Here is a 72,089-nt window from a genome sequence, read left to right as displayed (position 1 = left end):
GGGTACCTAGAGAGACATAAAGAAATAAAGAAGTCCAGAATGATAAAATAGGGTCACCTTCAAATGAGATGAAGCTGAGGACCTAGAAGTTGTCCTAATATCAGCTTCCCAGGTCCAGGCCCCATGAGAGCCTTCCGGCTTCCACCAGAGAGCCTCAATGAAGACTCTGTACTCCTCACCATAGGGTCGGTCACAAATTGTGCAAAGGAAAGCAGGGAAATTTGCAGACTAGGAGGGAGACAATTTGCCTGCTGGTTTCATGGACTATCCCCTAGATGTGAGCATTGAATAGACTGGAATCTGGCCTATGTATCCAACACGGACAGATAGATTTCTATTAAAGCTATCAAAACACGCATGATGTTTCATCATAATTATTCCTCTGTCTCCACGTGTTTATGTCTCTGTGTCTAAACTGTCTCAGATTTAACACTAAAAGTCTTGCATCCCGAGGAACTCCTCAACCTTCAGAAAACCAGGATGGCTGGCACCCTAATAATGACTTTTCACAAGAGCTTCTTTCATCGTTATTTGCCTAATCCCTAACCTAGACATTTGGTACTTGTTTTCTGAATAAATTTGTATTTAAGGGTGAGAACATTTTGATGCCCTTTTCACTGAGAAAGATTTTAATGCTCTTTGTCTGTGTTACTGAGTGGTTACTTTCTAGCAGCTCTTCCAAAGAGTTTTAACTGCATAGAAGAGATTTCTAATCATGCAAGATAATATTTTAAACATATTCTCCAAAGGCCTCTCCCTTGCCAGGGGTAAATAATTTACTAGAAATCCCCCATGTACCTGACAACAAAATATATACTCATTATTTATAACCAGTTGAATAATAAAAATAAAATAGGCTTAAAGAAACTTTCTAATGAATTACAATAAATAAAAGAGACATCTAGTTCATTTTCTAAGGCCACCTCTATCAAAAATTTTCATTTAAAATTTGCTGCAATGTTTGATAAAATGCTATTTTTAAAAAGATTAAGTTAATGAAAGTATGTTGCCAAATAGGGACTGCAAGATATTGACAAAATCTGGAAATTAAATGGTCTAGTGACTTTATTTCCATATGATCATTATCATAAAGGATATTATTTCAATTAAGAATAAATGCTTTGGGTCTTCAATTAGATAAAGTCTAATTAAGTGGTTAAAATAGTCTATTATTTTGATTGTTGGGACCTGCAAACCCAAAGCATTAATGAGTTTGGTGCTTAGGATTTTGCACCAGTCTAACACTTTGCTTCCCTCTGTTCATGTCTCCTCCAAGGTGGTGCATCCTCACTTCCTTTTGCCCTTCCCAATTCTCCCTCTTGTAAATCAGTTGAATTGAGGTAAATTTTATGTCAGATAAAATTCACATATTTTAAGTGTATAGTCTGAGGAGTTTGGCCAAACATATACAGTCCTGTTACCAACACCATGGTTGCTATCATCTCCCCTTTGCTCGAGGTATCAGTAGGCACCGAACTGCTTTTTGTCACTATAAGTGTTACCTTTCCAAGAATTTTACATCAGTGAAAATCTACAACTGGTATGTATTCTTTTGTGTCTGGCTTCTTTCATCTAGTAAAATGTTTTTGAGTTTCATCCATGATATTTCACGTATCAGCATTTTGGGTTTTTTATTGTTGAATATTGTTTTACTGTTCAAACATACACAATTTGCTTATACATCCTTCAGATGATGGGCATTTGGGTTTTCTCTAGTTCGTAACTTTTATGAATAAGACTTACGTGAACATCTATCTACAAAGTTGTTTTTGTTTTCAGAAAGAGGATGCAATCTGGCAGCAGAAGGAGGTGTTGTAGAAAGAGGAGGAGGAGAGAGAGAGAATCTTAAGCAGGCTTCACACTCAGCATGAGCTCAATGCAGGGCTCAATCTCACAACCCTGAAATCATGACCTGAACCAAAATCACAAGTCAGATGCTTTGCTGACTAACCCACCCAGGTGCTCATGTCTACAAAGTAGTTTTGAGGACATACTTTCTCATTTCTCTTGAGTAATTTCTAGGATGTTACTCCTGGGCCATACGTTAAACTTTATAAGAAATCTCTAAAGTGTTTCCCAATATGACTGTACTTTTTTCCAAAAAGTTTTAACTGCATAGAAGAGATTTCTAATCATGCAAGATAATATTTTAAACATATTCCCCAAATGTACAATTTGCATTCCCAGTAACAACATATGACAGTTTGAGTTGCTTGCTCCATTATCCTTTTTGACACTTGATATTGTCAGTATTCTTTTAATTTTAGCCAATCTAATGCACATGTAGATAGACCTCATTGTGGTTTGAGCGTGCATTTCCTTAATGACAAATGACAATAAATAATTTTCCTGTATTGTTTTGTCATTCGTATGTTTATTTAGTGAAGAGTCTCTTCAAAAATTTTTCTCATTACTTTATCTTTTACTGAATTGAAGAATTTTTCACATAGTCTAAATACAGCTCTTTCTCAAATATGTGTTTATCAAGTATTTTTTCTCTGTAGCTTATCTATTTTTTAACACTGGCTCTTGAAGATAAAAATTTTAATAAAATATTTTTTCCTCTTTAGTTCATGCTTTTGTGTCCTATTTAAGAAGTTTTGTCAGGAAAAAAAAAGAAAAGTTTTGTCGGGATGCCTGAGTGGCTCAGCGGTTGAACATCTGCCTTTGGCTCAGGTCATGATCCCGGGTCCTGGGATCAAGTCCCACATCGGGCTGCCTGAAGGGAGCCTGCTTCTCCCTCTGCCCATGTCTCTGCCTCTGTCTCTCATGAATAAATAAAAATTTTAAAAACCTTTGTCAGAATTCAATTGGCCATGTATGTGTGGCATCTATTTCTGGACTCCCTTTTTAGTTATATTAATGTGGCAAAACTAGCATTTTTGTCCTGAAACCTCTAGCTGTTTTGTTCTCGGTTTCTCATATCAGGAAGATGATTAGCATCCACCTGGGTTTCCCTTCCTTATACCAAAGCTGTGTACCCCTCACAAGGGAATAAGAACACATACAGGGTTCACCTCCTTTGTTTATGGCCACTCAGAGATCACCGTCCTTCATTTTCTGACCTCCAGTTTCTTGAAAACCATGGTTTCCTATGTTGGGTCAAGTTGTTGTTTAAGCTATTTCAGGCACTGGTATGAATCCAGTCTCTGTTACTGCCATCTCAATAATCTACACAACTTATTTTATAGCTAAAAACATGGTCTACAGTGGCAAATTACCTATACATACTTGAAAGGAACGAGTATTCTGGTAATATCAGCTGGAGTCTTTCCTAAATGTGAGAAAGTCAAAATGGTTGACAATATTCAAATCTTCTATATCATTACTTATTTTCTGTTTAATTTTCCAGCCAATTACTTTTTAAAAAGTGTTGAAATTTCCAACTATAATTATTTTTTTGAACTATAACTGACAAATAGCATTTTAGCTTCAGGTATACAAAATAATGATTCAATATTTGTATTATTCTTAAATGTCTTGTTAACATCGTGACCATATATAGCTATACTTTTTTAGTGCTTTTAAAAAAGTAAGTTCCACACCCATCATGAGCCCAATGTGGGCCTCAAACCCACAACCCTGAGATCAAGACCTGAGCTGAGATCAAAACTCAGATGCGTAACCGACTGAGCCACCCAGGCACCCCACAAATTTTTTTTTGTCTCATGATAAGAACTTTCAAGATTTATTCTCTTAGCAATTTTCAAATATGTGATACAGTATTGTTAACTATAATTCAACTATAATTTTGGATTTGTCTGTTCAGTGTTTAGTTTTTTTTTAATAATAAATTTATTTTTTATTGGTGTTCACTTTGCCAACATACAGAATAACACCCAGTGCTCATCCCATCAAGTGCCACCCTCAGTGCCCATCACCCATTGACCCCCACCCCCCGCCCTTCTCCCCTTCCACCACCCCTAGTTCATTTCCCAGAGTTAGGAGTCTTCATGTTCTGTCTCCCTTTATGATATTTCCTAGTTGTATTATTTTTCCTTTCCTCCATTTGGAAGCTCTCTTAAGTGAAAAAAATATTTATGATTGTCATGCCCTCTTAAAGGATTAATCCTTTTAGCATCATAAAATGTCTTTCTGTATTTCTGGTAATTTTTTAAATGTGAAATCGACATTGTCTGATACTAATAAAACCAATCTAGTGTTTTAAATTTATGCTTCATTAGTGTTCCCACTAGTCACTGATGTGATTGAGTTCAAATCTGTTATCTTGCTAAATATTTCCAATTGTCATCTCTCTCAGATTACAGGAGTTTTTTTTCAATGACTCCATTTTTACCTCCATTAATAGCTATATCTCTGTTCTATATTTTACTGTATGCTGTAGGCATACTTACCTTTCAAACAATATTACACCACCTCAGATGCTGTGTAAGAACAACACAATAACCTGCTTCCATTATTCCCCATCATACACTGTGCCAAACTTGCCATATATCTTTACTTCTAAATATGCTTTAAATCCAATTTGCTTTTATAGTCAATTGCCTTTTTGTTGGATTATAAATAGGAATAAATATTTTTAATTTATACACATATTTTCCATTTCCAGGAGTCTTCGGTCCTTCATGTAGATACAAATTTCCATTTGCTAGGACATTTCTTCTATCTGAAGAACTGCCTTTAACAATTTTTATAGTGCATATCTGTTGGCTATAAATTCTCTCTCCTTTTATTTGGAAAATATCTATACTTTGATATTTTGTCTTAATTTTAAAATAATTGTTTTCCTCTGTAACGAAGTCTATGTCGACAGTTTTTGTTCCCATTCAGTTTTTTAGTAATGCTATTACATCATCTTTTCCTTTCATATGTTCAGATGACCAGTCTGCATTCACTCTTATCTTTGTATCTCCATCATGAGCCCTTTTCTCTGTGTTTTAAAGATTTACTCTGTTCTGCTGGTTTCCTGGAAGTGATCTTGATGTAGCTTGCTGCAATGTTCTTTATATTCAAATTTGACTCTGTGAGCTTTTTGGATCTGTGAGGTTTTATTTTTCACATTTGGGAAGATTTTCAACATTTTTTCTCTAAATATTTTCTTCTGATCCCTCTTTCCACTTCTACTTTTGGGAATTCAATTATATTTACATAAACAGTTTTATATTACTCCTGAGGTCACTAACACTTTCTTCATTTTTCCTATTAATTTTTTCTGTTTCATTTTGGATATGTACGTTTCCATATTTTCAAGGTTATGGATCTTCTCTTAATCTGCTGTTAATCTTATCTATATATTTTAAATTATAGATGCTATAATTTTCAACGTGAGACCTTCCACTTGAGTTTTTAAATATATTTTTGTATGCTTTTTCCACCTCATTTTTGGCATGCTCATATTTTTCTCTAACTTCTTGAACATATGGGACATATTTATGATAGCTGTTTTAAAGTCCTTGTCTATTAGTTATACCATCTGTCATGATATCCAATAGGTCAATTATATAATTTTTCTTCTGATTTGAGTCATTTTTCTGCTTTAAATACCTGTTCATTTTTTATTAAATGACAGGCATTATAAATTTTATACTGTTAGTTGTAAAATATAGTTTATGCCTTAAATAGTGTGGGGATTTTTGACATGTAGTTAAATTAGACCGCCTTCTTATACTTAGCATAATCCCTCTGAGATTTTTGTAAGTGTCGTCTGTATCTAACAGGCTTTTTTAGATAACAAATTATCTAAACAAAGTTTTTATTGTGTTTCATTAGTGTGACAACTTCCTCAGAGTAGAATGAAAGGACTGTTTTTACAACAAATACTATATAAAAAATAGTTGAACAGTAAAGGTATAGGAGAATGCTTATTTCTTCAGCAAATTCTAGCAAACAAGTTGTTTTTACTTTAAATAAAATTGGTTACTAGTATGAACACCATATAGTATTCGTATCTGCAAAATATAGTACCAAGAATTTCTTTGTCAAATTCCCATTTAATAAACAGTTTTCACTGCTTTGTCTCATTTGAATTATTGTCCAAGCTTGTGTCAAAGCCATTGCCATTATTCATACATCATGTATTTTTCCCTAACTAAAGACTGATGATCCTTCTATCTTTCTAATGAAGGTCAGTAGTATTGTTACCTTACGTTGTGCTACAATTATTTTTTGTACAGGAAACTGAAAGATGTTAACATTATACTCTTGTAATTATTAAATCACTTCTATATTCATCATGAGATCTATAAATCACTTGGCAAAGAAACAAAATCTATTATCATGAAAGAATTCCTCATTAATCCACATTGCTGTCAAACTTTAAAAGGTTGAAAAGTTGTTTAGTTGATTCTGCACATCTAAATGTATGATATATGTTTAAAGTGTTCCTTTGCTAGTATCACTCAAGATGAAAATCAATGATCCAATCACCCATTTCAAGAAATTATAAATAGTAAATAAAACTTAAAGTGTGCAGAGAAAATTATTAATAAAGAGCATTAATTAATAAAATAAATATGAAATAAAGATCAACAAAAAGTCCTAACATCTTTGCAAATGCCATAAATTGGTAAATCCTTCAATGGCCCATAAAGAAAAGATAACAGAAATAAGAAAGGAGGCATCACTACAAATTCTACTGGCATTTGAAAAGATAAAATATTATAAACAACATTATGTCAATAAATTTAAAATCTCGGATGATATGGATAAATTCCTTGAAAAAAACTTAAGAAAGTCATCCAAGAATAAATTCAAATCTGGATGTCAATATAACTATAAAAGAAATTTAATCTCTATTTAAAAAAAAAAAACACTACCAACAATGAAAACCATAGGCAAGATAGGTTCACTGTTGAAGTCTTCAAAACATTCTAAGAAGAAAGAATATCAGTCTTACACAAACTTTCCAGAGAAGAGAAAAAATATAGAGTACATCACAAATCTTTTTTAAAAAATATTTTTATTTATTTATTTATTTATTTATTTATTTATTTATTTATTTATTTATTTATTTGAGAGAGAGAGAGAGAGAGCACACACATCAGCAGTGGTGAGGCGGGCAGAGGGAGAAAGAGAAGCAGACTTCTCACTGAGTAGGGAACCAGATGCAGGGCTCAATCCCAGGCCCCTGGGACCATGAATTGAGCTGAAGGCAGATGCTTAACTGATTGATCCACAAACCATTTTTATGAAGCCAGGTAAATTGGTCTCAATGCCAGGTGCAGGTGGAAAAAAAAAAAAGAAAGGGAAGTAAAAGAAAAGAGAAAAGAAAGAAGAGAAAGGAAGTGAAGAAGGAAAATTTCTCATGAGTGAATACTGCAATTCCAAACACAATGTTAGCAAATAGGACAAACTACTATGTGTGTGTATGTATGTGTGTGAGAGTGAGAGAGAGAGATCACAAATGGGATTCATTTTGGTTATACATGTTGGCTTAGCATTTGAAAACCATACTAATGGAGGAAAATATAATAATAATAAATTACAGAAAAAGCAGTTGAAATAATTCAACATGCAGTAATGATGATAATCATAGTAATAATAATGAATCTCACCAAACAAGCAATAGAAAATAACTTCCTCAAGGGTATCTCTGAAAGGCACTTGGATGGCTCTGTCAGTTAAGCATTTGCCTTCAGGTCAGGTCATGATCTCGGGGTCCTAGGATCAAGCATCCACATTGGGCTCCCTGCTCAGTGGGAAGCCTGCCTCTCTCTCAGCAGCTCACCCTGCTTGTGCTCTCTCAAATATATACTTTTTTAAAAAAATGTCTTTTTAAAAAAGAGTATCTATGCAAAACTCAGACATAATATATTATCATATTTAATAGTGAAATGAGAAATACTTTATTCCTAAAATCAGGGGAATAAATAAGATATTCACTCTCACCACCTTAACATTGGAGGTCTTAGCCAAAGCAGTAAGGCAGGAGAAAAATCAAAATCATACATATTGAAAAGGAAGGAATAAACTGCCTTTCTTGGAAGATGACATGACCATGTGAGAAGAAATTGCTAAGGAATTTACAAAGTCACAGTTTAATAAGTAAATTTAATGAAGTCTTAATATACGGATATTAAAATATCAAACATCGTCCCATACACTATGACAAAAATGGGAAATAAAACATCAAGACCATTCATAATAGCAATGTAAAACATCAAAACCATAATTAAATTGACAAAAGATTTGTAAGATTACAACACTGAAAACATTGTCAAGACAAATTAGAAAAGACTTAAAATCAGCTGAAAGACTTAAAATCATACTACATGCATGGATTGAGAAATGTACTAATTTTAATTTATCAGTTCTTCCAAAATTGATCTACAGATTCAACAAAATCTGACTTAAAATCTCAAGTTTTTTTGGAGGAAAAATTGACAGGCTTATTATAAAATTTGTAAAACTAGATCAACATCTTTCTGAAGAAAAATTACATTATAATCCTATTCAAAGCAAAACTATATTCAAGAAAGAAAAACCGAGAGAAATCATTGCAGGCAAACATGCACTACAGAAAATAATAAAAAAACAGGTCTCCAGAAAGAGAAAAGTAAGATAATTTTGACCTATATGAAAGAATGAAGAGTTACAGAAAGATAATCATTTGGGTCAACATAGATGTTTTTTCTCATCTTCAAAATGCTTGAAAAGATAATCAACAATTAAAAATGATTACTATACGGTTGCATTCATGACATATAGCATTGATATATATGGTAACAATAACCAAAAAAGATAGGAGAGGAGATGGCGGCATACAGTTGGGAAGTTCTTCCTACGTACATGAAGTAGTACATTATTTGAAGTTAGATGTGATAACAAAGATGCATATTGTAAATTCTAAAGCAACTACTAACAAACAATAAAACCCAGAGGTATATCTCATAACCCAATAGTAAAGAAAACAATTAAATTAAAAAAAACCTGAAATAGTTTTTAAAAAAAGAAGGCAAAGGGTGGGGAAAAAAATCAAATGTAACAAACAGGAAACAACTAGCAAGATGATTTCATCCCATCCCTCTATGTAACCAGATATTGTCCTATATATGTAATTTCCATGTTATCAAAAAGGATGTCTCTCTGACACCTCATATTATAGAAAGGGTGTCTCAGCTCTTAAGATTAGCTACTGGAGTTCTGTAACAGATGTTTGCATCGGGGCCCAATAATAGCCTAGCAATTGTTCACAAAAGTAATACTTTGCTACCACTTCACGTAGATTTTGAACCCAGAATCCCAAAAGACACCACTGGGTGGCAGTGCTTGACTTTACCTGCAAGTGTTAGGGACCATCTTCAAAGTCAGATACATCATTGGGTCAGGAGAAGAGAGGATAAATTACTTGAAGGTAAAAGAGTCACATTTTTTTCCAAATTGAAAGAGAACTGTGAACTCAATAATCAAAGAAACTGAATAAATTCCAAGAAAATAAAAATATAGATGACAGCATCACATTTTAATCAAAATGCTAAAAAAGGTTTTTTTTAAAAGAAAGTCCTCAAACTATCCAGAGATAAAAAGAAATATTGACTACAAAAGGACATAAATAAGAATGACCACATGTCATGTCTGCAAGCTAGTTTTTGTTCTACACTCTGGCCAAATTCATTAATCTAATGTACAGGAATTAGCAGGGTGCCTATGTTGGTATATACATCTAGCCATATCCAAACAGTCTGCAGGGACTGTGTTTATGTCCTAGTGTTCATCCAGCAGACACTATTCTGTGCCATGTATCTCGAGATTCTGCATAAAGTTATTCTTAGAAAATTTACTGATTAGGTAAGTTCCTGTATTTTATCTATTTTTGATTAACCATCTTCAGCTAATCATGTGCATCAGTAGAGTCTTTGGCTTTCTCCCCAGAGAGAAATGATCCTGATACACTACTAAAATGAAATACCTTTCTTTTAATATTCACTAGGCTAAAATTGCCCCTAACATAGTAGTGACAGTATTTGAGAGAGGTCAGACATCCCTGAGGGGAGATGATAAACATATAGAGGAGTCCCATCCAAGCGAAGGCAAATTGTGCCTGTATTTCTTCTCAAGCTGGTATACACAAGTACTAGGCCTTCCGCCTGGATGAACCACAGCTACTCCAGACACTACCTGAGCAAAGGTACCTCTTACACCTTATCAAAAGAAATTCATAATTTGGGCAGGCCAGGTGGCCCAGCAGTTTAGCGCTGCCTTCAGCCCAGGGCATGATCCTGGGGACCCGGAATCGAGTCCCACATCAGGCTCCTTGCATGGAGCCTGCTTCTCCCTCTGCCTGTGTCTCTGCTCCCCCCCTCTCTGTGTCTCTCATGAATAAATAAAATCTTTTTTAAAAGATTCAGAATTCTATATATGCATATGCCTCTGTATAAAGATATATGTGCATTGCACAATTAGAAAAAAATAAGCAATGAAAAAACAAGGAAAACACTTGAATACATACCTCACGAAAGAGAAACACTTCAGACCATTAAAGCACAGAAAGATAACCAAACTCATTAGTATTTAGAGAAATGCATTTAAAACCACAATAAAATACTATGTTACACAAATTTAATTGGCAAAAATGAAGAAGCTTAAACCAAATTACTAGAAAAGATGCAAATCAATGGGAATAGTCATACTCTGCTTTTGAGAATGTAAACTGGTACTGCTATTTTGAAAATAATGCAGCACTAAATTTTCCACGAGTCAGCAATTCTGTGTGTGTGTGTGTGTGTGTGTGTGTGTGTGTGTCTGAGAAAAACTTATATATGTGCACCTGGAGGCCTAGAAAAGCATATTTATAACAGCGTATTTTGTAATAGCAAAATAACACCCAAAAAAAAAAAACCTCCCAAAATCTGGGGAAAAAAACTAAATACTCCAAAACAAGAGAATGGTTAAATAAACTGTGGCATATTCTCATTATAGAATATTTTATACATTGGTGAAACTGAATAAGCTTACATTTCATGCAACATCGATGGTTACTATACATACGATTAAGGGAAAATCATGTCTTGAAAGACTACATAATTCCATATTCTGCCCCTATAACAAGCAAAACTAAACATATTGTTTAGGACTGCTTATACACATCTTTAAAATATTTTTAATTCAAAAAAAGAGAGAGAATTTCACACCCCCAAATCAGAATTTTACTTGTATTTTAAGAGAAACAGAGACTGGATGGGAGAAACATACAGGTAGATAAAACACATTGGTAATATTCAGTTGAAGTGATCATAATAGTGACTTCATGGTGTTCTATTATTAAGAGTTTCAAAAGAGAGAAGATAAAGAAGTTAATTCACTCTTGAAGGGCCTGGGTAACCTCTAATACATGTAAGCCAGATAGAGAGTCCATTTAAGGCCGTTCACACTTTCATAGGCTCTACCCTGCCCCAAAACCCCTGTGCTGCTCAGCAGATGATTGCCCTAGCTCCTAAGGAAAAAGAAAAAGGAATTTTTTTAAATATAACTTCTTAAATGAGATTCATGTTCTCTACACAAACAATTAAAGTGTTACAGTTACCGATCGAAGTCTACAAAGCAAAAATGGAGGCTGGACACAAGTAATGGCCAGGATGGTCTTCTAAGGAGAGGGGTATATATGAGCCCAAGTCCACAGCTGTGAGAGCCTGACGTAATCATAGGGTTGTAAGGTATTTTGATGATTAGACTGTGAAAGGCAGAAGGGACTCTGTGAAATACAAGCCGAAGGCTTCATTAGATTGATCATTTAGCTAATTGATAATGGACTTTGCTTCTTTTCTAATGTATGCACTAGAAATTATGTGTTATTAATTCCCTTCTGAGACCAGCTTTACCTGCATCCCACAAGCCAGGATATGTATGTGTTTTCATTATCTTTCAATGCAAAATACGTTCTAATTTCTATGAGTTTTTAACTCTAAGTTATTTAGAAATACATTTATTACTTTCAAACTGATGGGGATTTTCAAATTATCATGTTGTTATTAACTTTTTGCCCAATTCCAGGACACCTGGGTGGCTCAGCGGTTGAGTGTCTGACTTTGGCTCAGGGCATGATTCTGGAGGCTTGGGATGGAGTCCCTCATTGGCCTCCCTGCATGGAGCCTGCTTCTCCTTCTACCTGTGTCTCTGCCTCTTGCTCTGTCTCTCAGGAATAAATACATTTTTAAAAAAATCCTTAAAAAAAATTCTAGCCCAATTCCATTATAGTCAGAGAATATGCTGTACATGGTTTCCATCATTTTAAATTTGGCAATTGCTTAATGGCTAAGAAGATTTTTTAATGTTCATTGTGTACTGGAATGTGTATTATGACATTATTTGCTACTCAGTTCCATATGTGTAAATTATAAACCACTTTTATTTATTATGTTGCTGAAATCTTGTCTACTTCATAATTTTATGAAGGTAGTGGGTTTTTTTTTCTATCATTTATTGAAAAAGAACAAGTTCAAGTCTTCCACTATAGGTCCTTAATTTTTGAAAATCCCCAAATCTCCCTTATGAGACCAAGTCTTATATATATATATGATTTTTTAATCCAGTCAAAATTAATTTCAAATACAAAGATTGAATCTTACCTCTCAGAAAAAATATGTTGGGGTCCCAAACTCCACTGCCTGAGATTCTGACTTTTTTTTGGAGATAGGGTCTTTATAGAGGCAGTCAAGTTAAAACAAGGTCATTAGGGTGGGTCCTCATCCAATAGGATTGGTGTTCTTATAAAAAGGAGAAAATTTTAAAAAAAATTGAAGAGAGAAACACACAAAAAGGCCATGATGACAGGAGTTGTGCTGCCACAAGCCAGGGAATTCCCAAAGGCTAGGAGAGAGGGCTGGAACACATTCTGGAATGTAAGGCTTTTCTGGAATTAAACTCCTTGAACTTTTCTCTAGCTGTGAGCTAGCCTTCCTGTGCAAGGATATGAAATTGCATGCTAATGAGACTACACACTCATGCTCACAAAAGCTTAAAAGAGGCTTTCAGCTAGAATCACTATGAAGAATATTCAGACAGTGGACAATCAACAAAATGAGCTTTCTGGAGAGCTGCACCTTCTATGGTTTGCTTGCATATCAGTTCTTTTGGTTGAATGCGCTGTGACAGTAAAGAGTTTTCCAAGAGCCCCCCCCCCCCTTAGAACTGGTGGCCAGTATAGTAAATGGTGAAAAAGAATTGGAATCAGATTCACTGTTATAATTTTTTACAATAACTTAAAAAATATTTTAAAAGAATTGAAAGGAAATTAAATCAGAACTATGACAATATAATTTGTCATAGGATCAGCTTTCCATATAGATTTTATAAACCTCAAAGAAGAAATATAATGGACTCCAATGAAATTCACTTTGTCCTCATTTTTGATAGTCATAGAAGTTTTCCTATCCTTTGGGTGCTGAAAGTGAACTGAGGACAAACTGCTCTTTGCACATACTTCTTTCTACATTAAAAAAAAAGTATGGAAAATATGTATGAGTTTATGGACTGCTGAAATTGTCATTGTTAATTGCCTGCTGAAAAAAAAATGTAGGTTTGACATAATGTCTGGTCTCAACTGAACAAGTCAGATATCTCTGTTGCTCTTGGGTCAACTGGCTGGTAAATTCGCACCATACACACAGACGTACACACAAATTTCTATATTTTTAACTTTTTTTCATATATTTTTATTGGAGTTTGATTTGCCAACATATAGTATAACACCCAGTGCTCATCCCATCAAGAGCCCCCTCAGTGCTCGTCACCCAGTCACCCCAACCCCCCGCGCACCTCCCCTTCTACTACTCCTTGTTCGTTTCCCAGAGTTAGGAGTCTCTCTCCTCACTGATATTTCCCACTCATTTTCTCTCCTTTCCCCTTCAATCCCTTTCACTATTTTTTATATTCCCTGACTGAATGAAACCATATAATGTTTGTCTTTCTCCAACTGACTTACTTCACTCAGCATAATACCCCCCCCCAGTTCCATCCACATAAAGCAAATGGTGGGTATTCATTGTTTCTGATGGCTGAGTAATATTCCATTGTCTATAGAGACCACATCTTCCTTTTCCAGTCACCTGTCAATGGGCACTGAGGCTCCTTCCACAGTTTGGCTATTGTGGACTTTGCTGCTATAAACATCGGGGTGCAGGTGTCCTGCCATTTCACTGCATCTGTATCTTTGGGGTAAATCCCCAGCAGTGCAATGTTTACATTTTCCTCTGAAATGTCTGTTCATGTCTTTTGCCCATTTCATGATTGGATTGTTTCTTTGCTGTTGAGTTTAATACGTTCTTTATAGATCTTGGTTGCTAGCCCTTTATCTGATATGTCAGTTGCAAATATCTTCTCCCATTCTGTAGGTTTTCTTTTAGTTTTGTTGACTGTTTCTTTTGCTGTGCAGAAGCTTTTTATCTTAATGAAATCCCAATAATTCATTTTTGCTTTTGTTTCCCTTGCCTTCATAGATGTGTCTTGCAAGAAGTTGCTGGGGCCAAGTTCAAAGAGGCTGTTGCCCAAGTTCTCCTCTAGGATTTTGATGGATTCTTGTCTCACATTTAGATCTTTCATCCATTTTGAGTTTATCTTTGTGTCTGGTGTAAGAGAATGGTCTAGTTCATTCTTCTGCATGTGACTGTCCAATTTTCCCAGCACCATTTATTGAAGAGACTGTCCCTTTTCCAGTGGATAGTCTTTCCTGCTTTGTTGATGATTAGTTGACCATAGAGTTGAGGGCCCCTTTCTGGGTTCTCTATTCTGCTCCACTGATCTATGTGTCTGGTTTTGTGCCAATACCATACTGTCTTGATGGTCACAGGTTTGTAGTACAATTTGAAATCTGGCATTATGATGCCCCCAGCTCTGGTTCTCTTTTTCAACTTTCCCCTGGCTATTTGGGGTCTTTTCTGATTCCACACAAATCTTAAGATGATTTGTTCCAACTCTCTGAAGAAAGTCCATGGTATTTTACTAGGGATTGCATTGAAGGTGTAAGTTGCCCTGGGGAGCACTGACATTTTCACAATATTAATTCTTCCAATCCATGAGCATGGAACCTTTTTCCATCTCATTGTGTCTTCCTCAATTTCTTTCAGAAGTGTTCTGTAGTTTTTAGGGTATAGATCCTTTACCTCTTTGGTTAGGTTTATTCCTAGGTATCTTATGCTTTGGGGGCAATTGTAAATGGGATTGACTCCTTAATTTCTCTTTCTTCAGTCTCATTGTTAGTGTATAGAAATGCCACTGATTTATGGGCATTGATTTTGTATCCTGTCACACTGCCAAATTGCTGTATGAGTTCTAGCAATCTTGGGGTGGAGGCTTTGGGTTTTCTATGTACAGTTTCATGTCATCTGCAAAGAGGGAGAATTCGAACTCGTCTTTGCCATTTTGAATGCCTTTTATTTCTTTTTGTTGTCTGATTGCTGAGGCTAGGACTTCTAGCACTATGTTGAATAGCAGTGGTGAGAGTGGACATCTCGGTCATGTTCCTGATCTTAGGGGAAAGGCTCTCAGTGTTTCCTGATTGAGAATGCTATTTGCTGTGGGCTTTTTGTAGATGGCTTTTAAGATGCTGAGGAATGTTACCTCTATCCCTACACTCTGAAGAGTTTTGATCAGGAATGGATGCTGTATTTTGTCAAATGCTTTCTCTGCATCTCTTGAGAGGATCATATGGTTGTTTTTTCTCTTGTTGATATGATCTATCACTTTGATTGTTTTACGAGTGTTGAACCAGACTTGCATCCTGGGAATAAATCCCACTTGGTCATGGTGAATAATCTTCTTAGTGTACTGTTGGATACTATTGGCTAGTACCTTATTGAGAATGTTTGCATCTGTATTCATCTGGGATATTAGTCTATAATTCTCCTTTTTGGTGGGGTCTTTGTCTGGTTTTGGAATTAAGGTAATTCTGGCCTCATAAAACGAGTTTGGAAGTATTCTGTCCCTTTCTATCTTCCGTAGAACAGCTTTAGTAGAATAGGTATTGTTTCTTTTTTAAACGTTTGATAGAATTCCCCTGGGAAGCCATCTGGCCCTGGACTTTTGTGTCTTGGGTGGTTTTGATGGCTGCTTCAATTTCTTCCCTGGTTATTGGCTTGCTCAGGTTTTCTATTTCTTCCTTTTCCAGTTTTGGTAGTTGTGATTTTCTAGAAAGGCGTCCATTTCTTCTAGGTTGCCTAATCTATTGGCATATAGCTGCCATGATATGTTTTAAATCATTTGTGTTTCTTTGGTATTGGTTGTAATCTCTCCTCTTTCATTTGTGATTTTAATTTGAATCTTTTCTCTTTTGTTTTTAATAAGGCTGGCTAATGGTTTATCTATCTTATTAATTCTTTCAAAGAACCAACTCCTGGTTGATCTGTTCTACAGTTCTTCGGGTCTCTATTTCATTGAATTCTGAATCTTTAGTAACTCTCTTCTTCTGCTTGATACAGGTTTTTGTTGTTCTTTCTCCAGTTCCTTTAGGTGCAATGTTAGCTTGTGTATTTGAGCTTTTTCCAATTTTTTGAGGGATGTTTGTATTGCAATGTATTTCCCTCTTAGGACTGCTTTTTCTGTATCCCAAAGTCTTTGAACAGTTGTATCTTCATTTTCATTAGTTTCCATGAATGTTTTTAATTCTTCTCTAATTTCCTGGTTGATCCTCTCATCTTTTAGCAGGATGCTCTTTAACCTCCATGTGTTTGGGTTTCTTCCAAATTTCTTCTTGTGACTGAGTTCAAGTTTCAAAGCATTATGGTCTGAAATTATGCAGAGGACAATACCAATCTTTTGGTATCAGTTGAGACCTGATTTGTGACCCAGTATGTGGTCTATTCTGGAGAAAGTTCCATATGCACTTGAGAAGAATGTGTATTCAGTTGTGTTTGGATGTAAAGTTCTGTAAGTATCTGTGAAATCCATCTGGTCCAGTGTATCATTTAAAGCTCTTGTTTCTTTGGAGATGTTGTGCTTAGAATATCTGTCATTTGCAGAAAGTGCCATGTTGAAGTCTTCCAGTATAAGTGTATTATTATTTAAGTATGTCTTAACTTTGGTTATTAAGTGATTGATATACTTGGCAGCTCCCACATTAGTGGCATAAATATTCATGATTGTTACTTCTTGTTGGATAGACCCTTTAAGTATGATATAGTGTCCCTTTTCATCTCTTACTACAGTCTTTGGGGTAAACTTTAATTTATCTGATATGAGGATTGCTACTCTTGCCTTCTTTTGAGGACCATCTGAATGATAAATAGTTCTCCAACCTTTCATTTTCAGGCTGTAGGTGTCCTTAGGTCTAAAATGAGTCTCTTATAGACAGCAAATTGATGGGTCTTGCTTTTTGGGGGATCATTAAGCCCATTTACATTCGGAGTTACTATTGAAAGATATGAATTTAGTGTCATTGTAACATCTATTCAGTCCCTATTTTAGTGGATTATTTCTTGGGGCATCCTCCTTCTATTACAGGGTCCTCCTTAATATTTCTTGCAGAGCTGGTTCGGTGGTCACATGTTATTTCAGTTTCTGCCTATCTTGGAAGCTATTCTATCCTTCTATTCTGAATGAGAGCCTTGCTAGATAAAGTATTCTTGGCTGCAGGTTCTTCTCAATTAGGACCCTGAATATATCCTGCCAGCCCTTTCTGGCCTGCCAGGTCTCTGTGGAGAGGTCTGTTGTTAATCTAATCATTCTCCCCATAAAGGTTAGGGATCTCTTGTCTCTTGCTGCTTTAAGGATTTTCTCTTTATCTTTGGAACTTGCAAGTTTCACTATTAAATGTCAAGCTGTTGAATGGTTTTTATTGATTTTGAGGGGGGGGGGGACCTCTCTATCTCCTGGATCTGAATGCCTGTTTCCCTCCCCAAATTAGGGAAGTTCTCAGCAATGATTTGTTCAAATATGCTTTCTGGCCCTCTGGCCCTCTTGGTGCCTTCTGGAACTCCAATTATACACAGATTGTTCCCCTGAGGCTGTCATTTGTTTCTCTTAACCTTTCCTCACGGTCTTTTGTTTTTCTCTTTTTTCCTCAGCTTCCTCCCTTGCCATCAACTTGTCTTCTATGTCACTCACTCTTTCTTCTACCTCATTAACCCTTGTCGTTAGGATCTCCAGTTTGGATTGCATTTCATTTAACTGATATTTAATTTTGGCCTGATTAGATCTAAATTCTGCAATCATGAAGTCTCTTGACTCCTTTATGCTTTTTTTCCTAAAGCCACCAGTAGCTTTATAATTGTGCTTCTGAATTGGCTTTCTGACATCGAATTGTAATCCAAATTCTTTAACTCTGTGGCACAGAGTACTGTTTCTGATTCTTTCTTTTGTGGTGAGTTCTTCTTTCTAGTCATTTTTCTCAGTGCAGAGTGGCTGTATGAACAGGCTATATCAGGAATATCAACCATGACCTAGGTAAATTTCACCCTACATGATTCTGCTGAGGTCAGAAACCAGAAATTGAAAACAAAGATCAGAATGCAATAAACCAAAAGGACAACTAAAATGAAAAACAAATTTTAAAACAAAGTAGTAAAAAATAAAAAGCCAGGAATCCTAAAGAAGAGAGGGGAAAAAAAAGGAAAAAAAAGAAGAAAAAAATTGGGGGTACTGGGAGATGGTGGTGGTGACGAAGTTGTAGTGGAGGGAGAATGTAGTCTACCTGAGGGGTCCTAAAGGGTTATCCTCTAGTTTCTGAGTATATTAAGTTCTGTATGTTAAAAGATGCTCAGTCCCAAATTTATATAAACCAGAAATACTTGTAGAAGGCCCCAGCATTGACCACCAAAACATAAATGAGATAAATGAGGGGGGCAGAATGGGAATGGGGAATCTCACAGAATGAACCAGCATGGTATACTACTTGGTTCTGGGTGCATGCTGGTCATGTTTTACCTTCTGCCATTGTGGAACAAAATGAGGCAGAGAAAACAAAACACACACACACACACACACACACAACATATCTTGTATATCTCCCAAAATTGAGTATGTTGAAGGGAATCTAGAAGTGGAAAATAAATCTACGACCTGTAATTGTAGAAATAGGAAAGTCAAAAAGGGAGCATCTTAAAAATGAAGAGATGGTAAAATATTGTAGTTAAGGTGGGAAAAGAGAAAAAAATGGAAATTTGCAGTCTGATATCAAAATGAGTTGTACGGAAAAAGGAAGAGAAAAAAAAAACGAGGGGTACCCTCTGGTTCCATATACTGTAAATTCCTCGACTTCCCCTGGAGCTTTCCAGTGCTGCTCAGTCCAGAACTTGCTCTTCCCCCGTCCTTCCAGCTGGTCTTCTGGGGGAGGGGTTGCTGGGCTCTCCCTGGGGTGCCCCTCCTCTCCTAGTGACCCTGGGGGACTGGAGGCCCCACTGCCCCTCCTGGGATCCTGCCCAAGTTCCCTGATGAGCACCTTTCCCTCTGGGAAGAATCCGGGGCGGGTTTTTTAAAGTTCCTGTTTCTCCAGAGCTGGGCTCTCCTGTCGGGGGCTCCTCATGCCCCCCCCCACCACTGGATTATTTTTATTTTTTCCCCCTTCCTGCCTTGTCAGAAGTGAAAACTCTTCTCCCTGTAGGGTTCCAGCTGTTCTCTCTTTAAATCTCAGGTTGAATTCATAGGTTTTCAGGAAGGTTTGAAAGTCATCCAGGTAAGTTGGTGGGGCCAGGTGACTTGGGGACCCTACTTCTCCGCCCTCTTCTCCAACACCTATTTTTAACTTAACCTGATTCAATTGGTTATATTTCATATCCAAGATTCATACTACTGTACTACAGATTGTTTTCACAGCAATAAATCTTTAGTTTTAATTTATGGTTTCACTCAACAAATGGCTTGTAGAAGTGATTTCTTATTTTGGTATTTTGAAATGACATATTTGACAGTTTAAAAAAAAACGTTCACTCTATACTGAGCTGGGCTACACTGTTGAGTACATATTTAGATTAGAATGAATTATAGTGTTGATCTGTTGCCTTTTTAAAAAGTAACATTTGACAGAAAATGTGAAAAAAAATGGTCTTCCAAAAGATATCTAAATTCTAGTTCCTATAAATGTTACTTTACATGGGGAAAAAGACAGGTATTTGCAAATGTAATTAAATAAGGATCTTGAGATGGGGATGTTACGTTGGATTACTTTGGTGGACCCTAAATGCAAACACATGTATCTTTCTAAAAGGGAGGCAGAGGAGGCCATGTAAAGATGGAGCAGAGAAAGATTTGAAGATGCTAACTTTCAAGATAAAATAATCTGGCTACACCAAGGAATACTGGCAGATGAAAGAGGCAAACAGCCTCATCTACAGTCTCCAGAGGGAGTGTAGCTCTTGGTGGCAGCTTGATTTTGTGACACCCCCCCGCCCCCCCCACCCTTAAGACACTTAAGAGAAAATACTTCTGTTGTGTTAAGCCATTAGATTTGTAGTAATATGTTTCAACACAGAAAAGTAATCAAATTACTTCCCCCCCGCCCCCCCCACCCTTAAGACACTTAAGAGAAAATACTTCTGTTGTGTTAAGCCATTAGATTTGTAGTAATATGTTACAACACAGAAAAGTAATCAAATTACACCCCCCCCGCCCCCCCCACCCTTAAGACACTTAAGAGAAAATACTTCTGTTGTGTTAAGCCATTAGATTTGTAGTAATATGTTACAACACAGAAAAGTAATCAAATTACTTCATACTTTGTTTTTTTTAAATTTTTCCTCTTCCCACTCACTATTGCATTTTCTGCATCTGCCTGGAAACAATCTTATCTAACTTGCCAGTAACCATTCTTATTTCTCAACTTTAATAGGTGCGGTCCCTACTGGGATCAACATAATCATAATCAATAATAAATGAAGGGATTAAATGCATTTTACACGTGCAGATTCTGTGAATCAGAAAAATCAAACAGTTCAAGGACATACAGTAACTGTTATAACTAACTTAAATCTAGATTCAGATAACACAAATGACATTCTTCTTGACACAACTACAAAAAAATCACAGATTACAATCTGTTACCTGATGGCCAAGTATATAAATATTTATAAATATGTATATGTCATGCATATTTATAAATTCTTATCTAGCCAACTAATATACATATCTCTTATCCTGAGACCTACATGTAAATACAGTGGTGGTGTCATAAATGATAAAGCTGCATGGATTCCATTCTCAATATGGTCATGAGTAACTTGAACTCCAACATTTTGAAGTCTTGAAACATACATAAGTCCATCATCCCTCACAATATCATATTGACAGGTAAGAATATAGGTTGGTGGCAAATTCTGTAACAGGGAATCATTGGCTAGCAAGGGTGATATTCTAATATCCATAAGTCCTGGAAATGAAAAATTATGTTTTCCAAGAATTGGTTCAGTATAAACATAACCCTTCCTATACTTCTCGGGTAAAAGAGTGCTCCAATTAACAAACTGAAACAGATGTCTTGATTCCTGAGGCATATGTTCATTTCTTCTCATCGCCTCGACAAATGTTTCATCCTTGGTGAGATATAAACTCGCAAGTTTTATGGCCAAGTCCCTTGATAGAATTATACCATGCTCATTTTCTTGGTGAGATGGTAGATAAGAATCAATTATCTGTAAGGCCGGGTAAAGTAAAGCTTGTATCTTGATTTTATGTTTAAATCCAGTGTCAGTCTGGACCTGAAAAAACATAATGATGTCCTATAAGCAAAGACCTCTGAAACACCACGAGGAAGGAATTTAATAATTTAAGCAATCTCGTGATAAATCTATACAAATTGATGTGCTATTATAGCTATTTTCACAATATTTATAATGTCTTTCAGTGGCATGAAAAAATGTCAAACTCATTTCAACAGTAAAGTCTTAAAAATGTTGGTTACGTGTGCGAGAAAGGGAGAAGATACAAACTCTCAGTTACAAAATGAGTAAGTCCTGGGGATGTAATGTATAACATGGTGACTAGAGTCAATTATCCAAAGTTTGTATATTTGAATGCTGTGAAGATAGTAAACCTTAAAAGTTCTTATCACAAGAAATACAATTTGTAGTCATACATGATAGTAGATGTTAACTAGATTTACTGTGCTGCCAGTTTGCAATATGTACAAATATCTAGTTATCGTGCTGTACATCTGAAACTAATATGTTATATATAAATTATATATCTACAAATTAAAAAAAATAGACATATGGGCTGTACCCAAGAGCAATTTGAGAGACTGGGAACAATGGACACAGTGAGCTCCTCAATCTGAGGTAGTGGCAGAGGTAGTAGTTGTGACAGTAGTGGCTTCATAACCACTAACAGCATAAACCCTCCTAGATTTGCTTTAGCAAATTGATGGTTTATTGTCAATTGGGTTGGTACATAAAAGGAGTTCAGTACAGTGGGCAAAGGAGAAAAAAATAGAGGGATGGGGGAGAGGGAGATATATACATATAATGATGTTTTTGTCAAAAATCACCAATACAAATAACCCAAGTAGTGTCTTCCTGGGGAAATTGACAGTATATATAAGTTTGTAAAAATTCCTGACTCAAAAAAACCACAGTGAATAGAAGAAATAGATGTAGTTACTAAATAATATTTTATCTTTATCTTAAAGTTTAAAAATTAATATTAAAATGAAAATATTTTAAAACTTTTTAAAGTTTAAAATAATATTATTTGGCTATTAACTATGTTCCCAACTGTACATTTTAAGAAATATATTTAAGTGCAAAAGTACACAGACAAAAAGAAAAAGAAAAAAGAAGCCAGTTAATAGGTAACTTACCTTCTGAAAAAATGGTAATACTTAGAAAACAAAGGGATAAAATTGATTTTTTTAAAAAAAACTTGTTGATATTTACAGTTTGACATGCAAGGAGAAAATGTGTAATATTTGACAAGGAGCCCTTTTTTTCTTTTGCTTTCTTCCTAAGATTTTATTTACTCATGAGAAACACACAGAAAGAGGCAGAGACATAGGCAGAGGGAGAGGCAGGCTCCCTGTGTGGAGCCTGATGCAGGACTTCACATTCTGGGACCCTGGGATCACAACCTAAGCTGAAGGTAGATTCTCAATCACTGAGCCACCCAGGTGTCCCAGGAGCCTTTTCGAGAGGTGAAGGGTCTCCTGAGGTTCACCTATGACCCTGTGGACCATAGGAAAAACTTTGAAATAACCTCCAGGGAGCAAGTGTCTCAGCTAGAGCATGGCATCTGAGACAATGGCATCTGGACAAATGAAAAAACCTGCTGCTGCCCTAAGTGCAACACACTTCAGGATCCAGTCCTATGTACCTACAAGTCAATCTTCCACCACAGCAGCCAGCTAAACCCAAAAGAGTGAAAAAACTGAACTCCGAGAGGTACCTCAGAAAGGGATATTGTATCCTATCGCCTCCAGGATGCTTTCCCAAAGTGCTAGAGGCTTCACAAGTTTAGAATGAAAATGAGCCAAAACAGTGTTTTCTGAATGAAACTTCTAAGTCTCTCCCAAGTGCCCTCAGGTCGATGATTTACTGAGCAAAAGTCCACCATTAACATCCCACTGCCAAAATCCCAAACCTAGACAAAGAAACAAACAGCACCACATACACAGGGAGAGGGCAAAAAGGAACCTACCAACACCCTTATCTGGCTCTCACTGCCGTCTCTGGAATGTGAGATGAAATAAGTTTTCCCACAAAAGTGACACCACTTACCACCTCTATGTCCCCATTACATCATTTGTTGCTTGGGCCATTCACTGCCACTTCCCATCTCTCTGTCATCCTTTGAAGCTCATTTCAAAGTTAACCCCCTTCATTATATTGAAAGAGCACCTGCTGGTCAGATTCTCCAACTTTGGCAATTTTTCCCTGTTATCAGTCTGGTATGAATCTTCTCAGATGTTTTCTACACATTTTATGTACATTTATAGTCACATATGTATGATTATGCCTGTGAGTACCTGACCAAAGTTCACTTCTCTTTCTCCAATCTCCTCTCAACTTCCGAAAAGCTCTCTACCTCTTTCAGGTCAATGATCATTTTCCCCTTATATTACAAAAATATACATAATGGATCTTTCTGCTGGATTTTGAGTTCCACAAGCGCTGATAATATCTAACTTATCATTGTATCTCTTACTGAGTCTAAAATACTGAAATGTTCAATATAGTATAGAAAAGGCAGAGAAATGAATAAATCAATATCACTGCTCAGTTTATAATGCTCTGAAGAGGACACTATCCTTAGAATCAGAAATCAGAGGCTGTAAGAAGCAGTAAGAGACATATAACAAATCGGTCCCAACAATAACACTGAATTATTGAGTTATCTATGGTTCTGTTCTTTCCTTCTTAGACCCATATGGACTCAAAGACAACTAGCTAATCAGAGTGCAAAAGTGCAAACGAGCATTGATACTGATCCATGAACATTACCACCAAAAGCCCTGAGTGGACCGTCCTTTAACAGAAAAGTGGTTCTTACATGAATGGATATGAATTTCTCATTTCATATGGACCTAACTGCAACTCATATGTACCTGACTGCAGAAAATGTATAAGACATTTATCTCAGGACACTATTATTACTTTGAAAAGAACAAGAATGAAAATACAAAGTCAAAAAAAAATTGAGAGAACATGTCTTGCTTGTTGAGGTTTAAACACTGGTAATGTTTCTTGAATTGTCTGTTTAAATTTTTATTTTTCAGTATAAGAAAGACCTTTGGTAACTCAGTAAAAGGCTATGGAATGTGCTCAACAAAGCCCATCCTTATTCTTAATCCTTTTCAATAATTAACAGTATTTCAAGGAGAACACAATGGATAGGATGCATTTGAACTTCCCTTTTATACCATTAATCCTAAATTCATGAAAACTAAAATAGAATTCTCCCACATATAAACTATTCCCTCTGCCCTTCTTTTACTAAACCATGTAATTTGAATCTCTAACTGGTTTTTCAAGTTACAGTTCATGCCACTGATAGGACTATCATGAGAGTAGTTTATTACCACCATGGTAAAGACTGATCTCCTAAGTCTGCATATTTGGGAACAAAATTTGGAACCAGTTCATAAAAGACTTCTCATCATGCTAAAAAGCTTGGAGTGACATGTGGGTCAGAGCTATTTTCACTCCTACATGAAACCTACTTGTTTTATGTCTCTTACTGCTTCTTACATCCTGTGATTTCTGGTTCTAAGGATAGTGTCCTCTTAAGAGCATTATTGATTTATTCATTTCTCTGCTTTTTTAATACTACACGTTGAACATTTCACTACAACCAACCCCTATGAGTTGGGAGTGGTGGCTGAGTGGTAGCTGATAGCAAAGTCAGAGAAAAGATGCTTCATGACTTTGTGCCCTGTGCACAGAGGCCAGTATCAGTCTACGGACTCAATGGCTTTGAAGCCCATTCAGAGCAGTTGTCCGTCAGATACTTATATCTGACAAAAGGCCTGCTCCAGATAGGGTGAAGCATTACTGAATTCTCTCCCTTTCCCCAGACACCCAAAGACCATCTATTAAGGCATGGTGCTTTCCTAGAAAAATAGTAGGTTCTTCCTGCCAAGGGCACATACAAGAGTTCCTGACTGAGTCCCTCATTATCCACTGCCCTTTTCAAACCAGTCACTGGTTTTGCAAGGGTCCTTACTATCTCCTCCCTGGTCTGGATGTGTGTTATTCAAAGTCCTGCATGTCCACAGCAACCTATCCATTGCCTGTCATCCACAGAAGGAGAGATGTGTGCAAAATATTAACTTATATGTAGAATTCCTACATCACTAGTACTAAGTCTTATTCACCAAACTTAGCAGATCTACTATTTTCAACCAGGTAAACCCAGTTCCACAGCAACTGTGATTGTTCCTCCCACTAATTTTCCTTTTTCTTGACCACCCCCCACCCTACCTCACACCCAATTTCACCAATACACAGACAGCCAGTGAGTATTTGTGGGAACAATGAACCATTATGAAGGAATTCTGATATGAGAGGCCTTTTGGTCTCATTCTAGGGCGCATGTTCCAACAACACTGGGAGCTGGAGAACTCCCACGTGGAGCCTGCTATAGTCCGAATGTTTATGTTCCTCCAAGTTCATATTTTGAAAAATCTAATGACCAAGGCGATGGTATTAGTCAGTGGGGTGTCTGGAAGGTATTTAGGTCACTGGAGTGTAACCTTCCTGAATGGGATGAACATACTTATAAAAGAAGGCTCAGAGAGTTAGCTTGCCCTTTCCACCACATGAGGATATAATGAGAAGCTTGCAACCTGGAAGAGGGCCCTCATCAGACCATCCTGGTGCCCTGATGTCAGACTTCCAGCCTCCAGAACTGTGAGAGATAAATTTCTATGGTTTATAAGTAACACAGTATCTGCTATTATTTTTGAGCAGCCCAAATGGATTAATACAGAATCCTTCAAAAAGCCCAAAAGAATCAACTTGCTTTCCTCCTTAAGGATTCATCCATATTATTTTCTCAAATTAAGAAGATGTTTATGACTCGAATAAATAAAAATAAGGCATAAGTTACTTTAAAATTAAGTTGGATGAGATGGTGATGAAATTGCATTTAAATGCTATGATTAAATTTTTAATATTTGCTCCTTTAAATTAAAAATCACGGGACTATGTCCAGAAAAGTTTCCTTGATTGTAGTGATTATTCAGATCCTTGTGACTGGCCACCAACTTTAGTGATTTTAGGACACATTATGTGATATTGCCAGAAAGTCTTCAGGAGAAATGTCTTCATTTCCTTTTCAATAATTAAAACATAATTGAAAAATAGACAAAGTCCACAAAACAAAATTATAGAAGAATCTATTTGACTTCTTAATCCATGAGACCAGCTTTTTATATTGTGAATTCTGTATGTTTTTTTTTTCTTTTTTGGTATACTGGAAAAACAAGTTGAATATATCCTCTTGAAGTTTTCTCAGAGTACAGAACAATATTGATCTCTCAGTGATAGATTCTTATTGAAACTGAGTTTTTCAGGCCATAAATCTTTAACATATTATTAAGCACAAGGTCATGAGACTTTGGGGGGAAAAAGGTTTATAATATTTACAAAGTAAAAGTTGATTTTGATGACCCAGATAAAGAACCAACCTAGTATGGGGAATAAAACTTTTGGATTAAAATATAACTCACAGAGGAAGTTTAGCAGACTGTGAATAAGTAGCTTAAAGTATGATCATAAAAATAAACAAGAAAGCGTAAAGGAAGTCACCTTTTTTATGTCATTTAATTATTGAGTTCTGACACAGCATTTTCAGTTGTAATAATCTCTTTGATCAGATATATCAGCAAGTTAAACAGATACTATATTCTTGTATAATTATCTAATTCAAAGAAAGGAATAATGTCAAATTTTAATTCACTGTAAGACAACTTGTCCTGCCCACAAATTTTACTGAGAATTGCATCTGGTTTTGGTGGCTATGTTAATATTTAGGATCGCCCTGCTGGAAAGCAATGAGAGGTCTTCACATCTTGAATCTCTAGGACTATACCTGTCTTCATTTCAAAAGCTTTCCTCATTTACTAAGCCTGGGAAATATTACAATATGTAAACAGAAATTAGAGGTGTAGCAAGGTGCTTCTTGATTTGGTAATTACTGGATAGCTTTCAGAATTTCTAAATCCATAAAACCAGTTTTAGGTGAAATTCAAGATTAGATTGCTAGGAGCACCTGGGGAGCTCAGCTGGTTAAGCGCCTACCTTCAGCTCAGGCCTTGATCCCGGAGTCCTGGGATTGAGCCCTGCGTCAGGCTCCCTGTTCAGCAAGAAACCTGCTTCTCCCTCTGCCTGATGCTCCCCTGCTTGTGCTCTCTCTCTCTCTCTCTCTCTCTCTCTCTCTCTCTCTGTCAAATAAATAAATAAAATCTTAAAAAAAGATTACATTTCTATATGATGTGGCATAGCAATTAATAATGTAAAAAAGGGGATAGTCTGCAATTTTCATTCCCCACCACACTTCCCACCCTATCCCAGCAAGATCTTTCAAATAAGTGATATATTATTTAAAATACACAGAAAATTAGTTCAGGTCAAAAGAGGCCTCAGGAATCAACAAGTCTAATGGTCTGCAACTTTTCTTTTTGGTAATGAAATTCTATTTTTTTCCCCTAAGAAAATGTATATAGAACTCTAAACATGAAGGGGATTAAAGTGAAACATCTTGGGCTGAAGGGAAGCCCAGAGTGCAGATTAAAGGTGAAGCCTTGCTAACAATTGCTATTCTGGCTCTACAGTAGGGCTTTGTAAATGTATGTGGTAATACAGAGAAGTATATATGCATAGGTATATGTACATGCTCATATGTATGTACATAAATATTTGTATATGTGTATATATAAAATATTAATATGTGTGTGAATATAATTTTCCTGTAAGTAGTCTAACTTGAGTATTTTATTTTTATTCTTAAAAGGAAATAATTTTTTTAAAAAAGAGGGATATTGCAGGTTTCATGGAAATTTGGGAAGATAATCTATTCCCTGCTTGTGTTAAATCTAACTTTTATCAACCTACCCAGAGTAACTAAAGTGCTCACAGGAGATCAGTCACCAGATAGTGAGTATCCAATCAGAGAAATAATTAAGCAGTTCATCATTCAGGAGAGCTGACTTTGGCTGTTGCCCTAGCCAATATTAACCTTACAAACTCAAATCACTGAAGCTAGCTAAAGATGTTGATCCTCAAGGTCTGAGAACCCCTGGAATCATCACCAAACTAGACCTTACAGATGAAGAAAGAGATGCCAGGGGTGTCCTAGAAAATAAGATACTGCCTCTTCACAGGGGTTACGTGAGAGGGTAAACAGAAGCTAAAAGAACATCATATGGTTTCACTCATACGGGGAATATAAGAAATAGTGAGAGGCAAAGGAGGGGAACTGAAGGGGAAAAATTAGAGAAGGTGACAAATCATGAGAGACTCCTAACTCTGGGAAACAAAGGGTTGCGGAGGGGAATGTGAGTGGGGGAGATGCGGTGACTGGGTGACGGGCACTGAGGGGGGCACCTGATGGGATGAGCACTGGGTGTTATACTACTGTATGCTGGCAAATCAAATTTCAATTAAAAAAAAGAACACAGGTAGAAAGAAGGACATAAAGGCTGCCATATTGACAGACAAGAATTTGCTTCTCTCGCACCCATCTCACAAACATATTGCTGATCAGATGGAGACCCCATACCTGCAGAAGCCCCTTAATCAGCAAAATACCAACCACTTTTGAGATACTTTGCCAAACTTCAGAAAGAAATGATAAGGGCAGTTGATTTCCACACAACACAAAGTAGAAACCTAAAAAATACCTTTGAGCCAGAAAACTATCAGGAAGACCAAAGCATTGCTACGGGTAGATCAACAATTTGCTGCAGACTCTGAGAAGAGAATCAAAGGGTTAGGGGATCAAGTAGATACTCTGGAACTCTCAAGAAGTGCTAAAATCAATTGTATTTTTATGAAGGCTTTTCTTCGAAGATTGTAAAGATGGAGTTCAATGAGAAAGAATTGTGAAGAGGAATATCCTATGCAACCAAAAACATACACTGTATCAGGACAGGGTTGTTTTCTACAGACATGGCAGTCCAAGAAATAGTCAAAAGATGAATTGCAAAGCTGAGAGGGCCTTCCTTGAAAAGTGTAGATCTGGTAACACAAAAATTAATCAACACTGTCAAGAATACCCCTCAAAATGGCAAACTTTCCCAGACCCTGAGAGGAAATGGAAAGGCTTGTTGCTAACCACATTTGACAGCAAGAAGTCAAGACAAAGCATCAGGTACTGCTATTGATTGACACCCAAGTCTCCTACATCAACGCCAAACAGGAAGATTTTATTAACTTTGCAAATGCTCAGCTCAGCAGAGGAGCAGTCAAGTTAGCAAGAAAAATACAAATGGAAATTAGGGTAATTTGCAGGGAGTAGCTAGCCACCAGCATCACTGGCATCATGAAGGGAGGCTCTAAAGGATATTGGTTTGTCCTTATCACTGAGTTTGTCCTCATACAAAGATGACAAGGAAAAAGAAAATAAGTATACACTTCTCCTGGGAAACCTGGAAGTTTGGGGTGTGGACTTTTTGTCTAGCAAATACATGTTTCAATTCTTTAATAAAGAACAAAAGAATGTATACAAAGATTGTTGCTCTCTTGAGCTGGCCTGTGATTCACTGGAGGATGTAGGCAGCTGGAAGACCTCCCTACTAAGAACTGAAGTTTGTGCTTATGAATCTTCAACTGCAAATAATGAGGCTAGCCAAGCAGAAATCCTTTCCATGGATGCACAAGTGGAGAGACAAGTGAGGACCTTTCATAACCTAGTAGACTTCTACATATCTGCCATCCCAACGTGTGACGACATCAAATTCCAAAAGTGAAAATATACCTTATAGTCAATAGTGTTAAAGCATTTATAACTTCAGAGCTCTTAGCGCAGTTATATTCTTCAGAGGACCAAAATACTCTGATGGAGGAACCTGCTGAGCAGGCTCAGCACTGAGATGAGATGTTTCAAATGCACCAAACCCTTAAAGAAGCCTTTGTGAGCATTGATGACATCAACATAGCACTCCCTGCCCCCCACCTCTGCTTCCTGTGGATGACTTCTGGAAACAGCAGTCCTGCAGTTCACCACCTCCAAGCCTCACAGCCCAAAGGAGGCAGACATCAAGTGCTCCCCTCACGTGGCCTACATGGCCCAATCCAACGAAAGGTCTGCTCCTGTCATTCTGTTCCTAGACCCTGGCCCCACTGGGGAGCTCTTCCAGTTCCATTCCAGTGGGCCCCTCACCTCTTTTTCCCAATAGCAGCAACTCATTGGAACATCTCTGCAAATTCCCTCTCAGCTCACAGGGGCCCCTCCCAGTGTCCTGAATTAGTCCCCCAAATTTTGAGTGAGGACAAACGCACACACAATTCTTATGAGTGTCTCTGTGTACCTAACATCAAGCTTTGGTGTCATGAATGAAGAAGCTGCCAATCCTTGGAGACTTGGGCTCAAGAAACATAGATGACTAATTGACTTGTATAACTAACCTGTGTCTGAATTCTCTACGATCACATCCTGGAAATGACCTGACTTATTCCCTTCTTCAAAGCCCTCTAAAAGTTTGACTTTAAGCAACTGTCATTTGAACAAATGATGAATTTATGTTGTGATTTCTGATTTCAGCTGTGAGCTTTCTGCTTTCCTCACCATTCTTCTCCTCTAAAGAATAAATTTATGATTAGGTATTCTGAAAAAAAACAAAACAAAACAGAGAAGTTGGAATGCTTCCCAAATGATTGAATGAGGCTGTGACAAAGAACTTTAAAAAAAAATAGATATCAATCCCTCAAATCTTTAATTTTAGCAAATGGAAACCAGTAATATACAAAAATTTGTCATCATGACCAAGTGAGGCTCATGTCTGGAATGTAAGCATAATTTTACATCTGAAAGTCAATTCACATAACTTACCATGTTAAAAGAATAAAGGAAAGAAATCACACAGTCATGTGTGTTTCACAGTCATGCATCAATAGATGCATTAAAAACATTAAGCAAATTGGGAGTACCTGGGTGGCTTAGTCAGTTAAGCATCCAACTCCTGGTTTCAGCTCAGGTCCTGGACTCAGGGTGCTTAATGCTCAGCATGGAGTCTGCTTGTCCTGTCTCTTTCCCTCCCATTCTGCTCCTCCCCAGCCTGTTTACTCCCTGGAGATATCTCTCTCTCTCTCTCTCTCTCTCAAATAAATAAATAAATAAATAAATAAATAAACAATAAATAAATAATAAATAAATAAAATCTTTAAAAAATTAGCAAATTTAATACCTATTTGTGCAAACACCATCTGCAAACTAGGAATAGAAAGGACTTCTTCAATCAACAAAAGCCAACTATGAAAAGCCTTCAGTTAACATCATATTTATTAGTGAAATACTGAGTGATTTCCTCCTCAGATTTCCTCCTAAGCTGTCAGAGCAAGACAACTGTATTCAATATCATCCTGAAAGCCCTAGCCAGGAAAGAAGGAATTAAAACTATCTCTAGTAGTGGAAGATAAGATTATGTAGAAAATTCTGGAAAATGTTTTAAAAAATACTGTAATTTATAAGTGGAACTTATAAAGATATGATTGTAAAAGGCCAATGTAAAAATCAAATGTATTTCTATATACTGTCAAAGAAATGTTTGAAAAATACTATTTTACGTGAAAATTTTCCAAAATAACTCAGGAATAAATTGAAAAAAGATTTCTAAGATATCTACACTGAAAAAGTGAAATAGTATTGAGGAAATTGAAGAGGACCTAAATAAAATATGAGCTATACCATGTGCTTTAATTGGAAGTATTAATATTATATTATTATATCAGTATCAATATTATCCTCAAATCTATAGATTCAACGCAATACCAATCAAAATACAATTAGCCTTTCTATTTTAGAAATTGGCAAGATATCCCAACATTTTGGTGGAAAAGATATAGAGTAGTCAAAATAATTTTGAAGACAGAAAAAAGCTGAAGTCAAAGTAGTACCAATGGAACAGAAGAGAGGGTTCGGAAATAGTCATATTATGGCCAATTGATTTTAAACTCAAGCATCACTGTAATCCAATGAGAAAGGATGGTCTTTTCAACAAATGTTGCTGGAAGAACTGGTTATCTGTATAAGAAAAAAAAATGAGTTTTAAACTCAACCTCTCAGAATAAAGATAAATAAAACATACCTGTTGAGTCACTCCTGTTGCCAAACCGGCCCCAGAACTGTCTCCTGAAATACAGATTCGTGTAGGATCTACTCCGTATTTTGCAAGAATTTCATCTTGGAGAAAAAACTTGACTGCAGTGAGGCAATCTTCAAACTGAACTGGAAAGTGGTGTTGAGGAGCTAATCTATAACTTTAAAAAAATTCATTTTAAAAGTACCATTTATGGTTAGATCTTTCCAAGTAGCTTTTAAATACCAAATAAATGCAATTTAACACCAGTCTCTGTTGTTTAATCTTCCAAATATTAAACCTGAATTTTTCCACTGGCTCCTTATTCTTTGGAAAAAATGAGAATTGGTATAAAGCTTTTCAACTTTGTGTCTAAGGTCCCTGGATAGCATTGTATGTGAGGAGTAGGGGATATTATGAACTCTCTAAACTGTAAGCATAATTTTTAGTCCGAGCACATTTTGGATTGGAGATACTCTACAACTTATATCATCTTCTCAATGTAACTGATGATCCAAACATTAAAAAAGCACCACGGAGTTTTGAAGGCAGCAGATCTAAGAGAATATTCTAGGCAAAATGTTATATTTTTTCAAGGTCACTTAGGTAAAAATTCTACATGCTTACAATGTACACACCTCACTATGGATAATGCCCAGGGTTGATTTTAGATGAAAATTTTGAAGTATAAATAATATTTTAAATATGCCAGGGAGGTTGCTTGTTTCTGATAAATACATTCACAAAGCACACTACCACACCATTCTTTTGATGGATATAAGTGGCTTTTTCCCCCTCTATATGTGGAGCAGTAAAAATAGAATAATTCTATTAGCTATTATCTATCAGGACTTTTTTTGCTCTTCAGAATAAAAAAATTTGTATTTAATATTAAATGTTGATGAGATAATACTTAAAATTTTATCATAAATATATTTAGAAAGTCCTAAACAAAGTATAGGTTAAACACATCCCAAAGATGTTGGTATCTATTACTTTCAATGCAGTAGATTTAGACTTTTTTAGGGCAAAGAACAACACAAATTATAAGGATTTAATAGGATATATATGCCAGACACAAACATATTACTATATTAAAATAGATTTAAAGTGAGAAGATTTAGATTACTTCAAAAGCTATGAAGGTAAGGGGTGTCTGGGTGGCTCAGTTGGTTAAGAGTCTGGCCTTGGATCAGGTCATGATCTCAGGGTTCCAGAATCAAGCCCCATATTAGGCTCCCTGTTCAGTGCAGAGTCTGTCTCTGCCTCCCCCACCCAGCTCATGCTCCCTCTCTAATAAATAAAATCTTAAAAAAAAAAAAGAGCTATAGAGGTAAAAAAAAGAAAAAAAATGTAATGTCCTTGTATTATAAATTAGAAGTACCCTTGAAAATAGGAAGTGTTGGAATGCCTGGGTGGCTCAGCAGTTGAGTGTTTGCCTTTGGCCAAGGGCCTGATCCTAGAGACCCAGGAACGAGTCCTACATCAGGCTCCCTGCATGGAGGGAGCCTGCTTCTCCCTCTGCCTGTGCCTCTGCCTCTCTCTCAGGAATAAATAAATTAAATCTTAAAAAAAAAAAAAAAAAAAAGAAAATAGGAACTGTAGGTACTGAAAGTGGCCAAAATGACAACATTGATGATCACTCCTTTGGTGATCAAATTGTCACTTTAGTTGTCTCTCTGAACATTCATAGCTTCCTAGCTACAAAAACAAAACAAAGCAAAAAACCTATGTCACTATAGCCTCTAAGAACTATTAGATTGGAATTCTCTAAGTATGTTTTTGTTACTAGGAACTAGGGGAGAGGGGTAAGAAAAAAATTACTCTTGGGGATGTCAGCTTCAGAAATTTATACTGTACCATTCTAAGAAAGTAATGAACGTCCTGAGACATTCTGATATTTTCTAGCAAAATCCAGAACGTAAGATCATTTTTCCTGAGAGTGGCTCAAGATTCTTAGCTGATCCCAATCTTTATCCCCCACATTACTCCAAATAAGAATTATAAAAAAAATTTTTTTTTTGCCAACCCAAACACAAGCTACCATCCCAAATGTGTAAAAATTCATTTATTTCTATCTAACTGTTACCTGAGATACAAATTGGGACCTGAATTCTACACATCTAAAGCAACAGTGTTTCCAAAAATGCTCACTCAAGAATGTCACTCAGAGATTCACATAATCCAAGAAGAATATGAGATACTGGATTCTTTTGGGGGAATGGTCTATGTTGCAATGGTGATAAATAAAATAGATTAATTTTTTAAAAATTATATCTGAGTATAGTTGACTTGATTTGGAAATCAAAACTCTACTTGATAAAGGCAAAAAATCATAGTAACCAAAGAAAATCAGTCTCTTACTCCACTCCTACAACAACAGAATCGAGTTTGTTTGCAGTCCATCTGTTCAGGGAGTCAAAACCCGCATTTTCTGAAATGAAAAAATAAATGTCAAAGTACTCTCTGTAATTAAACAGCAACAGAAATGCTTATAGCTGTGAACTTGGGAAGAAATGCGATTTGGGTGTGTTATATAGGAACTTATATTTCCCACCCCATTTCTATGCAGAGGGACCAGAATCAGCATGAAACACTCTGCAGGAGTTTCTTCTCAGGCACTGTCTCCAGAGATGGAAGGATGTCTAGGCAGAGTGGTGGTTTTGAGGAAGAGAAACTAGGCTAAGCCCATTCTAATTTTTCTCTTTTCATCTGGTACCTATACATAAGGAGCCTGACCCCTGAGAACCTTCTGTGGCTTGTTGCATTTTATTCTGCTTGTTCCTTCAGGCAGCAAGTTTCATAAGGAGGAGGTGCGTGATTGATCAACAGGGCCAGCCACTACAGATGAGTTAATCTAACTCAAGAGTGTCATAATACCTAAATACACATTCTCCAAAACCTTCTTTGGAAATAATGGTTATGCTTTGACTGTCACTCACTCGAATCTTGTGTATGATCTTCAAGTGGCTCAGAATTCAGGGGAGAAATAATAGATGTACTGATTCTCTAAAACCACAGCACTCAGTAATATGGTTCTTTGAATCTCCAAATTCTTTTAGTATGCCACATTATAAAATGTTGCAATAACCTTAGTAGCTGAGACAGAGTCTTAAGGAAAAACAACTAAATTTTGGGAGAGCCTCTGGCAAGTCAGTATGTGGACTTAAATGTACATATCCATTTTGGCACACATGGCACACAAACCATCATTCATCTCCCCAGTACACACGCATATCTCATCCCAGGTACTTCCAAATCCAATTTCCCAATGCCCTGGCCACAAAACATTGTCAACTCTATGACATCTGCTACATCTGCTATTACTTTAGTTGCTACAAGACCCTAGAAGTTCAGAAAACTCTAGAGCTGTGATCAAATTCCAGACTTTTCCAAGATGCTTCCTGCACATTAACAAAACTTCAAATTAAAAACTAATTAAATACTGGGAGTGAATGCCATGAAAACAGAAAAGTAAGTCAGCGAGTCTTGTAGGTAGAAAAATAATGTTTTCATTAAAGATTTAGTTGATGATTTGCAAGATGAAGCCATGGGTAGATGAACACCAAAATGTACAAGAACCCTCTGAAAGCCCCTCAATGATTTATTTCAAACCTGTCTTTATTTTTTATTTCCCAATACTTTTCACTTATCTTGCAACAAAGTCAGTTTAAGTGTTTTGTTTCCCATTCTTTATCTCCAGCTGTCTTAACTCACTATATTTCCTGATAAAATTTGTTGGTTCATGTTTTTCTTTCTTCTATGTCCAACTATTGAATTTATATCACTTGAAGAACCCAGGTAGAAACAAAAAGATATTAGGATAGATGTCAAAAACAACAACCACAGTTCTATGTAAAAAAAAAAAAAAAAAAAAGAAATATCTTCTTATGCTTCTTAGTTTTCAGCAAGTCTAATGGAGGAAAAAAAAATAGGAAGCCTGGGAAACAAAGAAAGGAAATTGAAATTTATAAATACCAGACAATATTAAAATGTCTAGTCCTGACCTGTCACAAAATAGAAAGTTTCTCAATCTACAAACAAATAATGTGCAAATATAAAGCCAAGACCAGAAAAAATACACAACTGAAATTCAGCTGAGCAAGAAATTGGAATGTGTGTCCTGAATAATAATTCACATATTTTTAGGAATTATGTATCACAATCATTGCATTTGTCAATGAAGGGGTAATCAATCTGATATTCAGAAGCACTACTAAGTATGTTTCCAACAAAGTATTTTTCCCATCTGTGAGCATTTCTCTTGTGCTCATTGAAGTTCCAGGTAAAATATATATATATGGATACATGGATATTTCATAGACTTTATAAAAGCTCTAATGGCACTAATACATCTCTTTAGAGAAAAATGAGGTCAAATTGATATTTAATTTATCTTCTTATCTATCTTATAATATCTTATAATGTATTTTATAAAGGAAGCAAAGTATTCCAACCACCCTAATGTCTGATATAAATTAAATTACAAGTGAAATCTAATTTGTTGAAAAGATTAAGGAGGTGAAAAAGATATAAAAGTATTGGGAAAACATTTTGATTAATAATCCCTCTAGAGAACAACCACAGAATTTCCTTTTAGTCATTTAGTATATTTTTTCTCAAGACATTTATTTTTTGAACATTCATTGTATGGAAAATGCTTTGGTAGATGCAAAGAGGTGATTCTACTTCCTGGAGAGATGCTAACCGAGCATGCAACACAATTATATATAAAAAAAAAAAAAGAAAGAAGAAGATTGTTGCCATCAGGTAAACACAGGCTGCAATGGGCCCCATAGCAACATTACTAAAACCTTTTAAAGCCAGGGAAGACTAGGGGCACCTGGATGACTCAGTCAGTTTAGCATCTGCCTTGGGCTCGGGTCATGATCTCAGGGTCCATGATCAAGGCCCTGTCAGGCTCCATGCTCAGAGGGAAGTCTGCTGCTTCTCCTGCTCCTTCGCCTACTCGTGCTCTCTCTCTCTCAAGTAAATAGATAAAATCTTTAAGGAAAAAAAAAAAAAGCCAGAGAGACTACATACACACATACACGCACCCTTACCTACCAAATGATACTTTATCTGAACATAAAAGGGTAAGCAGAAGTTTTCTTAAAATAAGATAGGAAGGACATTCTAGAAAAAGCATACCAGAGATCAAAATAAGAATTCACAGAGAGTTTGGGAACTAAATATAGCTTAGTATGGTTGAAACAAAATTATGAAGGGTAGCGTTAGTAAGAAAAGTTAAAAATGTAAGAACCTGGAAACCTGAACAATATGCTAATGGTCTAGATATATGATGAAAGTCACTGAAGAGTTTAGTAAAATAACTCATATAACCATATTTGCACGTTAGAAAGATCCAGCACACTAAGTGTAGAAAATGAACTAAGATTGAGCAGGAAAGAGAGACATCAAAAGGAATATATGTAAAAGATCATGAGGTACTAAGTCGTGTTAAGGAAGTCAAAATGGAAGTTCAGAAGTGGAATAAATAGGATATGGTAATTTGATGTGAGTATCAAAGAACTGTAAATAATTAACCGTAACTGCTATTTACTGAGAGCTTTCAGGTATTGGTTTAGATGGTGTTTTTTTTTTTTTCTGAAGCCATTTGGACATAAGACAATAAATTGTGTATGGTCCTATTGAACTGAAATGTCTGTGATTTGTCCAGTATGTAAATGTCTAAGTGATATTTGTATATATGGGTCCAGGACTCAGGAATACTATCAGACAAGCAGATTCAGGACTGGATATCAGCAGAGGAAGAGAAGGGATTAGAAAAGAGTGTGTAGAATCGAAACCCAAAGGTAGGGAGACAATTCTGGGAGATAAGAATATTTATGAAGAGTAAATATGGAAAATCTCTTATTTTCTTTGGTTTGTTTTTAAAGATTGTATGTATGTATGTATGTATGTATGTATGTATGTATTTGTGAGAGAGAGAAAAAAAGCATAAGCAGAGGGAGGAAGAGGGACAAGCACACTCCAAGATGAGCACAGAGCCCAATGTGGGTCTTGATCTCATGACTCTGAGATCAGGACCTGAGCTGAAACCAAGAGTTGGAAGCCTAACCAACTGAGCCACCTGGGCACCCCTGCCTTGTTTTGAGATGAGAGACGAGAGAGAAAGATGAGAAAACAAGGTATGGCAGAGGAAATCTAGGAGATACTTTGTCAGAGAAAAAGGGAGGACCACTGCATGTCAAAGGTAAAAGACAAGAATTCAGCAAATGTAGTGGATTGTAGAGATCAAAGAATTAATTAAAGGTGGGAAAATAAGAGGATAGGGAAGGACTAGAGCCTATAGGGCATAGAAATGGGAAGCGAAAATGAAAGAGACTGATAAATTACACTGAAGAGCATGTTCTGGGACATCTGGGTTGTTAAGCGTCTGCCTTTGGCTCAGGTCATGATCCTGGGGTCCTGGGATCAAACCCCTTGTCGGGCTCCCTGCTCAGCGGAGAGTCTGCTTCTCCCTCTCTCTCTGCCTCTGCTCATGTGCCCGCTCTCTCTGACTCAAGTGAATAAATAAAATCTTTAAAAAAAAAAAAAGAGAGAACCAAATGAGGCTTAGAGAAAGGCAAAAGATTAAAACAATTATTTATTACCTGTTTATCTTTTCCTCAATTCTATTCAGTTTTTAATTAAATAGAATAGTGACTCCTTATGTATGAGCACCATTGTATCACAGAGTTTTCCAAAGTTCCGTAAAAGAAAATACATTTCTGTTTTCTGTTTTGGACCTGCTATATATGCCTCTTAGAATGATCACCAAAGGTAAATAGGGAAACTAGACTTCACCAGGAGAATTTATTATACCATAGGTCTATTTTGTGTTTTCCTTTAAGAATCAAGACTAGCTACCATTCTAAGCTTCATCACTGTTGGCATTACTGTTATCAGCAACTGCAAATTCAACCTTGTAGCAACCAACAATGTATGACTCCGATTTATCATTTAAAACATCTGCATTCTTTCAATGTTTCTGCTCCCAAATATATTCTTATCCCAAAGAAAACCAGTTGAATTAATTGACTCATTCATATCCTACTTTCATCTGATATGAGCTATGCAATATAAAAGCTGATAAGAAAATGCTTAGCAAAACCAAACCAAAGCAAAACTGAAATAACCATCTCCATGTCTTTTTTTTTTTTTTTTTTGCCAAACATATGTCTGTGTCTATCTCTCTACGGGATATCTGATACTTACAGCTACACTTATAACTATTGTACATATAAGTATTCATATATGAAACAGTTCTTATATCAAAAATACACAGCCAGTTGTAGTTTTTCCTCATATGATTAACTTACTGAAGCTTCCAAAACAAAATGCACCACCGTGAATATAGATTACAGCTCGTCTTGGGGCGTCTGACTTTCTCTTTGGCAAGTACACACGCACTGGAACACCAGCAAATTCTGTATCCATCACTGTGACATTCTCATCTGAAACTGGTTGGGTTTCATCCAGTCTGAATAACATGGAAACAAGCTCTTCATATTTTATAATACCCATACGTTCAATACACATACCCTGTAAAGCAAAACAACATTGAACATTTTCATCCTTAAGTAACATCAAAAGCACGTGAAGAGAAAAGAGAAAAGAAACAAAAAAAATAAGCAAATAGAATGTAACAATTATTTCCAAATAATACTGCATGGATCTTATTCCATAACCCTGTTGAAAATCCCACATATTCTATATTTTAGATTAGTAACTGGTCATTCAAAAGCTTTCAGTTTACTGGCATTTTTTTTAATGCCAGTTGTAATGATATCCTAATTGTAAAAATTCTTGTCTGAAAAATGTCCAGGTCTTGTACCACCTTTTCTTTTCTTTTTGTTTTGTAGGCATGCTGTTGCATTTTTCTTCTTTATGGTTCATTTTGTTTAATCTGAAATTTTAAATGTTGTCTTATGACCACACTACTAATTATTTAAATGCCCTGGTTTTCAACTCCAAATAGATTTGTGTCCTTTACCCCCACTCCCTGTCCCTCAAATCTCATATTTGAGATCACTGAAGAAAGCTCTTCCGGTATTTCTGACAGCTTTTCTAGGATCTTTGTGATGTGTCAATGGACAGTTTATTCAAAAGAAGAACCTTAACAATTACATGGTCAATAAATAGTGCATTAAAGAGCCTTTATTCCTACAATTATTTCCCAGAGTTTAAGGTATGACAGGGTCTCAGAGAACACCTAATGCCTATACTTTGGTGATGAGAAAGTATACAGAAGCTCTTAAATTGCAGCCAAGAAATGTCAAAGCCAAATCTGCACCCATTTTTCTAGACCAGCCTCTTAGACTATCACTTACTGACTATACAACGGGGAGCAAATTGCTCTCTACTTCAATTTTTCTAATCTCTACAATAATAAAAATAACAACAACAAATTCCTCAGTGGGTTGTAGGATTTAAGTGAATTAATGTACACAGAGGAGGGCCTAGCACATGTGTGCATTCAATAAGTGTGTCTTACTTAAGTATTCTTCACTAATAAAAATTATTTTTTTTAAGATTTTATTTATTTATTCATGAAAGACACAGAGAGGCAGAGACACAGGCAGAGGGAGAAGCAGGCTCCATGCAGGGAGCCCGATGTGTGACTCCATCCCGGGTCTCCAGGATCACACTCCAGGCTGCAGGCAGCGCCAAACTGCTCGCCACCAGGGTTGCCCAGTATCCCCATTTTATAAGTGTATTTTAAAAAGGAAGTTTAAAAAAATAAAAATAAAAAATAAAAATAATAATAAAAAAGGAAGTTTTTCAAGGTTGGACATGCTTTCTTCAACCAAACTCAGCCTTCCAATTTAGCATATGAGGGACATAGCAATGCATTTTATTTATCAAGGTTACTTTCTCAAAAACTTTAATTTTCACTTCCCTTTTACACATTAAAGAATTCATTTTTCTTCCTGGTATCCCAACTTTGATTTATGAAATTCGATACTGAGAAGAACAGAACTCTTTTCTCTAGAACAGCCAATGACTGTTAATTTTACTAGAATGGTCTTTAAATACACGGATGATTTTCTTGGTATCTTATGAAAAAATAAAGAACCACCCATATACAATATAAAATCTTTAAAGTGCTTAATTTTATTGTAGATGGGAAATGGTGAGAAGAATCTGTAGCTGAAAAAGGAAAAGCCTTTATGGAGCTGTTACTTGCTTACCCACACCTACTTTCATGTTACATTAAGTCCAGGGGGAAGAGCATTGGAGGAAGAGACGGTTATGGCAAAGTTCTGTGCTGCTACAAGTGATCGGAGAGGTACATATCAGGGCTTAGCAGACACAGGCAGGAGCTGGCCATGTTTTCATAGATCTGCTTGTCTGCTATAGGAAGTACCAGGGGATGGCTTCTCCCTCTGTTATCATCGATGGCTCTCTCTTCTCTAATCATTCACTGCTGCTAGGTTCTCCTTTCAGCTTCTTATTGTTTCTGTCATCAAAGAACCTTTTTGGGAGCCTTTTCGTTCTGCAGAAAGAGTGTGAGCTTTGAAATGAGGCTTTTGTGGGTTCAAATTCTGAAGGTGTCCCTTTCTAGCTGCAGGAGCTCCTCTGAACTTTTTCTTCCTCCGTGAATGGGTATAAATAATCAGAAGATGGGATGGGGGATGCACAGAGGTATATATTATAGAAACCCTATATATTCTAAAAACTCAAAAATGCTAGCTTCTAACCATATCTCTCCTTTACCAAGGAACTATTTTGGCTCAAATTCATAATCAACCTCATATATTTCAAGTCAGACAATCTCTGAAACCTAGCAATTTAGAATTAAAAATAGGCAATGGAAACATTGAAATAGAGCCCTAAATTAACATCAGGTATCTACAAACACCTATACTATTTATCAGTATAATATATATAAGTAAAACCACCAGAATCTCAAATGTGTCAAATATAACTCAAACACAAGTTATCAAGTAAACTTCAAAGCTTTTCCCTTTAACAATACTACTTACGCATAACACAATATACACAATCTTTACAGTTAGATATAAACTCCTCAGAAGCAAGAATTCTATCTCTGTTTGCTCGGATGTAGATGTAGCAAGTTTTGTTTAAATTTATGTAATTGATGTCTTCTAACAAAGAAGCGATGGTTATTTAAAAAACAGCAATTACTAAAAAGTTCACAAGCACAGATTTTTAGTCAACAGGGCATTACAATATCCAGAAAGAAAAAAAAATGTTAATCTTACCGTAAATGTGAAGGTTTTAGCAATTGTAGCTAAGGCCACTACTTTCCAGTACTCTTCAATGTCATCTGGTAGGGAGATATACAAATGAGAGGCAAAGAGAGCACAAAATACCCCCAAACAGAGAGCTTTGAATCCCATGCTAGTCCTTTCTCCAATCTCCTGACAATGCTGAGATAGATTGGAAACCCCTTTGGGTATATGTGATCACCTCAACAGCATGTATTTTTAACTCGAAAGTTATTGCATCAGTGGTGACTTGTTTTTGAAATAAACAGATTCTGAGACAGATATTGTATTATAGTAGTCTGTGCTTATTTTGTTACCAAACAATTAACAACTCCCACGGTGTTTCTTCATCCTGCCATAACGTCATCATTATCAAGCAACTTAGTTGTGAAATCAGAACCTATATGAGAGCTCTTAATACACCATAAAGTGAAATTTTGTGAATGGTTGCATCATTTTGTAGGAAGAGGCTTTAAAAAAAAATTAGTGAACACTTAGTCAAAGTTCAGGTTTGTTCAACTAGCATGGATTACCACATCAATAGACCCTGTGTGCTATGGTAGATCGAAATTTGAGCCAAAAGATAAGTCATGTGAAGGCATGTCCATATGCCATTGTTCATCAGGTTGGAACTGTATAGTCTTAGGTAACACAAAGCTCAGTATAAACATCTAGGAAACACTTCTTTTTTCTTTTTTTAAATGATTGTTCAGTGACTTTGTTCTTATGGTGGTAAATTTTTAAAATCAATCTAGACCAAGTAGCCTAGTGTAGCAGGCAATATCGAGTGCAGATATTGGACTTCTGCTTGCTGCAACCAGAGAGAGACCCTACCCACAAAGCTGATCATTTTGACATTCTTTAGAGATGCAAGTAATTGGATATTTTTTGTCCATTATGTCAGGACTTAGGAAATAAAAGAATAGCCACAAATCAATAAACCTGCAATTCCCAAACTCATTACCAAAGATTGGTACTTAAAGAAAGTGATTTTTAGTAGAAGAATAATCAGGGGTCTAATATTAGTATATATTGGGCCTCTTGAAAGCATAAGTATTAACTCCAAAGTCTATCCTAAATTTCTCTATTAAAAATTTTATTTAAAAAATAATAAAAAAGGGATCCCTGGGTGGCGCAGCAGTTTGGCGCCTGCCTTTGGCTCAGGGCACGATCCTGGAGACCCGGGATCGAATCCCACGTCGGGCTCCCTGAGTGGAGCCTGCTTCTCCCTCTGCCTGTGTCTCTGCCTCTCTCTCTCTCTCTGTCTGTGTGTGTGTGACTATCAGAAATAAATAAAAATTAAAAAATAATTAAAAAATAATAAAAAATAAATTTTTCATCTTTATTCACTTACATTGAAGTCTTCCCTGAATCCTCTGGGCATAGCTTAGTAATACTATTTACTATTCAACCTGCAACACTATTACAAGTGAAAGAGAAACTATTAATAACGTACATAAACTCAAACTGTCCTGGATAAACTAATATTAATAGACTTACCCTAATTATATAACTCTTGTATCAAGTTGAATTTAATTTGTGTGCCTGCATTTCCGAGTAGACTGTAAGTGATCATACTTTTTTTTTTTTTTGTCTTTGCAACCTGTAAGTGCTCAGTGCTTTGCAGGTAGAGGTGCTAAATACATATTTTGATTAAATTAATGGATAACCAAGTTGATTGATTAATTAATGCCTAAGGATATTAGGAAGGGGAAAATCTCAAATCCACCAGCAACAATGAAGTTTGAATACTAAAATCTAGAGTGGTCATTGATGACAAAGACTGAGAGAAAAATAGAGTTAAGGTTAACAAAGTTTCTGCCCTCACACTATACCTCTCTCTCTCTCTCTCTCTCTCTCTCTCTCTCTCTCTCTTTCTCACACACACACACACACACACACACACACAGAAAGGGGAAAGGGATGGGGAAGAAAGAGAAATAACGTTATCAGGCTGCAGCTGTGTAAAGATGAAGGCCCTAATCAGAAGTTTTTAGGAGAAATAGTCAAGGTAACATATACGAAGAAGCTTAGAGAAGGTATCTGGAACCTTTCAAAAGCCAGATACCATGTGTCTGACATGGTTTTTTTTTCATATTTGGAAAGATAAGCAGAAGTATCTGATATAATGACTGAATTTCTTTAATCAGATCATAGCAATTTGCCTAACACATGGTAAGCAAACATGAAACATTCCCTGTTGCAGTTGTCATTCTTAGTATTATTATCAACATTATTGCCGGGATCAAAGAAAAGAGGCAACTTTAGAGTATGGAATATTTCAAAAAAGATCCAGGTCTATGTAGTGAGGCTACAGGGGGACTTTAGATCTCTGACTGGAGTCAAAGGTTAAAACATCTGAAGAGCTAGAGAGAGGGGTACAGACAGAGAAAATATCCTCAAAATTTGTCCCATGTTGTAGTTCTAGAGGTACGGGCCTTGGTTTCTGAAGATCTCCAACTTTCACAATTTTCCATGTCCTTTGGGTCATCATTGTTAAGCATGGAAGGAAAACAGATCAGATGCATGACATGAAGGAATAAAACTGGTAGCATCTTCTCCCAGACTCAATGGCTGTGGGTCTTTTTCTACTTTATAGAGCTGTCAACAGCACCGCTTTAAGTCTGTCTTTAACCTTTATTTTGTTTGACTCACTACATGAAAGAAAGGTAAGACTTATATTCACGTCATAGTTTGGTTTGGCAGTTTTGGGCCTTTGGCTTGTGAAGTTAGAAAACACCATGCAGGGACACCTGGATGGTTCAGTGGTTGAGCAGCTGCCTTTGGCTCAGGTCGTGATCCCTGGGATAGAGTTTCACATCAGGCTCCTGCACCGGGAGGAGGAGGAGCCTCTGCCTATGTCTCTGCCTCTTTTTGTGTGTCTCAAGAATAAATTAATAAAATCTTTAAAAAAGAAGAAAGAAAGAAAGAAAGAAAGAAAGAAAGAAAGAAAGAAAGAAAGAAAGAAAGAAAGAAAGAAAACACTGTGCACTCAGTTCAGAACAAAATGCGCTCAGTTTCCCCACAGGTTTCCATCACATGATACCATTTTCAGTCAACTGATACCTGTGGAGCCTTGGATGCCCTTCCCAAGCCTCAGTTCTGTCCAAATCAGACCATCTCAAGCATCTTTATTTTTTTCCCATTCCCTCCAAGATAAAATTCACATTTCTCAGTAGTGCATTGTATGTTTCTAGTCATCTTCACAGAGTCTCTCCTTTGACCTTACAATCCAGGCCAGCTTCAATGGCTGGAAGTTATCCTATAGCAAAAAGCCATATAAGCCCTCTAGAGCTTTCATCATATTTCTTTTCCTAGAATGAGCTCCTCAAGTTCTCTGATCCTACCTGCTTATCAAATACTTTTCCTACTTTTAATTTCTAGCTCAGTCACTTCCAGGTTGTTTGTTGTGATCTCTCACAGGTAAGTTGATCACTTTCCCTTTCTTTACACCCTCCTAAAAAGAAGTATAGACTTGGGGATCCCTGGTGGCTCAGCAGTTTAGCACCACCTTCAGCTCAGGGTGTGATCCTGGAGACCCAGGATCGAGTCCCACATCAGGTTTCCTGCATGGAGCCTGCCTGCTCTCTCTCTCTCTCTCTCTCTCTCTCTCTCTCTCTCTCCGTGTGTGTGTGCGTCATGAATAAATAAATAAAATCTTAAAAAAAAGTATAGACTTATTCCATAGTCCTAGAAACACCAGACTGAATTTACATAGTGGGCATGAATCTCGATCTCCTTTTTTATTTTTTTAAGATTTTTTATTTATTCATGAGAGACACACAGAGAGAGGCAGAGACACAGGCAGAGGGTGAAGCAGGCTCCATGCAGGGAGACCGATATGGGACTTCATCCCAGGACTCCAGGATCAGGCCGTGGGCCAAAGGCAGACACTCAACTGCTGAGCCACCCAGGCGTCCCTGAATCTCGATCTCTTAATGGTATGTGCACACAAATATTTCCTTAAATCCTATTATGGACTGAATGTTTGTGTTCCCCCAAAATGCAGATGTTGAAAACTTAATGATCAAGTGTGTTGTGAAGTGTGTTAGGAAGTGGCTGTGTTAGGAAGTGAGCTCTGGGAAGTTGATCGGGTCATGAGAATGAAGCCCTCTCATGAGTGGGATGGTGTCCTTGTAAATGAGACCTCAAACAGTTCCTTTGCCCCTTCTGCCATGTGAGGACACAGTAAGGAGATGGCTCTCTATGAGCCAGGAAGCAGGCCCTTGCCAAACAGCAAATCTCCTGAACCATGATCTTGGATTTTCTTGACTCCAAAACTATGAGAAATATGTTTATTGCTTCAGCTATTCAGTCTATCATTTGTTTTTGTTTTTGTTTTTTTACAGCAGATTAAGACACACCCCAAACAATATTAGCATTAATGCATTATACCAGTGAGGTGTTGCAAATAAAACATGAATAAATCAGGGACAAGACAAAGATCCTACTTTTAATGCTAGTGGTTAACATTGTACTGGAAGTTCTAGACAGAGCTACCAGATAAGAAAAGAAACTAAAAGTCATCCAAATTGGAAAGGAAGAGGCAAAACTATACTGATTTGCAAATGACATGATCTGATTTATAGAAAACTCAATAAACCTACAAGAAAGATACCAGAACTAGTAAAATAATTCAGCAAAGTTGCAGAGTAAAAGATCAACAAATAAAATAAGCTGTGTTTCTGTTCACTACCAGTTACAGTCTGAAAACCAAGAAAGTAATTCTATTTACAATAGCAACTAAAAGACTTAGATACTTAGAAATAAATCTAACCAAGGAAGTTGAAAGGCTTGCATGCTGAAAACTACAAAAAACTCCTGAAATAAACTAAAGAAGACATTAAAAATAGAAAGACATCACCTGCTCATGGATAGGAAGACTTAATGTTATTAAGATGGCAATACTACTCAAAGTAATCTATAGATTGAATGCAATTCCTATCAAAATTCCAACAGCCTTTTACACAAAAATTGAAAAGTCAATCTTTCAACTTATATGGAATTGCAAGGGGCTCCAAATAGCCAAAACAATCTTGAAAAATAATAAAGTAGTTCCAAATTCCCTATTTGGGGCCAGTGGAAGTTACTACCCAATCAGAAAATATGTGAAAACAAGCCATTCTATTTTTCAACACTTTATAAAAACTAAAGAAGGAACCCTGTGATATTAGAAGCAAATATCTGAACTGTCTCTTTCCACAAGTTCAAAAAAAAATGGTAAAGAAAAGTATCAAGGTCCCAAGCCTATACAAAATAACTATGCAACGTAGACAAGGAAACTAAATAGAAGAAACAAATAAAAGCCATTTATATGAAAAAATGCAATGTGGAAATAAAAAAGGAATAAAAATTTAAATATCAAAAAGAAATAAATAGTATTCAAAAGAATATGACAAATAATAAAGATAGGCAAGGAAAAGACAAATGTAGACAATAAGCAGTCATTTAAGAAAATTAAAACAAGGTAACAAAAATATTAAAAACTGTAATCAAAGAAATTTTCCTGAAATTAAAAAAACCTTGCAAACACATAATGAAAGACTGTTCTGTGAATCTGAAAATGTTGAACCAGATTAGCCAACAACAAGTTATATTCTTGTAAATTACTGTACTGTAAAGAACAAAGGAAAAGAAATTATTTATATGTTCAGGTAAAAAGACCATTTGGCTTATGAGGAAAATAAATTATTATCAGATTTAATGATCATCTTTATGTCAGAAGAAAATATAATACATATGTAGCATACTTAATGAAAATATGTTTTCATATTTAATAATTTATTATCCAGAATTTTTCAACATCTAATGACTCCGTGTATTGCGCCAAGAGTGCTTACCCTAAGGAATCTCGAAGAGAATGAGCTTCATAAAACTAAAATTTAATAGACATTATATATACTGATTAACATTATTGAATATATTGTTACTGTAAAATTAATGTTCAGGGATGGTTACAAAGGGGGAGGATATAGTAGGTAAGGGCATTTCTAACACTGTAGATCTATAAAGAACTTATTAAACTCAACAGCAAAGAACCAAACAATCCAATCATGAAATGGGCAAAAGACATGAAGAGAAATCTCACAGAGGAAGACATAGACATGGCCAACACGCACATGAGAAAATGCTCTGCATCACTTGCCATCAGGGAAATACAAATCAAAACCACAATGAGATCCCACCTCACACCAGTGAAAATTGGGAAAATTAACAAGGCAGGAAACCACAAATGTTGGAGAGGATGTGGACAAAGGGGAACCCTCTTACACTGTTGGTGGGAATGTGAACTGGTGCAGCCACTCTGGAAAACTGTGTGGAGGTTCCTCAAAGAGTTAAAAATGGATCTTCCCTGTGACCCAGCAATTGCACTGCTGGGGATTTACCCCAAAGATACAGATGCAATGAAACGCCGGGACACCTGCACCCCGATGTTTCTAGCAGCAATGTCCACAATAGCCAAACTGTGGAAGGAGCCTCGGTGTCCATCGAAAGATGATGGATAAAGAAGATGTGGTCTATGTATACAATGGAATATTCCTCAGCCATTAGAAATGACAAATACCCACCATTTGCTTCAATGTGGATGGAACTGGAGGGTATTATGCTGAGTGAAATAAATCAATCAGAGAAGGATAAACATTATATGGTCTCATTCATTTGGGGAATGTAAAAAATAGTGAAAGGGAATAAAGAGGAAAGGAGAAAAAATGAGTGGGAAATATCAGAAAGGGAGACAGAACATGAGAGACTCCTAAGTCTGGGAAACGAACTAGGGGTAGTGGAAGGGGAGGTGGGGGTGACTGGGTGACGGGCACTTGATGGGATGAGCACTGGGTGTTATTCTGTATGTTGGCAAATTGAACTCCAATAAAAAAAAAGAACCCATTTACCACAAAACAAATAAACCAAAAAATAAATAAATAAATAACACTGTAGATAAAGTCCAACCAGATAAATGAAGGAAGAAAAAAAAAGAGTAAAAAGACTAACTGTTGTTAGTAATCAAAATTAGTGGTGATGGTGTTCATATTGTTATTCTAAAAAAAAATTGTATACAGTATGGTCATCTTCATATGTTATTTAAATAATGGCATGCTTCATTTAAGGCAAGATAAAATGTTTATTTTTTTATTTAATACCACTTTTCAAGATAATGAATTGATTCCTTGTTATCTTCAGAACGTAACCAATTAATTAAAAAATATCAGTACAGACTTGAGAATTCAAGCCTATTTTATTAATTTTTTTGAAGAGAGAAAGAACGTTTGAGCTAGTGTGGGGGAGGGGTAGAGGGAGAAGGAAAGAGGGAATCTGAAGTAGGTTTCATGCTCAGCGCAGAGCCTGATGCAGGATTTGATCTCACATCAAGACCTGAGCAAATTCAAAACTGGATACTTAACCACCCAGGAACCCCTGATTAATTTCTTATTAAAGTAGTTCACTATTCCCTCTTTGGGCCAGTGGAAGCTCCTTTCAGTCTTCTTGATATGACTCTGAAAGTCATTGAGATCTTCCTTACAATCTGGTATGTCAATATATTCCAAGCTCATCTTACACATTCCCTGAAAGAGATCTGGAATTACCCCAAATCTGGAATTCACCCCAAAATCCCTGGTTTTTCTTCAATATCTTATTTATTTTAATGATGGTGATTTTTCAATACCACAATCTGAGGACTAGATTTCTTCAGTGGACAAAACTTGGAATTTTATACAAAACAACCCAAGTGTCCAACAATAGATAAATGGATAATGAAATCATATATATTTTTTTCAAATATTATGCATCCCTTAAAAAGAAGGAAATTCTGTTATATGCTACAATATGGATGAAACTTGATGACATTATGCTAAGCAAAATAAGTCACAAAAGAACAAATTGTGTTAGATTTTACTCATATGAAGTATCTAAGATAGTCAAAATCATAAAAATAGAAAGTAGAACACTATTGCCAAGGGCTAAAGGAAGAGAGGGAATTAGTATTTAGTTGGTATAGAATTTCAGGGCTGCAAGAGAAAACAGTTCTAGTGACCTGTTGCACAACAGTGTAAAGATATTTAACACTACTACCGAACTGTACACTTAAAAATGGTTAAGATGGTAAATTTAATGTTATGTATTTTTTACCTCATTTAAAAAAAATGGGAAGTAGTTCTCACAAATAGAACCAAAATAAAAGTTGTTTTAATGTAGCTTCAGAACAGTGGCACCTGGGTCACTCAGTCACCCAGTTTGAGCATCTGACTCTTGATTTTGGCTCAGGTCATAATTTCAGGGTTGTGAGATCGAGCCCTGTGTCAGGCTTTTTTCTGAGTGTGGATCCTCAAGATTCTCTCTCTCTGTCTCTCTCTCTCTGCCCCTTCTACCTCCCCCATCCCGTGCCACTTCCAAGTTCTCTCTCTCTCCCTCTCAAAAAAAATATATTTATATATAAATAATATATATTATATATTGTAAATAAATATTTATATAAATATATTTATGAATATATAAATATAATATATATATATTTAGAGAAAGATGATAGAGACAGTATCAAAATAAATAAATATAGTCTAATAGTATTCTTAAATATCTATCCATATATTAGTCACAAAAATAAAATCTAAAATATAGTACACAAAAATAATGGCATTCAATATGTGACAAAGATACTTCAGGAAATTACTAAGCTGACATAGCTATATCGCTATTAATCAAAATAGACTCAAGGCAAAAATCATTTCTGTACATAAAGTCACTAAATAATGATACAAAATTTATGCACCTAGATGATAGATCAGTTCCATACTCTAATAAACTACCTCAAAATAGGAAAGAAAAAAACAGAAACAGAACTCCAAAAGAAACTGACAAATGTATAATATTAATATGAGAGAATTCTAGGGATCCCTGGGTGGCGCAGCGGTTTGGCGCCTGCCTTTGGCCCAGGGCGCGATCCTGGAGACCCGGGATCGAATCCCACGTCGGGCTCCCTGCATGGAGCCTGCTTCTCCCTCTGCCTGTGTCTCTGCCTCTCTCCCTCTCTGTGTGTGTGACTATCATAAATAATAATAAAAAAAGAATTCTAATGCGCTTTTACTATAATGAAGAAATCAGGTTGAGAAAAGTTTCAGGAAACATGTGGAAGATTTTTACAGCACATTAATAAGCTCAGTTACTGGTATAAGTAGGCCGTTTCATCCAACAATTAAAGAATATGTACTCTTTTGAAGTGCATGTGGACATATACACAAATTGATCACATGCTATGCAATAACTCTAATTTCAAGATATTTTATAGGATTGTAACATCATGACCATATTCTCAGATCCCATCACAATTAGGTTAAAAACTTAAAAATCTCTAAACAACTCAGATATCAAATAAGACTCAAATAAAATAGAAAATATTTAGAAATAAGAAGACATCGTCAAATACAGAAAGCCTTTCAAATAGGGAAATCTATGTTAAATTCTTATCTAAATGAAAACAATCTTAAAATGTAGGAGTTATGCATATGGTGAACTCTCCCTTTTTTCCTAGCCACTCACCATTAAGGCAATAAATGAATAAATGGCTATGGAGAGGCAATCTATGCATAGGAAGCTACATGCATGTGCATTCATATTTACCTTTTTCTCTTTATCTCAGTGGTGAATTCACAGAGCAGTTGAGTAATTTTTAGGAATAAATCAAAAGCTGAATGTGTGCTTCTCTGGTGTGTTTGGGGAAGGTAAGAGGTAACACCATCCCAGCAGAAGGAAATCAGGCATGTGAAAGATCTTGGTTTGGTTGCCTAATTATGCACAGCAGATAAGGACACAGAAAAGCCTGGAAACAAAGACAGACAGGCTTCATAAACCAAATGTAGGAGTGGGAGCTTTATCCTAAAGGAGTTGGGGGAAACACTGCGTGCTATATAAGGTGATCTTACGTTCCTCTTGCCTGAGGTCATCACAGCCTATTTCCCTTCACCTTCACAGTTACCTTGGTTTGTATAATAAATTATTTGGTCCACCACTACCAAGGGGTTTTGGGCAAATAGGTCTGGCCCAGTAAAGTTAGGCTGATAGGGGAGAGGGGAGAGGGGAAAGGTACTGGAACAAATACTCAAATACCCACAGAAGATCTGATGATACTGAATGGTGTGTGATGCAAACCCCAGCAAGAGGGCAACTGCTCTCCTGTTGCATCATAAACGTGAAACCAAAATGCAGAAATTTCAAACTAAATCCCCACTGTTACTTGGAACCATAGAACCATACCTAGAATTATGATTCATGCGAGGAGGAGAAACAATAAAAGCTAAAGCCAGTGGAGGGAAAAATTCTCTAAAGGCCTGATATTTGAAGGAAGCCATTTTGGACTTCTTTGCAAGTCAGCAGGACTGTACATAAACTTTGTTCAAACTGAAAGCTTGATTTATGCCTCACCAAGAGAGTGTAGGTTGTATATCTGCTTTGCAAAAAGAGTAGCCTGAAGGAAAACCATCCTGTCCTTAAGGTATCACTCAATGCCCCAATTCCCTGCATTCCTTAATGTTAAAACACATGATTCCCCGTCTATTTGTTAATCTAAATTCTTTTTAACTTTTTTAAAATGTACCAATTGCGCATTCTCTGTAAAAACTTCACTTTCTGTGAAGATCATGTTTCCTAGGCAGCTGTCCTAATAGGCTCAAAGAAAACTAACTTTCTCTTAGAAATTCTAAAAAGTTCCTTCATAGTGGGTCAACGGGCCCATCATAAAGCTAAGTGGCTGAGAGCTCGAGCCAATAGGAAAGATGCTCCTACCCACTGAGAATGGAGTGAGGAGGGGTCTGCTCAGTGTCTTTCTCTAAAATTGGCATAGGCTGCCTGACGGAGCAGAACAGCATCCGGGGCTCAGCCACAGAAAGCTACAAAGTTGGTTGAACACTTCAGTTGTCTTCCATCCCACTTTCTGCAGCCTCTCCCCCAGGCACCTTCAAAGGTCTGAAGCCTCCCCCTTCTCCCTCCTCATGATCAACCCTTCTCAGACCTTCCCTTCCCTATAGGACTTACACACTACCTAACTCATCTCTAATTCTCTCCTTCTAATCACAACCTCCTTTCCTTTAGAGCAGCTGATATGATGTGTTATGAAAACATGAACACCAGGCAAAAAGAAAAAAAAAAAAACATGAACAGCAGCAGCAACAACAAACTAAAATTGGATGAGCGTGTACATGTGTCAAACAAACTGGTGCATTTTGATTGTAGCAAACACAATCATCACTTTGCATATCTCCCATCCTTCTAAATATCTGATTGTTAGGCCTCAAAAACATGATACCCTATTTTTGAGATACTTCGCTTCTGACTGCTAATTTTTATTATTGTTGTTGCTCTAACCGTATCTCCTAAAGCTTTCCAATTAGCTCATCCATCCACCTCTATATACCTACAGATATAATTCACCTTGTGGTTTGAAGAGTAAACAACTTTATCTTCACCCTGTCTTTCCTTTGACTCTAGAAAAAAAATATTCACTTCACTTAAAAACAAAAACAAAACAAACAAAAGCCTGTTATATAGTCTAAAAGACACTCTTCAGGTCATCTGCTTACACTTTTAGTTTATCTGAGCCTAATCTTTAATTGTCTTTGAAATATTTTATAACTATGCATTGCCTACATTCAGCACATTCTCTACTGCTCGTCTTTGAGCTGTTTTTATTATATTGGTCCTTTGGATTCTCTACTAAAGAAGTTGCGATGTCTGCCTGGTGTCCTCACTGAATTAATTAAAATATAGTTTTTAATAGGTATTCATTTTGTATCTGCATGAGTCATAATTTTAAGATATCTAAAAGTTATCATCAATGGCATAGACCTTTCCAAGCCCTGGTTAATCACCATAGTATTTACGCATCATTATGTATGGTGGTTTATAATACTCATAGCTACAATGCTTTTATTTTATATTAAACTTTGTAATGAATTCTGATATTTTAAAGAGCTTTATTAAATTCTTATAATATCAACTTCACTTTGACCCTACCCAGAGTTTCATAGGCTGATTACCTGTTATGTAGATATTGTTACATTATTACTCATGATGGTATACGCTTGAAAATGATGGAACAATGAATATATTTTCTAGGTTTTGAAACTTAGTCAATAAGGATAGAACATGGCCGGTAGCTCTAATATCTGAAAAGGTTCTGAGAAGCGACTATGGGAGGAGTTTCTCTCTTTCTCTGTCTTTTGGTCTGGCTCCAAAAAGAGTAAGTCTTGAAATAAGAATCAGGGTCATCTGCTATTTTATATCAACATCAAGTGGTGCATTAGTTTTAAAGTTTTATCTCTAACCCAGATGAACCAAATTCAGCAGGTGATGCATCCTAAAGCCATATCAGTTTCTGTAACCTTTGTTCTTTAGCCCTCAGGACTCCGTAGAGCACTGCATCAGTGATTTGTAATTGGCTCCGAGAATTTGGCAATATTTTAAAATCCTTGAAAAAGCAACAGAATGCCTTTCGCTAACATTCATTTTGTTGCTAAGATTTTCCTCAGTTCAGAGTCAATCTTCACTCCTAAAAATAAGAGACTGAGAGTTTAAGTACTGATGAGTTGTTGGCTTGCAGGGACATTACGTAAGGTATCCCCTTCCTTCTGGCCCAAGCTTTTAACCAGATTCCCTTATATTGCATTCCCCAACAGTGCAAGAGGGCTCCCCTTTCTCCACATCCTTGCCAACATTTGTTGTTTCCTGTCTTGTGAATTTTAGCCATTCTCACTGGTGTAAAGTGATATCTTATTGTGGTTTTGATTCGTATTTCCCTGGTGACAAGGGATGTGGAGCATTTTTTTCATGTGCCTGTTGCCCATCTGTAGGTCTTCTTTAGAGAAATGTCTGTTCATGTCTTCTCCCCATTTCTTGACTCGATTGTTTGTGTTTGGGGTGTTGAGTTTGATAAGTTCTTCATAGATCTTGGATACTAGCCCTTTATCTGATATGTCTTTTACAGATATATTTTCCCATTCTATAGGTTGCCTTTGAGTTTGCCTGTACCATTGAGAAAATGAGATTTGTGCCTGCTGCATAAGTATAGTACTGTGTTATTGGTACTCTACTGGAAGTCTCTACTGCTTTAGGAGGGGATACAAAATGAAAAAGATTAATCCTTCCTGTGAGGGTCAAAAAGGCAACATGAAGGTAGGTAAGGTTTGAGCTAAGAAATTAAAATCTATTCCACAGAGGGAGAAACGGATGTGACAAAAGTTCCAGTGGCCTCGTGTTGTTGATGCCTTAGGGTGATTTCAGTAGTTGAGGCTGGCCTGGGTTATAGAGTTGAGAGAGGAACTCCATCGGGCTGGACACATATAATGTGTCTGATATTTGTATTTATCATGGAGAAAATTGGGAGAATATAACTTATTACAAACTTGTTTGAAAACCCCTGTGTGTCTTGGGAAAACTCCCAAATCTCCATGGATATTTGCTTACCACAGTTTCCATGCGATGGAAACATCTCAGAGAAGATGTGATAAACACATTCTGCCCATACTGGTTTTCATGTTGCCTCATTAACTCACACACATCAAAAAAAAAAAAAAAAACCTGTCTACATGTTCCAGAACACTCTTGCCCTTCTCGTTTTCAGGGAGAAGAACAAGTTAATTGTTAGTACAGACAAAGAACAATGATGCTGGAAGCTCCCAAGTGAGATGGGAGGCCTGGGAGAAGATGGGATGAGGCTTAAGCCTCATCATATGTCATGCATGCGATCCTTTTGCCCTCATTTCCTCACCATGTTATTTACAGGGACGTGTGTCATTGTCAGAATAAAAGATCACTGACGTCAGACCTGAATCTCAAGAATGGCAAGATAAACAAAGTTTGTGCATCTTGCCCATTCTCTACTTTTCCAGCTCCCCAGATCCTGGTGCCCTAACACTGCTCTCTGGCAGGCGCCAGAAAGCTCTCAACTGACGGACATGCTTCAAAATAACTGCCTTGCACTCCTCAAAACCACCAAGGTCATCAAAGATGAAGTCTGAGAAACTGTTATAGACAAGACAAGCCTAAGAAAATCTAATTAAGAAACACAAGGCATTAGCCTGCGTATGATCCTAGAACAGAAAAGAGGCATTAGGTTAAGAAGTAAGAAAACATGAATAAAGTAGAAACTCCAGTTAGTCATGTTTCAATACTGGCCTGCAAATTTTTAACAAACATACAGAAGATATTATTAAAAGGGATTACTGGGTGTGGGGTATATGACAACTCTCGGTACCATTTTTGCAGTTTTTCTGTAAATCTGAAACTCTACAATTTAAAAAGAAGTTTTAAAATTAAAAAAAAAAAGTGCTGGAGTCAAGACCTTGGCAAATACCACTGTCCCGCATGATAAAACCACAAAAAATTGTCAGAAAGAACCATAAACCAAAAGTCAAAAAAGTGGCATATTGAGTGTCGGGCTTTGGAAAGTCGCATTCTTCTCTCACCTCCCTGAGTAACATGGGATGACGTTTAAAGCCATCCGTTGAGCAGCGCTGCTCCTGGAAAATGGCTTGGCAGAGGATGGGGTCAACTTTATTGCTCCTTCAATTCATACAACTGATTTGTTCTCCCCTTACACTCAATACTGATGACCTGAGGGACACGTGTCATTGCCAGAAGAAGAGAAAATCTTTCCAGACACAGAGCAGAGTCTAAATGGTGCAAAGCAGAACAAGAGCTTTGTGTTTCCTCTCTTGAGCTGCACCCCCAGAAGTCCCCCACGGGTCATTTACTAAGACCTGTGCCTCATGGAGGACCCCGCACTCCTTGGTTTATTACTTGGTGTCAACTGCAAGACCTGATAACATTTCTAATTATGACAATACATAACAATCCCAGGGTGCTTACTATGTGCCAGGCAAACACATAAATATGATTAGCATGATTCAGTCATCACGTCACACATATTTTCTCCTCTTTCTAGATGAAATGTATTTGGTTATTCTCTACCCTTCTTAGGGCAAGAGATGAGAGTGTGTTGTAACAATAATGCCGGTGAGTGTGTCAGTTATCACACTAACTGCTGTTATAACTGCCAGTGGGCATGTGTGTAGCTTGTATAATAAATTACCACCAACTTAGTGCCTTAAAACAATGCAAATCCATTACATTACAATCCAGCAGATCAGAAGCCTGAAATGCCTGTCCCTGGGCTGAAATCGGTGTTGGGACAGCTGCCATTCTTCACCAGGGTTTCTAGGGGAGAGTCTGTTTTCCTGCCTTTTTTCTCTTTCTAAATTTCTATGTACTTGGGCTTCACAGTGCATCACTCTGACAGTGATTCCCCTGCCTCTCTCTTCCATTGTTTAGAGACCCTTGTGATTGTATTGAAACTACCCAGATATCCCAGGATAATCTCCTTATTTTAGGTGGGATGATTAGCAACCTTAATTCCTTCTTTTTGTGTAACACAACGTGTTCATAGCTTCTCAGGCTTAAGAACATGAACATCTTTGGGGGGGGGGGCATTATTCTACCAGCCACAGTAGTTCATTCCAAATTCCAAATCTATTTAAAATTTGAGTGAATGAGCTTCAATCATTTCATGTCCCAGTTTAGAAAGTTCTCAGACACCTACCCATAATTTCTTTTTATAGATTGGCCCTTTCATCTCTACATACCTGCGACTGCCATTTGACCTCACAAAATCACTCTCTTTTCCTTGCCCTCTAATTGGTAAGGTGGTTTCAAGACAGAAAATGTGTTTACTATAACCTCTATTTCACTTCTTGGCCTCTCCTAGTGTTAATTCCAAATGCTAATGCAGTGGGTCAATTTAATATGGTCCGTGTCTTTGTCCCTTTAGTGAATTAATTAGCCATTTTAAAATTCATCTTAAAATATAAAGCACATACTACATGCAAAGTATTAAATGTTTAGGAGTTAGAAGAAAAAAAACCTAATAATGCCTTCCGCCAATGAGTTTATCGTCCACTTGGAAAGACACACAAATAAAACATGGTAAAGTGTCATGATTCCACAAATGGCAGTTAGATCTGTAAAATATTATGAATACTATTACTAATAGTGCTTGTTTCACTTGCAAAAGTGCTCTGGCTTAAATGATAAATTATGCTGCCTAAGTCAATCTAAATTCCAAACAATAATATATGACTATGTCCCATGTCCTTTCTTGCAATGAATCGTTACCAAAAGTTTTATTCTTTACCACAATTAACAGGTGATAAATTTTTTATTATAAATTTAATTACATTAACTACATTTCCCTTTTAATTGAGTCTGATAATTTTTCATATATTTTAAAATCAGTTTTATTTTTTTTTTTATTTTCCCATTCCTTTTGTCAATTTTTTAAAAAGGGATTTTTGGTCTTTTTCTCACTGATTTTTGATAGTTCCCATATGTAATAGGTAACTCAGAATTTTATTTATGATGTAAGTAGCTCTGTTTTGCTTCAGCAGTTTTTTTAAAGTAGTATTTAAAAATTGTGTTTACGTGCATGTATTTATGTTAGGTTCAGCTGAGTTTGACTCAAACTATAGAAAATCTATAGTTTGTCTTCATGAGACCAATTCCTTTTTTAAAAAACTAATTCCAGTCAGTTAACACACAGTAGTATATTAGTTTCAGGTGTACAATGTAGTGATTCAACATGTCCATGTATCACCTGGTCCTCATCATGACAAATGCACTCCTTGATCTCCATCACCTATTTCACCATCCCTCCACCTACCTCCCCTCTGATAACCATCAGTTTGTTTTTTTATAGTTGTAAGTCTGTTTCTTGATTTGTCTTTCTCCCTTTGCTTGTTTGTTTCTTAAATTCCACATATAAGTGAGATAATACCGTAGTAGTTTTTCTCTTACTTCACTTAGTGTCATACTCTCCACCCATATCATTGCAAATGGCAGGATTTCGTGCTTTTTTCATGACTGGATAATATTCCATTGTGTATTCTATTTCTTCCTGTTTCAATTTTGGTAATATATATATTTTTTGGTAATTTATATGTTGCTAGGAATTTATTCATTCCTTTCAGATTGCCCAATTTGTTGGCATATAAATGCTCATAACTGTGATCTCTCCTTTTTCATTCATGATTTTATTTGTTTGGGTCCTTTTTTCTTCTTGATAAGTCTAGCTAGAGGCTTATCAATCTTACTAATTCTTTCAAAGAACCAGTTCCTAGTTTCATTATCTGTTTGTTTGAGGTTTTTTATTTCTATAACATTGAGTTCTGCTCTAGTCTTTATTATTTCTCTTCTTCTGCTGGATTTAGGCTTTATTTGCTGTCCTTTTTCCAACTCATTTCGGAATAAGGTTAAGACATGTATTCGAGACTTTTCTTGCATCTTGAGAAAGGCCTGCATTACTATATACACTTCCCCCTTAGGACCACCTTTGCTATATCACAAAGATTTTGAACTGTCGTGTTTTCCTTTTCATTTGCTTCCATATATATTTTTTTTCATTCCTCTTTAATTTCCTGGTTGACCTATTCATTTCTTAGAATTTTTTTTAACCTCCATGTATTTGTGGTCCTTCCAAATTTCTTATTGCAATTGACTTCAAGTTTCCTATCATTGTGGTCTGAAAATAAGCATGGCACAATCTCAATCTTTTTGTATATCCATATTGATTGAATACCTGGCAGTGAGTACTACCTCCTGTTCTTTCTTTTGGGGGCCGAATTTCTCTGTCTCATCATTTTGTCCAGAAAAGAAAGGAAGAAAGTAAAACAATAACAACTTCAGGAAGTGTTTCTGGTGTATGCTGTGTGTACACTCTACTGTTGCATTTTGGCTGTTGTTTTCCACTGGTCCATCCTCTACAGAGTTCCTTCTTGCTTGTAGTGGGAAGTGTTGGGACCTTTAAATAGGTATGTTTTGATTCATTTGTTGAAAAGAAAAAGAAAATGAAAGAGAAAAATAAAAAGGAAAAAAGGTAAAAGAAAAAAAAGAGAAAAAAAAAAAAAAACAGTCCCTGCCCTAACCTGTCTTGCCCAGGCCTTAGCATGCCTGGTGCCCCAGATCTCCTGTATTTTATTTCTGGCTGGTGGCTGGGACTCAAAACTCCTAGTTTTAAATGGCCTGGCAAGGTGTGGACCCACTCCCCTCCCCCAGAGAAGAGCCTCCCAGCACACCCAGCACATTCCTGTTCCAGAACAGCAGGTGCACAGTTTGTGCACAGAGGCTAGATTTATTGTAATGCTCAGTGAAGAGCTGGAACCAGGTTATTGGCCATCTATTCTGTTGTGTCCCAGAAAAGCAGTCACACAGAGGTTTGAATCTGTTGGGGCAGGCAGCGAAAAGCAGAAGCCAGGTTATCTGGAGTCTGCCCATGTCTCTTGCTCTTTGCTCAGTTCTGTCCCCGAAAAGCGGCTGCTGGGTGTGCACAGGGTGGTTGAAGTCTATTGTGGCTCACGGCAAAAAGCTGCTACAAGGTTATCTGCCCTCTGTGCACACCTCTGTCCCTCCTGAGGAGCAGTGCTCAGTGGCTCCCAGCTGGCCTTTGTTCTTGAAGAGGCAAAATGTGATCTTCCAAATATACCCCATCATCTCTCCCAGTGTGACCCAAGGGATCTCCTCACCACAGCTTATTGTGCAATCCCTACCTGCTGCACTTTCTCCTGCTCTCTTCCTCTCCCTGACTTTGCTCCGCAAAAAGGTTCCCTCCCCTTCCAGGCTGCATGGCTTTCCTCTCCCCCAGTTCATTGCTCTGCACTTCCCATCTGCCATGTTCTCTCCCTCCAACTGTGCAGATTATTAATCCTTAGATCATATTTCTAGTTGTTCCAAATAGTTGGATGTTTCAGCTAGATCAACATCCAACTATTTGGATAAAGGCAGCACACTTGCTAGATGATTGAGAAGGAAAATCACGAAATTTTATGTATCAGGAAAAGGATGGATCCTGTAGTTACATTAATTGGGGTTCGAATCTTGCAACCTGGATAGAGTGGCATGAGTCTAAAAATCATTTTTGGTGGTTAAAATTAATTTTCTTATTTATTTCTCAGTGTAAAGTCTTTCATTAGGTTTTGGTAGAACAGAGGGCTGGGTCTTTCAGCCTGTATGATTATAGTAAAATATTTAAATATAGTTCAGGCTCTAAGTGGAATCACTTTCTTTTTTTTTAATTATTATTTTTTATTGGAGTTCAATTTGGCAACATATAGCATATCACCCACTGCTCATCCCACCAAGTGCCCGCCTCAGTGCCCGTCATCGTCACCCCATCCCCCTGCCCACCTCCCCTTCCACTACCCCTGTTTGTTTCCCAGAGTTAGGAGTCTCTCATGTTCTGTCTCCCTCACTGGTATTTCCCACTCATTTTCTCTCCTTTCCCCTTTATTCCCTTTCACTATTTTTTACATTCCCCAAATGAATGAGACCATATAATGTTTGTCCTTCTCCGATTGACTTACTTCACTCAGCATAATACCCTCCAGTTCCATCCACGTCGAAGCAAATGGTGGGTATTTGTCATTTCTAATGGCTGAGGAATATTCCATTGTATACATAGACCACAGTTTCTTTATCCATCATCTTTCGATGGACACCGAGGCTCCTTCCACAGTTTGGCTATTGTGGACATTGCTGCTAGAAACATCGGGGTGCAGGTGTCCCGGCGTGTCACTGCATCTGTATCTTTGGGGTAAATCCCCAGCAGTGCAATTGCTGGGTCGTAGGGCAGGTCCATTTTTAACTCTTTGAGGAACCTCCACACAGTTTTCCAGAGTGGCTGCACCAGTTCACATTCCCACCAACAGTGTAAGAGGGTTCCCTTTTCTCCACATCCTCTCCAACATCTGTTGTTTCCTGTCTTAATTTTCCCCATTCTCACTGGTGTGAGGTGGGATCTCATTGTGGTTTGGATTTGTATTTCCCTGATGGCAAGTGATGCGGAGCATTTTCTCATGTGCTTGTTGGCCATGTCTAGGTCTTCCTCTGTGAGATTTCTGTTCATGTCTTTTGCCCATTTCATGATTGGATTGTTTGCTTCTTTGCTGTTGAGTTTAATACGTTCTTTATAGATCTTGGATGCTAGCCCTTTGTCTGATAGGTCATTTGCAAATATCTTCTCCCATTCTGTAGGTTGTCTTTTAGTCTTGTGGACTGTTTCTTTTGCTGTGCAGAAGCTTTTTATTTTGATTAAGCCCCAATAATTCATTTTTGCCTTTGTTTCCCTTGTCTTCATAGATGTATCTTGCAAGAAGTTGCTGTAGCCAAGTTCAAAAAGGGTGTTGCCTGTGTTCTCCTCTAGAATTTTGATGGATTCTTGTCTCACATTTAGATCTTTCATCCATTTTGAGTTAATCTTTGTGTCTGGTGTAAGAGAGTGGTCTAGTTTCATTCTTCTGCATGTGGATGTCCAATTTTCCCAGCACCATTTATTGAAGAGACTGTCCTCTTTCCAGTGGATAGTCTTTCCTGCCTTGCCTGGAACCACTTTCTATTGGTGCAAAGAAACATGGAAATGGTGAATGAATCCTAGGACTTAGCTGAGGTGGTAAAAGGTGTACTCCTGTGAGAATAGTGGTACTTCCCTGTGACCCTGTCTTGCCTTTGCAGATGTCATGCCTGTTCTATCTGCATCTGAAGGCAGAGTTCTCCAAAACCTGTTTGCAGTGTACCTCCTTTGCAGAGATCATAGGCAGAGGTATATACTACTTCAGAGATAGGGTATCATGTTTTGAGGGATTAACAATCAGATATTTAGGACAGGAGATATGCAAAGTGATGATTGTGTTTGCTACAACCAAAATGCACCAGTTTGATACATGTACATGTTCATCCAATTTTAGTTTGTCATTGCTGTGTTGTTCATGTTTTCATAACACATATCAGCTGCTCTAAAGGAAAGGAGGTTGTGATTAGAAGGAGAGAATTAGAGATGAGTTAGGTAGTGTGTAAGTCCTATAGGGAAGGGAAGGTCTGAGAAGGGTTGATCATGAGGAGGGAGAAGGGGGAGGCTTCAGACCTTTGAAGGTGCCTGGGGGAGAGGCTGCAGAAAGTGGGATGGAAGACAACTGAAGTGTTCAACCAACTTTGTAGCTTTCTGTGGCTGAGCCCCGGATGCTGTTCTGCTCCGTCAGGCAGCCTATGCCAATTTTAGAGAAAGACACAGAGCAGACCCCTCCTCATTCCATTCTCAGAGGGTAGGAGCATCTTCCCTTTGGTGCAAACTGTCAGCCACTTTGCTTTATGATGGACTTTATTTAGCTTTTATTGTGTTACCTTCTTGATGAAATATCAGGGTGTGACTCTACAGTTCTAAATACAAAGTCAGGCTTTTATGATTCTGGGAGCCTAGTTTGTGAAACTTTTACCTTCTGGTTTTAAGCTTATAAAGGAACAGGAGGACAATTGTTGCACTCTCTCCCAGGGTTTGTACAATTCAGTGTCATCTGATCTTCTGTGGGTGTTTGGGTGTTTTTGTTTTGTTTTTGTTTTTTTTTCCAGTACGTTTCCCCTATCAGTCTAGTTACAGGTCAGAGATATCATTATCCTAAAGACCTTCATAGATGAATAACCAAAAAATTTACTGTACAAGCCAATGTAATTATGAAGAGGAGAGGTTGTTGTGAACATGGATGCAAGCACAGAAGGAAGAAATTGTGACAACCTCAGGCAGAGAGAAACATATAATCACCCTGGATAGCATACACCATTACCCCAATTCCCACAAGATAAAGCATAAACTTCTACTTATGGCCTACACAGTTTCTGTGCCTCATATCAATTTATCTATCTCTGCATCCAGAATTACACTTTGCAATTATCTAGAGTTAGGCAATCAAAATAAACTTTCACATGTCGACAACTACTACTTCTTACTCTCTCTCCATAAACACATGGGAAACACTCAGCTTTCATTTCACATCCAAGATGTACTTGCCTACTCTGTGATGCATTTTTGTGATATTCTCTTAGTAGAATTAACCACTTCCTGCATTTGGTCTACCACTGGAATAAAGGGAGAAAGTACATAAATGCACAAACTTAAATATTCATTGACATAAATTGTTTATATCTGGGGTTTCATTATTTCAATAGTAGTGGTAGAGAGGGAGGGTGAGTGTGCCATATACCCCCCTTTTTACCTTTCAAGTTGCATTGCATATGAGTTAACATCGTCCTCAAATGAGTGTTTTGAAAACATTTGAATCATGTTCAAGGTATTTCCAAGGGCCCTTAAGATTTTCATAGATTTAACCAACTAGTAAAACATCACAACCAAGAGCCAACTATTTTGTGTATTTTATATACATCTTGATTTGAGTTGCCAACAATTTAATATTTTTGCATCTATGTTCATGAGTGATGATTTTCTATAATATTCCTTGGAATGTCTTTGTCAGGATTAGATATTAAGGTTATACTGAACTCTTAAAATTAAGAGAAAATCTTCTTCTCATTATATCATGTGGAAGAGTTGGCATAGTATTGTTGTTCTTTCTTATTTAAATGTTGGTCATCGGCATATGTGTCATAAGTAGTGTTGTTCAGAAGCAAATCCATAGACAAAGGTCATGTCCCAATAATATCTTCAAGGAAATGTTCTCAGAAAAATCTGTAGGATAATGCCAGAACCAGTGAAAGAAAGGTGATCAAGCCACGTAAGTATGTGGTGTTGGGCTATGGCCCTTGCAATGTAGCTTCAGCCTGACTCCACACAAAAATTCTGGAGTGTATGTTGCACCGCAGAGCTGTCTGGACTCCAGGAGGTAGAGCTTCCATATGACTTTTCTTGACAAAATGCAGCTAAAGCGTAGGTGGTGGTTGTTGTGGTATGGAATTCAAGGCGATCTGATTGTTTAAATTTGATGTTTGTCTATGTGTACTGGTTCAGGTTTCCACAGAATGTCTTAATAATGAGTCACAGGTGGATGTCTGAAACAAAGCATACTCAGCCCAAGATACACAAAAAGGTATCTAAGTTCTGAACAGCTCACCTGCATGATCCATTACTGTACACACATTGCACTGCAAAGATCACCTGAATCCCAAATTTATCGTCTTCAGCTATAGATTATTCAAGAAAGTAGCATGTTTTGAATGATTCCTATTCTTTTAAATTTGTTAAGGTGTTTCACGGCCCACATTGAGGTCATCTCTTACATGTGAGCTTGAGGAGAATGTATTTTGCTGCTGTTGAATGAAATATTCTATAAATATCAATGAGGTTCATTTGTCTGATGCCCAGTTCAACTATATCTGTACTGATTTTCTGTTTGCTAGATCTGTCAATTACTAACAGATATGTTAAAGGCTTCAGTTATAATAGTTGATTTGTATATTTTACCTTACATTTCTACCATTTTTTAGATCATATATTTTGACTCTTTATTGTTAGGTCCATACATATTCAAGATTCTGATATCATTTTAGAAACTGACCACTTTATTATCACATAATACTTATTATCCTTGATAAGTTTCCTTATTCTGAAATCTGCTTTGTCTAAAATTATAATAAATGATAAATGATATAAGTGATAAATATATCATGATAAATGATCAATGATATGATAAATAAATAATAAATCCATGTTTCTTTTGATTCCACATTAGCATGATGTATCTCTCTCTCTCTACTTTGAATCTGTGCCTTTATAACCAAAGTGAGTTTCTTGTAGGTGACAAAAACCATGTCTTATTTATTATCCACTCTGACAGCTTTTTTGTTATTTAGTCTATTGATATTTAAAGTAATCCCAGGTGTAGTTTTATTAATATCTATCATGTTTGTAATCATTTACTGTTCATTACTCTTGTTCATTGTTTCTTCATGTCTTTTCCCTCTTTCCTCCCTTCTCAAGATTTAATCAAACATGTTATATGATTCCCTTTTCTCTCTTCTCTTAGCATATAAATCACATTTCTTTTATAAAAACTTAGTGGTTGCTCAGAATATATATTCATAACTATATGTTTTCAAACAACACTATACCATCTCACTCTTTATATTATATAGGCACTTTATAACAATGTTCTCAATTATTCCCTGCCATCCCTCATAACGATATCACTCATTTCACTTATCCAAAGTTATAATGATAGAATATATTGTTTCTCATTAATTTGGACAGGTATCTATTGATCGATTAAGAATAAGAAGAAAAAAGTTTGGTATTAACTGTATCCTTTCTCCAACACTCTTCCTCATATAATTTTCCTTATCTTTGGAGAACTTTGAACATTTCTTTCAAGGAAGGTCTACAGATGATAAATACCTTCAGTTTTTGTTTGATGAATTCTTTAATTCTTCTTTACTTTTGAAGAATACATTCGTTAAATGCAGTATTCTAGTTTGTTTTTTTTTCCTTCAATGCTTTAAATATTTCATATGATTTTCTTCTTATTTACATAGTCCGCAAAGAGAAGTCTGGTAGAATTCTTACCCTTGTTCTTCTTTGCATGGTGTTTTTTCCTGACTTCCTTCAAAATTTATTTTTTAAATAAACTTTTAAAAATATTTATCCTGCTTCGTGTTTGCTGAGCCTTCTGGATATGTGGTTTTATGTCTACTATTAATTTTAGAAAATTATTAGCCATTATTACTTTTTTTTTTTTTGCTTTCTTTTCTTCTCTTTGTATACCCATTAAGTATATGTTCCATCCTTTATAATTGTCCCACAGGGCTTAGGTATTCTCTTCCATTTTTTTTTAATTCCTTAGTTGTCTTTACTTTTTAGTTTAGGAACTTTCTATCACCATATCTTCAAGCCTCCTGATTCTTCTTTTGGCTTTGTGCAGCCTACCAGTAAGCTTTCAATGCATTCTTCATTTCTTTTATATTGTTTATTTCTTGAATTTCTTTTTAATTCCGAGTGCTTCCATTTCTTTGTATATATTATCCATCTGTTTTTGCATGTTGCCTATTTTTCCTTTAGATTCCTAAATATATTGATCATAGTTATTTCAAGCTCCCTGTAATTCCAAAATCAGTGTTCTATCTGAATCAGGTTCTGATGCTTTGTCTCTTTAGACTGTAGTATTGGATTTGTTTTTGTTTTAGTGACTCTGAATCTCTGAGCTGTTACCTTTTGGTTTTTTAAAAATTTTTATTTAAAAAATATTTTATTTATTCATGAGAGACAGAGAGAGAGACAGAGACATAGGCAGAGGGTGAAGTAGGCTCCGCACAGGGAGCCCAAAGTGGGACTTGATCCCACAACTCTGGGATCAAGCACACCCTGAGCATGAAAGCAGATGCTCAACTGTGGAGCCACTCAGGTGTCCCTGCGCTGTGACCTTTTAAGATATTTTTTAGCCTTTTCTCTTTTCTCCCTTTCTACTTCACATGAGAAGATTAAAGGGAGCTGAAGTTGGCTAATTACTCTTCCAAAGGTGAGAGATGTCTTTTTCATTGGAAAGAAGGTTTTTCCAGATATAAAGAATAATCTGAGAAAATCTCAAAAAAAATTTCCTCTCTCCCTACTCATGATTGGAATAATTTTTTTCTACTCTTTATCACAACAACATACTGAGTGGTGCAGGGTAAGGGGGGAGGGAGTGGAGTCCTGAATGTGACACCCATGAAAGTACGGCAAACCTCTCATCTCTGGATCCCCAGATGGTTTCAGTTCCCCAGTTTGTCCACAGATCAAGCCATTTGTCAAAATCATCATTTAAGTCTTTCTACCAGTTCCTGGCTCCAGGGTCTTCTGCCTCCCATAATCTGATCTTGGCTGTGATTCTTTATACTTGCATGTGTGTCCAGATTTGGGGAGCTGTTTTGCTCTGTGATCTCAATTCTCTGGTGGATCTAAGAAAAAAAGTTATTGGTTTTAGGATTGCTTGGATTTTGTCTTTTTGTAAAGATTGTATGATGACTTACAAGCTCTTTACATGTTGGAGCTTACTCTACAGTTTTTTTTAATATTCCATCTTGATAAACTGAAAAATGTTTTGAGTGTATCTTCCACAATGTTCTGGAAGAGTTTGTGAATATCATTTTTAATCATCTGTTCCACTGGACAGGGGAAAGTTGAGCCATGAATGAATGGAATCTGCGGAGGCACAGACCAACATGCACCCTCGCCTTGTTGGGTGAACTTGGACTTTCCACTCCTGAGACTTGGTTTGAGGATCAACTTCACACACAGGGAAGTCCACACAACTCCCAGAGTACAGCTGGGAAGACTGAGGCCCCATCCCAAGAAACTCAATTTACCCTATGTTTATAAAAATGCATTTTAGATGCTTTTCAGAGTCATAGAAGTATTCATGGAAGGAAGGAAGGAAGGAAGGAAGGAAGGAAGGAAGGAAGGAAGGAAGGAAGGAAGGAAGGAAGTTAGTTAGTTAGTTTATAGGGTATATTGTCTGAGCTGGGGCTGGAATGAACCTACCTGCATCATCTTGTTGCCATGCTGCTATGTTTTTTCTCTAGTCTTGGGGTCCATAATCTGCTCACCCTCTTCTTTCCAACTTTCAGAGTTTTCCTTTGTTTACTTCTTGCATTGTTTCCAGAGTTTATAGTTGTACTTAGAAGAAGCAGGAATAAATGAGTCTATGCCATTTTGTTCAGACTGGAAGGTGAATTTGGCTCATTTTTATATCTTCCATGTTTCTATGTAACCTATAGAACATTTCGGTATACAGGTATGAATACTCTCCTAATATCTTTGGCAGCTAATTCTGACATTTGTGCCAGTCTGTTCAGTTTTGACTCATTGATTTATTCATTATGGGTTTCTTTCCTCAGTTTATCTGCATGCTAGGTTATTTTTTTATTGGGTGCCAGGAATTCTAATTTTTTCTTTTCTGCATGCTGGATATTTTTGTTTTAATAATTTGACTCTTTTAGTTCTTGCTTTTAAGATTTGTTGAGCAGAACCCACACGATGTTCAGTGTAAAGCTAATGATTCACTGCTCCTGAGGTAAGGCCCCTCTCTGTTTTCTACCCAGTGCCCCACACATCTTCAGATTTTCCAATAGGATTCTTAGAACAGCTATGATTATTGGCACTCTGTGAATACTAATCACTGTTAACCCTAATTTTTCAAGTGGTTCTTTCCTCTGCCCCTGTTATTCTCCCTATAAGGCATGTGTCAGTCAGTACCCAAGGAGGACCTGCTGTGGATCTCAGAAACTATTTTGCTGTGCAGCTCTCAGCTATGGGCTTCTGTCCAGTGAACCACAGCCACAGTGGTGTCTAGGGACACCTGGCTCTGTATCCTCATCTTTGGGTATCATCAGGTTTCTCCTGGTTTCCCTTCTGTATGCCACCGGAAACTCTCCCAAGGCAGTAAGCTACAGCAATAATTGGACTCGCTTGGCTTATTTTTCACCTTTCAGGATTTAACACGCTTTCTTATTCTGATGTTCAGAGTCTTGAAAACTATCGCTTCAAATATTTTCAATTATTTTGTGTTAGGTTTTCTTCTACCTGTGTTACAAAGTTTATATCTGCCTATTATTCCATTCGGGGCAAAAAACTAATAGATTTTTAAGTGTTTGCTTTTAAAATTTATACTCAAATTCTTTGTTACTAGCATGTGAACATATATGGGATCTGTAATATTTATATTTTATTCAATGATGTTGTTAAATTTACATTTCAGTTCTAATGGCTTGTTTACATAGTCTTCAGGATTTTCTGTATGTATTAGTGTATCACCTGAGAGCAAAGAAAGATTTATTGTTTTCAGTCTTGATGCTTTGTATTACTTTGTCTTGACTTATTTTACTGGATTCAGCTAATAAACAACCAATAAACAGTAGAATAGAAGTAGTGGGAATGAATATACTTAATATGTTTCCAATCCATTTTGATTTCTTCTTGCCAGATGGCATTATTCTCTGGTATAATTTTATTTTCTGGTATTATTTTGGTTTTTCTTTCAGGATTTCTTGCAGTATGAATGTGCTGGTGACAAATTAGCTTTGTTTATTTTTCCTCCATTGGAGGATACTTTTTAGATGTATAGAATTTTATTTTATTTTTAAATATTTTATTTATTTATTTATTCATAAAACAGAGGCAGAGACACAAGCAGAAGGAGAAGCAGGCTCCCTGTGGGGACCCCTACGTGGGACTCGATCCCAGGACCTCAGGATCACAACCTGAGCCAAAGGCAGACATTCAGCCGCTGGGACACCCAGACATCCCAGATGCATAGAATTTCTTATTAGCAGTTTTTCTGATTCAGTATTTTAAAGATATCATTTATTGTCTTCTGGTATCTATTGCTTGGAATGTAATATCATCCATCTTTATTATTGTTTTCTTTAGTAATATGATGTACCTTCCCCCTTAGTTTCCTTTAACACTTGTAGGAAGGCATGCAAAATTAAATTGATATTTTAAAAAGGTTGTCTTTTCCATTATGCACATGTTGGATTGTTCATATTTAGCTTATTTTCAGTCTTTTCTTCCTCTTCCACTCATGTGACTCTTATTCCTTAACTATTTTAGAATGATCATTTTTCCTGTCAGTCTGATGCTTAGAAATACAACAAAGTTGGGTTGCAGTAAAAAATTATGGCATGGGGAATAATACAGCAATTACAGTAACAATAACAACTTCTGTTGCAAAATGTGCAGAGAAACAGGAAGGGTCCTAAATAAACTATTCTGTGATAAAATTCCAAAAGTGGTCTTAGGAAATGGAAGTCAGAAAGATAGAGAAAGCTCCACAAAGGACTGGACAAATGCCAGGTTTTGCTCGATTTTGTATCCATTTTGTCTAATATTGAATTTAGTATTTATAAGGCATGCAATAAATATTTGCTTAATGAATGCCTCTCCCATGATTATACAACAATATGGATCTAAACTTTTCATGTGTAACTTTAGGTAAACACTCAAATAGTTCTGTACTGGATGAATTAATTCTGGAACTTGGACTAGAATATCAGGTTCTTCTCTTCTCGTGCAAAGCTTAGTGGCTCACCCTTGATTTTAATTTTGTTAATGATCGATGCCACAGGCATTAGCTTTGAGGTTGACTAAACATTACCTGACAACTATTTTTTCTTAAGCTTCTTCTCACCGATCTTTGCAAAAAACTAATGGGAGAAACAGACTTCATGGCCTGTCCTGTGTTCTGCAAGACTCTCAGGAAAATTTGTTGTGCTGGGATGATTACAGGGTCACAGAGTTAAAAACAACAACACCACCAAAAACAAAAACAAACAAACAAAAAAAAAACACTTCTGCAAGCATTTTAAATTATTTACTATTCTATCAAGATACTTAATTGGATCTATGGTGAATTGTGTTTCAAATACACTGCAAAATTGTTAAAAAAACAATT

General features: G+C 36.6%; 1 protein-coding gene and 1 pseudogene across 3 annotated transcripts; one reads left to right on the top strand and one right to left on the bottom strand.

Moving 5' to 3' along the window:
* Nucleotides 1-20,528: 20,528 nt before the first annotated feature.
* On the bottom strand, nucleotides 20,529-43,057 carry AADACL2 (arylacetamide deacetylase like 2). 3 transcript variants are annotated; one of them, XM_055321207.1, is made up of 6 exons: nucleotides 42,844-43,057; nucleotides 39,937-40,159; nucleotides 34,976-35,045; nucleotides 32,621-32,792; nucleotides 27,615-27,755; nucleotides 20,529-21,578 (listed from the first exon to the last, which is right to left on the bottom strand). In XM_055321207.1, exons 1-6 carry the CDS (start codon nucleotides 42,979-42,981, stop codon nucleotides 20,976-20,978), a joined length of 1,347 nt encoding a protein of 448 aa, XP_055177182.1. In that variant the 5' UTR covers nucleotides 42,982-43,057; the 3' UTR covers nucleotides 20,529-20,975. The 3 variants fall into 3 exon arrangements, with proteins under 3 accessions (XP_055177182.1, XP_055177183.1, XP_055177184.1); XM_055321208.1 differs by having other exon boundaries at nucleotides 27,615-27,743; XM_055321209.1 differs by lacking the exon at nucleotides 27,615-27,755 and having other exon boundaries at nucleotides 42,844-43,056.
* LOC129507046 (dynamin-3-like) lies at nucleotides 27,764-30,933 on the top strand (annotated as a pseudogene).
* Nucleotides 43,058-72,089: the final 29,032 nt, after the last annotated feature.

Source organism: Nyctereutes procyonoides, unplaced genomic scaffold (assembly GCF_905146905.1).
Source record: "Nyctereutes procyonoides isolate TBG_1078 unplaced genomic scaffold, NYPRO_anot_genome, whole genome shotgun sequence".
Lineage (NCBI taxonomy): Eukaryota > Metazoa > Chordata > Mammalia > Carnivora > Canidae > Nyctereutes > Nyctereutes procyonoides.
This window is presented reverse-complemented; position numbering and strand designations above follow the sequence as displayed.

Excerpts from the sequence above, each read along its gene's own strand:
- AADACL2 (XM_055321207.1), bottom strand. The coding sequence starts at position 42,981 with ATGGGATTCAAAGCTCTCTGTTTGGGGGTATTTTGTGCTCTCTTTGCC. Across the intron at positions 32,793-34,975 it reads TCTGTTGTTGTAGGAGTGGA|TTATAGATTAGCTCCTCAAC; the intron begins GTAAGAGACTGA and ends ATTTTTTTAAAG. Across the intron at positions 27,756-32,620 it reads CAACAGGAGTGACTCAACAG|AGAGAGAGAGAGAGAGAGAG; the intron begins GTATGTTTTATT and ends TATTTGACAGAG.